The sequence below is a fragment of the Coregonus lavaretus genome (genome assembly GCF_964263955.1).
Source record: "Coregonus lavaretus genome assembly, chromosome: 11".
NCBI classification, from domain to species: domain Eukaryota; kingdom Metazoa; phylum Chordata; class Actinopteri; order Salmoniformes; family Salmonidae; genus Coregonus; species Coregonus lavaretus.
In genome coordinates this window covers 51,326,332-51,398,420 of record NC_139998.1, presented here as the reverse complement: position 1 = coordinate 51,398,420, position 72,089 = coordinate 51,326,332, and the positions used below count along the sequence as shown (strand labels likewise).

The window sequence follows — 72,089 nt, the reverse complement described above, 5'->3', positions numbered from 1 at the left end:
TGGGATAAATGCCGAAAATAAGGTCTGAGGTTAACCCAGGCTTAAGAGATCTTATATGTTTTGTTCTATGAGATAATATCAGTGTGTTAACATGACCTTTATGAATTATCAAGCCTTTATGTGCTTTATATACTTTTGTTATTACATAAATCCTTCAAAAGTCACAAAAAGTGACTTTAGCTGATTAAGATTATCTCATAGAACAAAACGTAAAACATCTCCTAAGCCTGTGTTTACCACAGACCTTATTTCCGGTGTTTATCCCAAAAACAATACTACTAAAACTGCATTAATTTCCCAATAGGCTTTGTCCAACAAACCATGGTGGAGTTATGGCCTAAACTCACCAAAGGCAAGCGTGCGAACACTGGCGGACTTACTTTTAGGCAGAAGAAATTCTGAGCTATCTTATATCTTTCAGATAACTGTAGGACAGACACTTTAAAACATACTTCCTTTTGATTTAGATTTTGACTATCTCTTTTTCCATTAATTAATCTGTTATTCAATGCATTTCTATGAGCTAATAGCGCTAAGGCCAAATTCAATGTTTCATTAAAAAAAATATATATATACAGTACCAGTCAAAGGTTTGGACACACCTACTCATTCAAGGGTTTTTCTTTATTTTTACTATTTTCTACATTGTAGAATAATAGTGAAGACATCAGAACTATGAAATAACACATATGGAATCATGTAGTAACTAAAAAGTGTTAAACAAATCAAAATATGTTTTATATTTGAGATTCTTCAAAGTAGCCACCCTTTGCCTTGATGACAGCTTTGCACATTCTTGGCATTTTCCCAATTGGCGTTCCAATTCATCCCAAAGGTGTTCGATGGGGTTGAGGTCAGGGCTCTGTGCAGGCCAGTCAAGTTCTTCTACACCGATCTCGACAAACTATTTCTATATGGAACTTGCTTTGTGCATGGGGGCATTGTCATGCTGAAACAGGAAAGGGCCTTCCCCAAACTGTTGCCACAAAGTTTGAAGCACAGAATCGTCTAGAATGTCATTGTATGTTGTAGCGACTGGAACTAAGGGGCCTAGCCTGAACCATGAAAAACAGCCCCAGACCATTATTCCTCCTCCACCTAACTTTACAGCTGGTGCTATGCATTCGGGCAGGTAGCGTTCTCCTGGCATCCGCCAAACCCAGATTTGTCCGTCAGACTGCCAGATGATGAAGCGTGATTCATCACTCCAGTGAACGGGTTTCCACTGCTCCCGAGTCCGATGGCGGCGAGCTTTACACCACTCCAGCTGACGCTTGGCATTGCGTATGGTGATCTTAGGCTTGTGTGCGTATGCTTGGCCATGGAAACCCATTTCATGAAGCTCCCGAAGAATAGTTATTGTGCTGACGTTGCTTCCAGAGGCAGTTTGGAATTCGGTAGTGAGAGTTGCCACCGAGGACAGACAACTTTTACGCGCTATGCGCTTCAGCACTCGCCGGACCCGTTCTGTGAGCTTGTGTGGCCTACCACTTCACGGCTGAGCCGTTGTTGGGCGTAGACTTTCCACTTCACAATAACAGCACTTACAGTTGACTGGGGCAGCTCTAGCAGGGCAGTCATTTGACAAACTGACTTGTTGGAAAGGTGGCATCCTATGACGGTGCCATATTGAAAGTTACTGAGCTCTTCAGTATGGCCATTCTATTGCCAGTGTTTGTCTATGGAGATTGCATGGCTGTGTGCTGGATTTTATACACCTCTCAGCGACAGGTGTGGCTGAAATAGCCGAATCCACTAATTTTAAGGGGTGTCCACATACTTTTGTATATATAGTGTAGGTATAGCCCATGTAACGGATGCTCTGGCCTAAAAAAGTATGGCATGTCATACTCTTTTTGGCCTGACAGCATCAAATACCTGGGCTATATATAGTAAGACAGAGGGGCACTGTTTCGCTCGCTCGGATGCTTTCTCCAGTGAGATAGTTTCAGCCACTTGCGAATTGAAGGAAAGTGCACTGTTCAGATGCTGGAATTATTTTGGATGAACGTGCAAAGGTAACCTACTTTTTGAAGTGATTTGTTTGACAATCAGATGAAAACATCATGACTGGTTGTGTTCATGGCACATTAAAAGGGAATACATTTGTACAGTTAAATGACGTCTTTACTATAAATCCCCCCCAAAAAAAAATTAGGAGGGGGGGGGGGGGGGCTCAGACTGACCTTTGCCTGGGACCTCCAAATCACTAAGTCCGACCCCGTGTGCAAAACAGCATGTGTGTGATTTATTTTAGAATGCATTGTTTTTAATTATAATGACCCAACCGAAGCCAGGCAGGTGGGTTGTCCGCTTTGACGCTGATCTGCCTGTCCATCCTTTCCACCTGCCTCGCTCTGCTTGCTCCATCCGCCCACTTCTGGTAGGAGAGCCCTGCCATAGAGAATGATAGAGGCCTCTAGTGGCCCAAAAGGCAGCACCATTGAGGCATTCCACCATTTTCATGTAGTCAACTGGGTGGGACTAGGGCTGTTACAGTGACCATTTTACTGCGGAGTCATGGCCTCAGTCAAATTCCACGTGACTGTTGAGTCACGGTAACTAGGCTTCTCCAAAACTGTGCTCTGACGCAAACTTGCTAACGGCCTGTCGCTAATGGCCGGTACTCAGCGCTCTATTGTCCCTCTAATCACTCTGACATCAATGCAAATGCAATCGAAAATCAAATAAAACACTTCATGGGAGCTCTGTCATTCAGAGTTTGAGTGGAATAGTATCACCTGTTGTGCAGTGAGAGCCAGCTCCTCATAGCTGGTTGATGCATGGACTGAAATAAGTGTTCCTGTTGTGCTACATTTCTATAGGCTATGCTATGCAATTGCTTGAGAAAACAGAGTTTTGATGGCCTCTATTAAAAAGAGGAGGATCGCATCAGCTTTGTATAAGCTAGGCCTACTATATTTATTTCTCAACATTCCATATATTAAGCGCATTGCTTCGTATTACAACCGGAGTAGCCTACCTGGCTGGCATGAAAATGAACCGTGGGAAAAGCGTCCTCCATTTGCTATTCAAGTGCATGTCTTTTTTACCCTGCCGCTATTCTGACAGTTTCATGATAATGGCCCATTCTAAATCAAAACTAATTATTTAGTATATGTAAAGACAAGATTAAATTGGGAATAGTCTGAGTGGTGAGAATAGTATCACTTGTGAATGATGCACAGCGCATGCATTTTTTTGCTACTTTTTCAAATCATAGTCGCATGCATCATGTAGCCTAGCCCATAGGCCTATATGTTTTGCTAAGGTTTGTATCACAGCTAAAGTTACCAAATAACTCCAAACGTAGCCTATAGGCCCAAGACCCCTGGAACATGGTTGGAGAGCCCATAGCCTACAGAGCCTAGTGAAACATGTGTTCTTAAAATCCCTGTCATTGCGCAATCGCGTGTGAAAACAGAGTTTTGACTGGCTACTATTTAAAATTCTTAAAAATGAAGCACATTCATCCACTTTATGGTGTAGCCTACCTGACATACACGTAATCTCCATTCGCTATTCGAGTGCAGGCTATGAGTGACATTTTTGTTTTGTGGTCCATTCTAAATCAAAAATAATTCCACACATATATTAGTAGACTATATGTAAAGACCAGATTAAATTGAGAATACTGCTTGAGAATATTATCAAGTGCTTGTCAAATTGTGAATGAGAGACTGATGAAGTGTGTGCAGCCTGCGCAAGAAACAGAGCACAGCGCTTCCCTTTCATGCGACTTTCTTTCATATCATCACTCGTCGCATCATGCAGTCTTATAATGTATTAGAAAAAAATATATAGCCTAACATTTGTATCACAACTAAAGTTGCATGAATAACCCTAAATTAAGCATATAGGAGGACCTGTTTCTTTGTTAACTGCTCAACACAGAATAGCCACATGTGCGCACTCCCTTGAAAATCGTTTGGAGAAAAACATCCTTTCTATTTAATTCAGCTATGTTCAATTGTATTGTTCTTACTATTAAAAAATGCCATGGGAATTCTAAGCAAATCTTGCCTGCTAAATGAACTAGTGTAGCCCACAGCCATATGGCATAGCCAGATCAGGGCCTAACACAGCGTTTCCCAAACTCGGTCCTGGGGACCCCAAGGGGTGCACGTTTTGTTTTTTGCCCTAGCACAGCTCAGCTGATTCAAATAATCAAAGCTTTATGATGAGTTCATTATTTGATGTCCCCAGGACTGAGTTTGGGAAACGCTGGCCTAACATAAGGACGATTTGTGGTCAATCCTCAAGAGGCGGTTGGACAAACAAAAACCCACAAATTCTGACAAACTCCAAGCATTGATTATGCAAGAATGGGCTGCCATCAGTCAGGATGTGGCCCAGAAGTTAATTGACAGCATGCCAGGACGGATTGCAGAGGTCTTGAAAAAGAAGGGTCAACACTGCAAATATTGACTCTTTGCATAAACTTAATGTAATTGTCAATAAAAACCTTTGACACTTATGGAATGCTTGTAATTATACTGAAGTATACCACAGTAACATCTGACAAAAATATCTAAAACCACTGAAGCAGCAAACTTTGTGAAGACCAATACTTGTGTCATTCTCAAAACTTTTGACCACCACTGTAGGTTCCGCAGCAGCTTTAAAGGCCGGCGACGCGAACGCCTGAGCTGGACAGAAGGGGGAGCCAAAGCGAAGGCTGGTGTGACACAGGCAGACTGGCAGAGGTAAAAACACCTGTACTGGAGACTTGGAGCAACAATATGCACTTATATATGGAAAAAAGAGCACAAAAAAAAAACATTTAAAGCAAAAAGTCTACTATCAGTCTGATGATGTGAACTTTTAGAGAGGCATGCTCTAGAAACCCTGGAATAAATATGATAGGCAAAATACTTCAATTTCACACAAAATGTACCTAGATTAATTATATTATATTATATTCTATTCCATGTCTAGCTTTGGTTTATACAGATTATACAGATTATTTTTTTATACAGAATTTCCCCCCCCAGTGTCCATGCACACTCAAAACAAATGGTTCTACAGTAAATGGTGAAAAATAAGAGTTATTTGGCTTGTAACCATAGCGGAACCCTTTTTGGTGCTATATGGAACCTTGTTTTGAAGGTTCTATAAAGAACCATGCTCATAAGGTTCTAAATGGAACCTGTATGGTGCTATAAAGAACCCTTTCCTAAGGTTCTATAAAGAACCATTAAAAAAAGGTTGAATATAGCTCCAAACAAGGGTTCCGCTATGGTTACAACACTTTTTGGGGCTATATAGAACCTTTATGGAGAATTGTTCTAAACCATACAAGGTTCTTTATTCTGATTTAATAGCCATATTATATTGTTACATTTCCATAGGTTGTACTATTGTGTTTATTATCAAGTTGAATCATTTACACTAGCTCTGGAACATTAGGGGATCCCTGAGGAGAGAATTGAGAATTACTACTTAGTCAACCATTTTCAATTGACACAAGGCCATACATGAGTCATTCACAAGACACTATCACTCGCCATAGTTACACAAAATAGCATAACACAACAGATAAACTGGAATGACACTTTCACTCATGGTTGCACAAAAAGAGCTGTGCACAAACCCCAAAAGATTTGAATGAGCCGCCACCCCTACGTTTTCATTATCACTAAAAGATCATGAAACACATAGAACCATCACCCTTCCCAAAGAACCCTTGAGGAACCCTCATTTTTTAGTGTGAGGGGGGAAAGAACTCTGATTTCCCAACAGTGTTGAAGATGATGGAATGCTCTGTTTTACATGCTATGCTATGCTGAGGTCATTTCAAGTGAGTTAGCCTACATCTAAGTTTTTCCTCCACAGTTTACTTTATTTTATCACACTAGAATGATTGAAAACATTGAATGCTCTGTGGAACCATGACATTGAATCTGGAGACCTTGGTTGCGGCCCAAATTGCACCCTATTCCCTACATAACCGTTATCTTTTTTTCCATTATTCTTAGAATTGTGAGGAGCTGTCCTTGTATTATCCAATGAACACAGTGTACACCCCTACCACCAACATGGACATCAAGCTGAAGCTGCTGACCGTGCAACAAACACGCACCTCATTGGGCGCATTGCAGAGGAACCAGCGACTCAGGGGCAGCGCTGTCATCAGGAGGCACCTACCAGCCAATAAGAGTGCCACCATGCGGGACAGCTCCCTGTCAACATAAAAAAAACAACGTTGTCTGGCGTAATGGCTTTCGAGAGACTTCCATGCAGGCCTCCACTCTCCCAGATGTCCCCAGTGCTTCATCAAAGAGAGGAAACAACACGGCTAGTCCGTTTAGGGTCAAAGGTTGGAGAAGGACCCCTACAAGTCAGAAATAAGTCCTACATGGACAATGCCAGTTCAATAATTAAACTATCATTCATAGTTGTGAAGCTTTAAACTGTTCCTATAGCTTTTCAGTTGACGTTAAAAATAAATCCCAACTGGGACAATAAAGTGAGTGATTGATTTATTGATTGATTTGTGTTGTATGTGGTGTATGTGGGGGGAACCTAAATCTTCAGTTTAATGAGCTGTAATGCGCAGGATGAATAAGTCTGTCTGTCTGCTATTGCAGTGGGACCAGGCTTGGCAGGTCCACTCCCAAGTCATCTCCTTTCAGGGGGAGATCCATCACCCCAGGCATCCAGTTCTCCTCCACCATCCCCCTACTTCCATCACCCCTCCTAAAGTCCAGCTCTTCATGCAACCTGACACCTCCACAATCCACACCCAGTAATACCCTGGTGGTCCAGCAGAGGATAAAAAGAGGTCAGTCATCTCAATACAAAGTAACAGTCAGTCTATGACCTGATAACCAGGGTTGGGCCATTTCGAACATGTTGACTCATGTTGATTCAGAAAAATCACAAATTGAGATTGAATTCAGGAACACTTTACTCCAAGCCTGCAGGTATAAGACATTATGATGTGGTTATAATGCATTGTAACTTGTTATAAGTATGTATGCCTTATTATCATCGCATAATGATTGAGACTAAGTATAGCCATTTGTGAGTAATACAGCATTATAGATGCATTATTAGGCAATGCTATAGATTTTGTGACATTGCATTGAAATGTAATTTACCTTGACATTGTGGATTACTTCATGTTGTATTGTATTAACCTGAATGTCTTTCTCTCCACAGATGGTGCCCTCTCCAAGACCGTGAAAGACGGTTGGTGTTGCAGAGATTTTGTTGAAAAGGAGGATAGTGGTATTACGATAAATGCAGTTCAATTGTTGATTCTCGTTCGTATCATACAGCCTCTTTGCTCCTTGTCCTAAACACATAAGAATACATAAGAAAAATTACAATTCTGTTTTATTGTGAAATGCATTCCCTTCTGTAATTCCCTTTGAAAAACAAAGATGGACTGCCAACTTTATCCATACATCGCCCACTAGGGGGCAGCGAGGACTGTTACTAGACTTTCGTGAATTACTTTAGTAGGGAATAAGAACTTCCACTTATCAGGCACTGCTAGTTTCACTCAAGTCTCAAACAGGAGGGGTGCAAATGGAGATTAGTAACTCAATATTTGTACTGATACTTAAATTTCCAAAGAGAATGGATCAAATATGGAACAGAGGATTTGTACAGTTGAAGTCGGAAGTTTACATACACCTTAGCCAAATACATTTAAACTCAGTTTTTCACAATTCCTGACATTTAATCCTAGTAAAAATTCCCTGTCTTAGGTCAGTTAGGATCACCACTTTATTTTAAGAATGTGAAATGTCAGAATAATAGTAGAGAGAATTATTTATTTCAGCTTTTATTTATTTCATCACATTCCCAGTGGGTCAGAAGTTTACATACTCTCAATTAGTATTTGGTTGCATTGCCTTTAAATTGTTTAATGTGGGTCAAACGTTTTGGGTAGCCTTCCACAAGGTTCCCACAATAAGTTTTGGGTAGCTTTCCACAAGCTTCCCATAATAAGTTGGGTGAATTTTGGCCCATTCCTCCTGACAGAGCTGGTGTAACTGAGTCAGGTTTGTAGGTCTCCTTGCTTGCACGCGCTTTTTCAGTTCTGCCAACACATTTTCTATAGGATTGAGGTCAGGGCTTTGTGATGGCCACTCCAATACCTTAACTTTGTTGTCCTTAAGCCATTTTGCCACAACTTTGGAGATATGCTTAGGGTCATTGTCCATTTGGAAGACCCACTTGCGACCAAGCTTTAACTCCTGACTGATGTCTTGAGATGTTGCTTCAATATATCCAGATAATTTTCCTTCCTCATGATGCCATCTATTTTGTAAAGTGCACCAGTCCCTCCTGCAGCAAAACACCCCCACAGCATGATGCTGCCACCCCCATGCTTCACGGTTGGGATGGTGTTCTCCGGCTTGCAAGCGACCCCCTTTTTCCTCCAAACATAACGATGGTCATTATGGCCAAACAGTTCTATTTTTGTTTTATCAGACCAGAGAACATTTCTCAAAAAAGTACGATCTTTGTCCCCATGTGCAGTGGCAAACCGAAGTATGGCTTTTTTATGGCGGTTTTGGAGCAGTGGCTTCTTCCTTACTGAGCGGCCTTTCAGGTTATGTCGATATAGGACTAGTTTTACTGTGGATATAGATACTTTTGTACCTGTTTCCTCCAGCATCTTCACAAGGTCCTTTGCTGTTGTTCTGGGATTGATTTGCACTTTTCGCACCAAAGTACGTTAATCTCTAGGAGACAGAATGCGTCTCCTTCCTGAGCGGTATGACGGCTGCGTGGTCCCATGGTGTTTATACTTGCATACTATTGTTTGTACAGATGAATGTGGTACCTTCAGGCATTTGGAAATTGCTCCCAAGGATGAACCAGACTTGTGGAGGTCTACCATTTTTTTCTGAGGTCTTGGCTGATTTCTTTTGATGTTCCCATGATGTCAAGCAAAGAGGCATTGAGTTTGAAGGTAGGCCTTGAAATACATCCACAGGTACACCTCCAATTGACTCAAATGATGTCAATTAGCCTATCAGAAGCTTCTAAAGCCATGACATCATTTTCTGGAATTTCCCAAGCTGTTTAAAGGCACAGTCAACTTAGTGTATGTAAACTTCCGACTTCAACTGTATATATTTAAAGAGGAGAATCAGGTGGAGCAACCACATATCACAGGCATAGAAATACACTTTTCCTCAATAACGTAGCTGTCAGTAGAGTCAGAGCTAGAAAGGGGGGTGGGAGGGGGTCAAGTGCAAGTGCTGGTTAAGTGTATAATTGTATTTTTTTTGGGGGGGGGGGGGGTGTGAGGTGAGGAGGAGGATTATTTAAGATACTGTTTGAAGAGGTAGGATTTCAGATGTTTTTGGAAGATGGGCAGGGACTCTGCTGTGCTAGCTTCAGGGGGAAGCTGGTTCCACCATTGGGGTGCCAGGACAGAGAAGAGCTTGGACTGGGCTGAGTGGGAGCTGGGGTGGGAGGGCCAAGAGACCTGAGGTGGCAGAACGGAGTGCTCGGGTTGGGGTGTAGAGTTTGAGCATAGCCTGAATGTAGGGAGGGGCAGTTCCTCTTGCTGTTCCATAGGTAAGCACCATGGTGTTGTAGTGGATGCGAGCTCCAACTGGAAGCCAGTGGAGTGTGTGGAGGAGCGGGGTGACATGAGAAAACTTGAGAAGGTTGAAAACCAGGCGGGCTGCTGCGTTCTGGATAAGTTGCAGGGGTTTGATGGCACAGGCGGGGAGCCCAGCCAACAGCGAGTTGCAGTAGTCCAGACGGGAGAGGACAAGTGCCTGGATTAGGACCTGCGCCACTTCCTGAGCATGAACCTGCAGCAGCGGGTCACTGCTTTTATGTTTTCAGAGAACGACAGGGTGTTGTCCAGGGTCACGCCAAGGTTCTTTGCACTTTGGGAGGTTAACACTGTGGAGTTGTCAACCGTGATGGAGATGTCTTTGAGTGGACAGGCCTTCTCCGGGGGGAAGAGCAGTTCCGTCTTGTCAAGGTTGAGCTTGAGGTGGTGGACCGACATCCAAGTTGAAATATCTGCCAGGCACGTAGAGATGCGTGTCGCCACTTGGGTGTCAGAAGGGGAGAAGCAGAAAAGTAGTTGAGTGTCGTCCACATAGCAATGATAAGAGAGACCATGTGAGGATATGATGGAGCCGAGTGACTTGGTGTATAGAGAGAAGAGGAGAGGGCCTAGAACAGAGCCTTGGGGGACACCAGTAGTGAGAGTAAGTGGTGCAGACACAGATCCTCTCCATGTCCCCTGGTAGGAGTGGCCTGCCAGGTAGGATGCAATCCAAGAGTGTGCATAGCCTGAGCTGCCCAGCCTTGAGAGGGTGGAGAGGAGGATCTGATGGTTCACGGTGTCAAAGGCAGCGGATAGATCTAGGAGGATGAGAACAGAGGAGAGAGAGTCAGCTTTGGTGAGCCTCCGTGACACAGAGAAGAGCAGTCTCGGTTGAGTGACCCGTCTTGAAACGTGACTGGTTAGGGTCAAGAAGATCGTTCTGAGAGCGATAATGAGAAAGTTGATCAGAGACAGCACGCTCAAGTGTTTTTTTTTTTTTTTGGGGGGGGGGTTGATCAGCTTTAATATTGCAGATAGATTGTAACTTCCATCAATGTAATTGTCTGCATCACTTTTTATCCCCCATATGGTTTTTTTTTCTCGCTATATATATATATATATATATATATATATATATATATATATATATATATATACATATACATACATACACATACATATACACATACATATAAATACATATACATACATATATATACATTTTAAAAAAATATTTCCCTTTATTATTTTCCAACCCCACCATCCCTTCCCTAATTGGAGTAAACTAGTGAAAAATTACGTTTAGGCCTCTACTTCCAGCTTATACATACTATATACATTTTATGGACACAGTCAATTTTACAATAATTCTTCTTTTGTTTGTTTTTACTCCTGAACTTCCTCTACCCTCAACCTCTTTGATCATTTTCATGAAGTCCATCCGGTTTGCTTCTATATCTTTCTAACTGTGCTCTTTCACAAAAGCTCTCAACCTATAACCTATATACTTATTATGGACACAGTATATAAGTCGCTTTGGATAAGAGCGTCTGCTAAATGATGTAAATGTAAAAATGTAAACGTTATCTTGTTGTTATTAGTTGTTGTTAGTTGTTATTAGTCCCATCCTTCAGCTCCATTCAACACCTCCCATCTATCTCTTAACACCATCCGTATTGGATTTCTATTTGCCATATATTTTTCAACTGTACTGTGATGTTTCACAAAAGTTCTGAACCCTTCTATTCTCATTGTGTCTACAGACTGTAAATTGAAAATATTTTTTTTTGCTAAAAGTATTATTATATTATTGATCGATTGACTATGACTTTTCAGATCACCCAGTAGTGCTATCCGCAGGGTTAGCTCCAGGTAAATATTGCAATCCTTCAGCCATTCCTGGACCTGTGACCAAAAACAAGCTACAAATGGACAGTACCAAAACAAATGATCTAATGATTCTGTCTCTTTCGCAGCAAAATCTGCAGAGCTGGGAAGATTGTATCCCCCATATAAATAACATTCTATTGGTAGCAAGAATTTTGTATAATAATTTACATTGAAAAATTATACGTTTTGAATCCGGCGTCGTTTTGCGTATCAGTTCATAAACACTATGCCATGGAATTGGTACGTCAAAAATCTCTTCCCAACTATTTTGCAATCTATATGGGACGGCTGTCAATCCTTTGGTCCTTAAATGAAACTGGTATACTTTTTTATTTATCACAATTTTCTTTAACCAATTATGTTCTTTAATGCAGGGCCGACAGACAAGTTCCTTACTTTTTCCCCCTTACGCTTTCCTCTTCCATTTTTGCGGTAATGCTGCAATTATTTGGTTGTAATTTTGGGTAGAGCAGACATTTCCATATGTTTTTGTTAGCTACATGTGCGACATAACTCCACCAGTCCTACCTATGATATAATTTACGAAGATTATACCTTTTTAAAACATTTTTTCAAAAGATAATGGGTTTTTATCAATTAGTATATTTGAGTTTAACCACAATATTTGTTGCATTGCAACCAATTTTCTATGGCTTGTTTTAGAAATAGTGATATTTGGGAGATTATTTCCTTTTCAAATAACTGAAAGTGAGAGGTTGTAATCTGAATAAAGGGAAAAAGGCCATTCTTGAACATGGGGTGAGACAATCTTACTAATTTGCAGTTCGGATTTAAGTATAACTTTTGTATGACTGAAGCTTTTAGTGATAGGTCTAATGCTTTAATATTTTATCATTTCTGTCCTCCGAATTAATATTCATTATATAAATAGGCCCGTTTAATTTTGTCTGGCTTGCCGTTCCAAATAAAATGGAATCTTTTTTTCTCATATAATTTACAAAGCTGTTCGCTAGGTGTAGGCAAGACCATAAGCAAATAGGTAAACTGGGATAATACTAAAGAGTTAATCAGGGTGAATTTTCCACAAATAGACAGGTATTTACCTTTCCATGGTAGCAAGATCTTATCTATTTTTGCTAACTTTCTATTTAAATGTATTGGAGTGAGATCGTTTATTTATTTTGGGATATTTATTCAGAGTATATCCACATCACCATCAGACCATTTTATTGGTAAACTACATGGCAATGTAAATTTTTTATTTTTTAGTGATCCAATACGTAATATAGTACATTTATCATAATTTGGTTGTAATCCAGAGAGGTTAGAAAATGTATCTAGATCCTCTATGAGGCTGTGGAGGGATTCAAGTTGTGGATATAAAAGAAAACATGAATCATCAGCATACAATGACACCTTTGTTTTTAAACCCTGGATTTCTAATCCCTTGATATTATTGTTGGATCTGATTTTAATAGCTAACATTTCGATGGCCATAATAAATAGATATGCCGATAGTGGACAACCTTGTTTTACTCCTCTTGACAGTTTAAAACTAGGGTTACTATACATGATTTTAACCCATTTTATAAGATATTCTCCAAAATTGAAATGCTCCAGGCATTTGTATATAAACTCCAGTCGTACTTTATCAAATGCCTTTTCAAAGTCTGCTATGAATAGCAGGCCTGGTTTCCAAGATTTTTCATAGTGTTCTATTGTGTCCAGTACTTGCCTTATATTATCTCCAATGCATCGTCCATGTAAAAAACATGTCTGATTAGAATGAATAATGTCCGACAATACCTTTTTAATTCTATGCGCTATATATTTTGCTAGACGTGTAAGGGGCCTCCTTTTTTTTAAATGGACTGGATCTTTATATTTCCCACTTGTATCCTGTTTCAGTAATAATTAAATCAGACCTTCTTCTTGAGTGTCTGATAACCTACCATTTACATAGGAGTGGTTAAAACATGCTAATAACGGTCTTCTGAGTATATCAAAAAAGGTTTGGTATACCTCGACTGGTATGCCATCCAACCCTGGAGTTTTCCCGGACTTAAAGTCTTTAATTGCATCTAGAAGTTCCTCCTCCTTCACATGAGTATTTCTGTATGGCTGTTAATTTTACATTATCAATAGAAAAAAAATCCCTACAATTAGCTTCAGTTAGAGGACATGGAGGCGACTGAAATGAAAACATATGCTTAAAGTACTTTGCTTCCTCCTTCAAAATATCATTTGGTGAATCCTGGGTGACTCCGTCATTTGTAACCAGTTTCAGTAAATTATTTTTGGTAGGATTTCTATGTTGAAGATTTAAAAATGATTTGGTGCATTTTCCTTCATATTCCATCCAGTTTGCTTTATTGAAAGGTTTCTCCATTTCTTTTTGTTTTTCCTCTCATTTATTCTGAGCCTCTATGTTACAGTTTTTATTGCTATCTATCTGCTCTGTTAGACTTTCTATTTCCTTTGGTAGTATGGACTCTTTTGACCTAAATTGCTTTTGTTTTTCGAGATGAGTATTGAATTGCATGGCCTCTAAAGACACATTTAAAAGTGTACCATACAATAAGGGGATTTGCTGTACCTATGTTATGTCGGAGAAAATCAGTTATAAATTCCTCTGTCCTAGTTAAAAACAAGTTATCATCCAATAGGGTTTGATTAAATTCCCAATATCCTCGCCCGTGTGGAAATTCAGTAAGAGTAATGTATATGCCAATTATATGACGGTCCGACCACATTCTGTACCCTATCAACACTTTTTAAACTTTTGGTGCCAACGAGAATGACATAAGAAAGAAGTCAAGACGACTAGCTTGATTGAGTCTCCGCCATGTATATCTCATTAGGTCAGGATTAGAGGGAGGAGAAGGTGGAGAAGAGTCTCCAAGGTTTAGAGGCAGAAGCTTGAAATTTAGAGTGATAGAAAGTGGCTTTAGCAGTGGATACTGAGGGAGAGAAGGTAGAGAGGAAGGAGTGAAAGGATGATGGGTCCTCTGGAAGTTTAGTTTTCCTCCATTTTCGCTCAGCTGCCTGCAGCCCTGTTCTGTAAGCTCGCAATGAGTCACTCAGCCATGGAGCAGGAAGGGAGGGCCGAGCCGGCCGGGAGGAAAAGGGACAGTGCGAGTCATAGGATGCGGAAAGGGAGGAGAGTAGGGTCGAAGAGGCAGAATCAGGAGACAGAGGAAAGAAGGATTTAGCAGAAGGGAGAGATGATTGGATAGAAGAGGAGAAAGTAATGGGAGAGAGAGAGCGAAGATTGCGACGGCGCATGACCATCTGGGTAGGGACTGAGTGGTTAGGGTTGGAGGAAAGGGAGACAGAAAAGGAAACAAAGTAGTGATCAGAGACCTGGAGGGGGGTTGCAGTGAGATTAGTAGGCGGGCAGCCTCTAGTAAAGATGAGGTCAAGCATATGTGAGTTGGAGGGGATTGGGAAAGGGTGAGGTCAAAAGAGGCAAGGAGTAGAAAGAGAGAGTTGGAAAGAAATTAGTCGAAGGCAGACGTCGGGAGGTTGAAGTCGCCAAGTACGAAGAGCGGTGAGCCATCGTCAGGAAATGAGCTTATCAAGGTGTCAAGCTCATTGAGGAACTCTCCAAGTGCACCTGGTGGGCGATAGATGACAATAATGTTAAGCTTGAGTGGACAAGTGACAGTGACAGCATCGAATTCAAATGAGGAGATGGACAGGTGAGAGCGGGAGAAAATATAAAATCTCCACTTAGGAGAAATGAGTAGCCCTGTGCCACCACCGCGACGACCAGATGCTCTCAGACTATGAGAGAAAACATAGTCAGATGAAGAAAGAGCAGCTGGAGTAGCAGTGTTCTCTGGGGTGATCCATGACTCCGTCAGGGCCAAAAAGTCAAGGGACTGAAGGGTAGCATAGTGCTTCATTCTATAACTAGAGGACTCCTGATATCTCCAGGAGTGATAAGTATATATATTTTTGTCTTTATCTGTTGTGGTCTAGTACTGTCTTTTGCTAGCTAGGCCATCTACTTTAAGTGCTGTCTGTTTTCCCAATCACAGTATACTGATGAATAGTGAACCTGATTTCTATGTTGGCATAACATTATCACACTGTATTGGTCATTGAGTTTACAGTTGACAAGTGTCTACTGAATTATATCAGCACATAAATAAAAAAAGATAGGCTACAGTATAAGATTGGTAGGAATCTCCGGTTACCGAAATTGCTCATGGTTTTAGGTCGTCATATGAGTAAACCAGCGCCAATCAGTGACCCAGATCAGAGCTGTGGCTACTGGAAATGTTATTTGTAATTGATAAGTCAACTGCTCCACTGCTGGGCACTTCGGCACCGAGCCAGGACTCACTTGTCGTGGGTCTTAATATAGCCAGTGCCTGTTAACTGATACATTACGTGTCTGTTTGTAGATATAGAGGAAACAGGGGTCTTTTTGGTCCCACCGGGCCACCATTGGGACCAGATTCCACCCTTGTGCCCTGTTAAAAAAATCATGTCTGGATGGTTCTGGAATGGCAGAAAAAGTTCTCAAGAAATCACTGTCTCTAATTAAAAACATTCTCTCTCTACTTCTTGTCAATATGGTTTAAATTAACAAGGCTATGTAGGCGCAAATTAATAAAAAAACATGCGTACATTGCAACTATTATATACAGTAACTTGTTACTCTAGTGTGGAAAGGTTTCTAGTCCTTGAAGGACAGCTTTAATCCAAAGTGAGCTCCTGTATGTAGGCTCGCTATGACCAGAGACTAACACCTGTCACAGTGGCCGAGCTGTCCCCCTGCACATCTGACAGCTGAGCTCACACACACCACAGCTGGGACTCTGTGACATGCCCCTGAAACAACATATTTCCATAGACGTTACAGTCCTTTAAGTGGCCATAATGTAGTTCAGTGGAGCACAGTGGCAATCTCTGATCTCCTGTAAATAATATAGGCCTACATCTAGGGAAAGGGGCAGTGGAGTCCTTTCAAAGAGGTATAGTGATATTTTATGCCTACACAACCTGCCTTTAAAATAACTTAAGACTGAGTCCTCAATGCCAGTAGCAACACTTCAACAGAGATAACTTGGTCTGGTCTCTAGGTTTGTGTTTGGGGGATCTCATCTTGCCACCTCAACAGCAGGTCTCTAGGTTTGTGTTTGGGGGGTCTCATCTTGCCACCTCAACAGTAGGACCCCTGTCTGTGTTGACAGTGCATGTCAGAGCAAAAACCAAGCCATGAGGTCGAAGGAATTGTCCGTAGAGCTCCGAGACAGGATTTTGTCGTGGCACAGATCTGGGGAAGGGTACCAAAAAAATGTCTGCAGCGTTGAAGTACTCACCCCCCTTGTCATTTTTCCTATTCTGTTGCCTTACAACCTGGAATTAAATTTGATTTTGGGGGGGTTTGTATAATTTGATTTAAACAACATGCCTACCACTTTGAAGATGCAAAATATTTTTTTTGGGTGAAACAAACAAGAAATAAGACAAGAAAACAGAAAACTTGAGCATGCATAACTATTCACCCCCCCCCCCAGTCAATACTTTGTAGAGCCACCTTTTGCAGCAATTACACCTGCAAGTCTCTTGGGGTATGTCTCTATAAGCTTGGCACATCTAGCCACTTGGATTTTTGCGTATTCTTCAAGGCAAAACTGCCCCAGCTCCTTCAAGTTGGTTGGGCTCTGCTGGTGGACAGCAATCTTTATGTCATACCACAGATTCTCAATTGGATTGAGGTCTGGGCTTTGACTAGGCCATTCCAAAACATTGAAATGTTTCCCCTTAAACCACTCGAGTGTTGCTTTAGCAGTATGCTTAGGGTCATTGTCCTGCTGGAAGGTGAACCTCCGTTCCAGTCTCAAATCTCTGGAAGACTGAAACAGGTTTCCCTCAAGAATTTCCCTGTATTTAGCGCCATCCATCATTCCTTCAATTCTGACCAGTTTCCCAGTCCCTGTTGATGAAAAACATCCCACAGCATGATGCTGCCACCATCATGCTTCACTGTGGGGATGGTGTTCTCGGGGTGATGAGAGGTGTTGGGTTTGCGCCAGACATAGCGTTTTCCTTGATGGCCAAAAAGCTCAATTTTAGTCTCATCTGACCAGAGTACCTTCTTCCATATGTTTGGGGAGTCTCCCACATGTCTTTTGGCGAACACCAAACGTGTTTGCTTATTTTTTTCTTTAAGCAATGGCTTTTTTCTGGCCACTCTTCAGTAAAGCCCAACTCTGTGGAGTGTACGGTTTAAAATAGTCCCATGGACAGATACTCTAATCTCTTTGCAGCTCCTTCAGGGTTATCTTTGGTCTCTTGTTGCCTCTCTGATTAACGCCCTCCTTGCCTGGTCTGTGAGTTTTGGTGGGCGGCCCTTTCTTAGCAGGTTTGTTGTGGTGCCATATTCTTTCCATTTTTTTATATTGGATTTAATGGTGCTCCGTGGGATGTTCAAAGTTTCGGATATTTTTTTATAATCCAACCCTGATCTTTACTTCTCCACAACTTTGTCCCTGACCTGTTTGGAGAGCTCCTTGGTCTTCATGATGCCGCTTGCTTGGTGGTGCCCCTTGCTTAGTGGTGTTGCAGACTCTGGGGCCTTTCAGAACAGGTGTATATATACTGACATCATGTGACAGATCATGTGACACTTAGATTGCACACAGGTGGACTTTATTTAACTAATTATGTGACTTCTGAAGGTAATTGTTTGCACCAGATCTTATTTAGGGGCTTCATAGCAAAGGGGGTGAATACATATGCATGCACCACTTTTCCGTAATTTGTTTTTTATAATTTTTTGAAACAAGTAATTTTTTTTATTTCGCTTCACCAATTTGGACTATTTTGTGTATGTCCATTACATGGAATACAAATAAAAATCCATATAAATTACAGGTTGTAATGCAACAAAATAGGAAAAACGCGGAATGCGGTAGATGGCCGAAGTAGCAGTACTACTATGGAAGCTGGTTACGGATAAGTAACCTCACCCATTGGACTTTGAGTCGTCTCACTGTGAACGGGCGCACGCATCTCCGTGCTTTGACAATTTGGGATTTCTATACTTGACATTACATTTGTTTTAATCCACTATCTGCACAGAAAAGTCCTATGATAAGGAGGATATTACATTGAAACAGGTAAACTTTTTTCCTGCAAAACTTTAATTGAAGATAATGTGTGTTATGTGGATACTAAAATTCACCTGCTGGGGCGAGTTTACATTTTGCCCCTCAATGGTTGATCTGGAAACTGAGATTTATAATGTGAAAGAGAACATAATGCTATTCAGAAGACTAAGCTAAATATAATTTAGTAATAAAAAAAAGTGTAAATATGAAAGTAATATATTTCAGTCAGGCTTAGTTGAGTTTGCATTGACATTCAGCTGTTGGGTATACAATCATACATCTGTTTTATTTAGCTGTAAAATAAAATATTATGATCGTTTTGTTTACTATAGCATAAAGGGGCTAAAATGACCAAACATCAAACAAAGGGCCTAACATGACCAAACATCAAGCAAAGAAATCCAGATTATTTTTTTTTAACACACAGAATCTTCTAACACGTTGTCATGGTATTTAGTGGCAGCGGAGTATACTATCAGCCAAAAATAGGACTTCACTTGCCAGGCCTAAATGTATTGGTTAACGATGATACGGCAGTTCAAGTTATTCTACGCAAATCCTTGCATGAATTGTGTGTTCAATAAACGTTTTTATGGGTGTAACTATGTCAGGGTAATGCAATAGACTGTCGATCATATTTAGGGTAATACTTTTTGATTATTTTTGCCAACCTGTAAAGGTCATAATTGATACAGTAGGATACTTAAGTTTATATACCATATTGAAGTGCTTCAACAATAGACTGTAAAAATAGAAAGTCTCAAAACATTATAATTGTGTAATGAAACCATAAAAAGTAGTGCACGTAAATTGAGATCTGATGTTTGGAGGGTGTTTGAATGTAAACCCAATGTAAGTGTTTTAATACACAGAATGTGTTTTAAAACGGAAATGTAGTGCTCTTAAACACCCAAAATGATTATTGGGGGCGGCAGGTAGCCTAGTGTTGGGCCTGTAACCGAAAGGTTGCTGGTTCAAATACCTGAGCCGGAAAAGTGGAAAAATCAGCCCGTTCTGCCCTTGAGCAAGGCAGTTAATCCCCGACAACTGCTGTCGATTAAGGCAGCGGAAGACACATTTCGGTTGAATGCATTTCAACCTGAATATTTTTTTTTTTTTTTTGGAGCATTGTGAAAACAGTTTTGGGGGTTTCAGTGCATGTAAAAGGCAGCATCAAAACACAAAACCTGTGTTTCTTATAGAGTCAATGGTTTAGAAAAGCAAATGGTTTATAGCCTGAATATTGATTGATGATAATATAGTTTTTATTTAGACAGATTAGAAACAGGAGGGGCATAAAGATGGTACATTTCGTAAGAGTTTGCCAACTCAACCACACAGCCACACTGTAAAAAATTATTCTGGGGTGAATTGAAATTGACAAGAAAAATAACCAACATATACTTAATAAAAATGAATGTAAGTCATGCAGAGCCCGTCGTTTTGCGGTAACGCACCCGGTTTAGACAGGTCAGCCCTCTCCCAACCGAAGACCGGTTAAATTCCCAGCTCCAACCTTTCAATCTGTTTCTCCCACTATCTGTATCCCCTCTGTCATTTCATAACTGTTTCAATAAAGTGTCAAAATACACAAAAAATCTGTTTGAAAAAATGTATGCAAGTCGTTTCAATGATTTGTTGACCTTAAGAGTCTATTGACGCACATGTGCGTCTGTCTAAGTAACATAATACAACAATTATGTCCGTTTAAACTAGAGATATCAGTTCTCAATCCACCGCATCCGCCTATGTCGCCCTTCCGCATCTGCGGTGGAAGGATGAGACATCCCAAAAATCTGTCTTCTAACGAATACGTCTGTAGCGTCTGAACGGTTTGGCCTACGAATTATTATGGAAAAGGAAGACTCACGAACATGATGGTGTTCTCCGTTTTGCTCTATGACCCCCCACAAGTGTCATGGGACTCGTCTGAAGGTAACCCATACAAACTAATGGAAGTATAGAGGTAGTTTTGTGCCAACAACAATAAGGGGTTAAATATGTGTCCAAAACAACAAAAATATTTCCTGAGCTTTCTTATACAGTGGGGAAAAAAAGTATTTAGTCAGCCACCAATTGTGCAAGTTCTCCCACTTAAAAAGATGAGAGAGGCCTGTAATTTTCATCATAGGTATACGTCAACTATGACAGACAAAATGAGAAAAGAAAATCCTGAAAATCACATTGTAGGAATTTTTATGAATTTATTTGCAAATTATGGTGGAAAATAAGTATTTGGTCAATAACAAAAGTTTCTCAATACTTTGTTATATACCCTTTGTTGGCAATGACACAGGTCAAACGTTTTCTGTAAGTCTTCACAAGGTTTTCACACACTGTTGCTGGTATTTTGGCCCATTCCTCCATGCAGATCTCCTCTAGAGCAGTGATGTTTTGGGGCTGTCGCTGGGCAACACAGACTTTCAACTCCCTCCAGATTTTCTATGGGGTTGAGATCTGGATACTGGCTAGGCCACTCCAGGACCTTGAAATGCTTCTTACGAAGCCACTCCTTCGTTGCCCGGGCGGTGTGTTTGGGATCATTGTCATGCTGAAAGACCCAGCCACGTTTCATCTTCAATGCCCTTGCTGATGGAAGGAGGTTTTCACTCAAAATCTCACAATACATGGCCCCATTCATTCTTTCCTTTACACGGATCAGTCGTCCTGGTCCCTTTGCAGAAAAACAGCCCCAAAGCATGATGTTTCCACCCCCATGCTTCACAGTAGGTATGGTGTTCTTTGGATGCAACTCAGCATTCTTTGTCCTCCAAACATGACGAGTTGAGTTTTTACCAAAAAGTTCTATTTTGGTTTCATCTGACCATCTGACATTCTCCCAATCCTCTTCTGGATCATCCAAATGCACTCTAGCAAACTTCAGACGTGCCTGGACATGTACTGGCTTAAGCAGGGGGACACGTCTGGCACTGCAGGATTTGAGTCCCTGGCGGCGTAGTGTGTTACTGATGGTAGGCTTTGTTATTTTGGTCCCAGCTCTCTGCAGGTCATTCACTAGGTCCCCCCGTGTGGTTCTGGGATTTTTGCTCACCGTTCTTGTGATCATTTTGACCCCACAGGGTGAGATCTTGCGTGGAGCCCCAGATCGAGGGAGATTATCAGTGGTCTTGTATGTCTTCCATTTCCTAATAATTGCTCCCACAGTTGATTTCTTCAAACCAAGCTGCTTACCTATTGCAGATTCAGTCTTCCCAGCCTGGTGCAGGTCTACAATTTTGTTTCTGGTGTCCTTTGACAGCTCTTTGGTCTTGGCCATAGTGGAGTTTGGAGTGTGACTGTTTGAGGTTGTGGACAGGTGTCTTTTATACTGATAACAAGTTCAAACAGGTGCCATTAATACAGGTAACGAGTGGAGGACAGAGGAGCCTCTTAAAGAAGAAGTTACAGGTCTGTGAGAGCCAGAAATCTTGCTTGTTTGTAGGTGACCAAATACTTATTTTCCACCATAATTTGCAAATAAATTCATTAAAAATCCTACAATGTGATTTTCTGGATTTTTTTTCTCAATTTGTCTGTCATAGTTGACGTGTACCTATGATGAAAATTACAGGCCTCTCTCATCTTTTTAAGTGGGAGAACTTGCACAATTGGTGGCTGACTAAATACTTTTCCCCCCCACTGTATCTAGATATAGGACAGACACTTCAAAACCTTATTCCTTATGAGTTCTTTTTTGACTGTCTTTTTCAGATTTTTTTTGGTCATTTATAAATGTGTTATTCAATGCGTTTCTATGGGTTATAGTAGTAAAGGCCAAATTCAATATTTTATAAAATCATTTTTTAATATATATTTTTTTCTATACCTAAAGGGGTCCTAAAATTCAAACTGAAATAGCTAAACGATGCATGGTATGCCCATCTTAAAACAATTCCATATGTTAGCTTAGTACCCCCCGCAAAATAAGGTAAATCCATCTTAATATGTTGCTCAAAATGTATCTTTCATGAGGATAACCAAAGAGAGAGACAATTGACTGACTGAACTCATTGGAAGTCTTTGGTTTTAATCTCCTTGCATTTCCTATCTCGCCACGTGACTCTGTTTTTAGAGGATTGTGGGTAATTCAAAATGTTTAGACTTTATGATTCCTTCACACTGTGTTGAATGCACGTTTGAAGAAAGAAAAGTATGTTTCTATATTAGTATTAAGCTTGTTGCACCATGAGGTGTAATGGATCATGATGAACGGATATCAAAAGCTTCAGACAAATGATGTTCAATGAGGACAACATCCATTTCCACATTGGATTGGATTGAAGAGGGCAGTGCAGTCTGTTGACCAGCTCCACAGCTGGATTAAAGAGGGCAGTGCAGTCTGTTGACCAGCTCCACAGCTGGATTAAAGAGGGCAGTGCAGTCTGTTGACCAGCTCCACAGCTGGATTAAAGAGGGCAGTGCAGTCTGTTGACCAGCTCCACAGCTGGATTGAAGAGGGCAGTGCAGTCTGTTGACCAGCTCCACAGCTGGATTAAAGAGGGCAGTGCAGTCTGTTGACCAGCTCCACAGCTGTGACAGACTTTCTGAACCCATTCGAATGCTACATTGGACAGAGGGAAACATAGCCAGTCGAGATAACCTCTTAGAAAGTAGTCTTGAGTTATTCATATATTGGTAGAATCAAGTTAATTACCTGTTACTCTCTCTGTTTTCAACCTTCAGACTGGTAATCCATACCATCAACATCATAGTAGTTGTCGCAGTCAAAGTAATAGCTGTGATATGTGCCAACACAGCTGTTCATCAAGTGTGTAATGCGAGATTGATCTAACTCAAAGTCTAACTATACACTGTTAATTTAGTAGGCCTGTTAATCAACAAATCAACGTTTGGTACATTTAGGCCTACCCTTCAAGTTTTCAATCCATGAATCAATTAAATCAATCAAAGGTTATTTGATGGCCTGTATCTTTTTATGAAGCACTTTGTTAACCGCAAACCCCTGACTATTTACTTCAGTATCATTACCAAATTAATTGATGAGAATACTTTCTACATTTAGCTTAGAGTTCTAACAGACTGATAAACAGTAACCTTTTTAGTGTCTGATGAATCTCTGGCCCAAATATCTCTTGCTCATCCGATTGTCTGGTACTAAGTCTGGTACTAAGTCTGGTACTAAGTCTGGTACTAAGGCTGGTACTAAGGCTGGTACTAAGTCTGGTACTAAGTCTGGTACTAAGTATGGTACTAAGGCTGGTACTAAGTATGGTACTAAGGCTGGTACTAAGTATGGTACTAAGTATGGTACTAAGGCTGGTACTAAGTGTGGTACTAAGGCTGGTACTAAGTCTGGTACTAAGTCTGGTACTAAGGCTGGTACTAAGGCTGGTACTAAGGCTGGTACTAAGGCTGGTACTAAGTCTGGTACTAAGTATGGTACTAAGGCTGGTACTAAGTATGGTACTAAGGCTGGTACTAAGTATGGTACTAAGGCTGGTACTAAGTGTGGTACTAAGTCTGGTACTAAGTCTGGTACTAAGTCTGGTACTAAGTCTGGTACTAAGGCTGGTACTAAGGCTGGTACTAAGGCTGGTACTAAGTCTGGTACTAAGTCTGGTACTAAGTCTGGTACTAAGTATGGTACTAAGGCTGGTACTAAGGCTGGTACTAAGGCTGGTACTAAGTATGGTACTAAGGCTGGTATTAAGGCTGGTACTGAGGCTGGTACTAAGGCTGGTATTAAGGCTGGTACTAAGGCTGGTACTAAGTCTGGTACTAAGTCTGGTACTAAGTCTGGTACTAAGTCTGGTACTAAGGCTGGTACTAAGTCTGGTACTAAGGCTGGTACTAAGTATGGTACTAAGTCTGGTACTAAGTCTGGTACTAAGTATGGTACTAAGGCTGGTACTAAGTATGGTACTAAGGCTGGTATTAAGGCTGGTACTAAGGCTGGTATTAAGTATGGTGCTAAGGCTGTTACTAAGGCTGTTACTAAGGCTGGTACTGAGGCTGGTACTGAGGCTGGTACTAAGGCTGGTATTAAGGCTGGTACTAAGGCTGGTACTAAGTCTGGTACTAAGGCTGGTACTAAGTCTGGTACTAAGGCTGGTACTAAGGCTGGTACTAAGGCTGGTACTAAGTCTGGTACTAAGGCTGGTACTAAGGCTGGTACTAAGTATGGTACTAAGGCTGGTACTAAGGCTGGTACTAAGTATGGTACTAAGTCTGGTACTAAGTCTGGTACTAAGGCTGGTACTAAGTATGGTACTAAGGCTGGTATTAAGTGTGGTACTAAGGCTGGTACTAAGGCTGGTACTGAGGCTGGTACTAAGGCTGGTACTAAGGCTGGTACTAAGGCTGGTACTTAAGGCTGGTATTAAGTATGGTGCTAAGGCTGGTACTAAGGCTGGTACTAAGGCTGGTACTTAAGGCTGTTACTAAGGCTGGTACTAAGTCTGGTACTAAGTCTGGTACGAAGTATGGTACTAAGGCTGGTACTAAGGCTGGTACTAAGTATGGTACTAAGGCTGGTACTAAGTCTGTTACTAAGGCTGTTACTAAGGCTGTTACTAAGGCTGGTACTAAGGCTGGTACTAAGGCTGGTACTAAGGCTGGTACTAAGTCTGGTACTAAGGCTGTTACTAAGGCTGTTACTAAGGCTGTTACTAAGGCTGGTACTAAGGCTGGTACTAAGTATGGTACTAAGGCTGGTACTAAGTCTGTTACTAAGGCTGTTACTAAGGCTGGTACTAAGGCTGGTACTAAGTATGGTACTAAGGCTGGTACTAAGGCTGGTACTAAGTATGGTACTAAGGCTGGTACTAAGTCTGTTACTAAGGCTGTTACTAAGGCTGGTACTAAGGCTGGTACTAAGGCTGGTACTAAGTATGGTACTAAGGCTGGTACTAAGTCTGTTACTAAGGCTGGTACTAAGTCTGTTACTGAGGCTGTTACTAAGGCTGTTACTAAGGCTGGTACTAAGGCTGGTACTAAGGCTGGTACTAAGTATGGTACTAAGGCTGGTACTAAGGCTGGTACTAAGTATGGCACTAAGGCTGGTACTAAGGCTGGTACTAAGGCTGGTACTAAGGCTGGTACTAAGGCTGGTACTTAAGGCTGGTACTAAGTCTGGTACTAAGGCTGGTACTAAGGCTGGTACTAAGGCTGGTACTAAGTATGGTACTAAGGCTGGTACTAAGTATGGCACTATGGCTGGTACTAAGGCTGGTACTAAGGCTGGTACTAAGGCTGGTATTAAGGCTGGTACTAAGTCTGGTACTAAGGCTGGTACTAAGGCTGGTACTAAGGCTGGTACTAAGGCTGGTACTAAGGCTGGTACTAAGTATGGTACTAAGGCTGGTACTAAGTCTGTTACTAAGGCTGGTACTAAGTCTGTTACTAAGGCTGTTACTAAGGCTGTTACTAAGGCTGGTACTAAGGCTGGTACTAAGGCTGGTACTAAGTATGGTACTAAGGCTGGTACTAAGGCTGGTACTAAGTATGGCACTAAGGATGGTACTAAGGCTGGTACTAAGGCTGGTACTAAGGCTGGTACTTAAGGCTGGTACTAAGTCTGGTACTAAGGCTGGTACTAAGGCTGGTACTAAGGCTGGTACTAAGTATGGTACTAAGGCTGGTACTAAGTATGGCACTATGGCTGGTACTAAGGCTGGTACTAAGGCTGGTATTAAGGCTGGTACTAAGTCTGGTACTAAGGCTGGTACTAAGGCTGGTACTAAGGCTGGTACTAAGGCTGGTATTAAGGCTGGTACTAAGGCTGGTACTAAGGCTGGTACTAAGGCTGGTATTAAGGCTGGTACTAAGGCTGGTACTTAAGGCTGGTACTAAGGCTGGTACTAAGGCTGGTACTAAGGCTGGTATTAAGTATGGTACTAAGGCTGGTACTAAGGCTGGTACTAAGTATGGTACTAAGTATGGCACTAAGGCTGGTACTAAGGCTGGTACTAAGGCTGGTACTAAGGCTGGTACTAAGGCTGGTACTTAAGGCTGGTACTAAGGCTGGTACTAAGGCTGGTACTAAGGCTGGTACTAAGGCTGGTACTAAGGCTGGTACTTAAGGCTGGTACTAAGGCTGGTATTAAGGCTGGTACTTAAGGCTGGTACTAAGGCTGGTATTAAGGCTGGTACTAAGGCTGGTACTAAGGCTGGTACTTAAGGCTGGTACTAAGGCTGGTACTAAGGCTGGTACTAAGGCTGGTACTAAGTCTTATGTTTTGTCAAGGGTCTGCAGGGTGACGTGGCTACCGACCCTCGCTCTGTCCAACCGCATATCACTCATCAGAAATAGCCATGATCACATGGCCTGGACACACAAGCGGGCTATACTTAGTATCCTGGCCCTGCATATTATGCTGTGGCTCAGTATACTGAGTGGAGGAGGTGGAGGAGGACGAGCACCCCTTTCCTTCCCCAAACTGCAGCAGCCATGAGGTGCCTGACTCCCCAAACAGACACTCGCAAGACTTCAGCTGCTCTGCAAAAAAATAATATTTATCATGTGATATTCTGTAGGGAATTAATCAATCGCTTGTGTTTTATAGAGCCTTTTTACAGCGGTTGTCACAAAGTGCTTCACAGTACACTCTGTTTGCTTTATAGTATAAATATATATATGTAGGGTACACTCTTAGAAAAAAAGGTGCTAAGTAGAACCATATGGGGATCTTCAGTTTGTCCCCATAGGGGAACCCTTTTTGGTGCTGGGTAGAACCTTTGCAGAGGGTTCTATCTAGAACCCTCTATATCGGGTTCTTCAAAGAACCCCCTGTATATATACTGAACAAAAATATAAACGCAATATGCAACAATTTCACAGATTTTACTGAGTTACAGTTCATATAAGGAAATCAGTCAATTGAAATATATTCATTAGGCCCTAATCAATGGCTTTCACATGACTGGGCAGGGGTGCAGCCATGGGTAGGCCTTGGAGGGCATAGGCCTACCCACTTAAAAGCCAGGCCCACCCACTGGGGAGTCAGGCCCAGCCAATCAGAATGAGTTTCTCCCCACAACGGCACCTCCTTACCTTCAGGCTCTGATCAGTCCCTACACCCAAACGAGGGCATTGCGTTCATCCACCTCTGGCCTGCTGGAACCCCTACCTCTGCGGAAGCATAGTTCCCGCTCAGCCCAGTCAAAACTGTTCGCTGCTCTGGCACCCCAATGGTGGAACAAGCTCCCTCACGACGCCAGGACAGCGGAGTCACTCACCACCTTCCGGAGACACTTGAAACCCCACCTCTTTAAGGAATACCTGGGATAGGATTAAAGTAATCCTTCTACCCCCCCCCCAAAAAAATAAAATAAAATAAAATAAAAAAATATAGATATTGTAAAGTGGTTGTCCCACTGGCTATCATAAGGTGAATGCACCAATTTGTAAGTCGCTCTGGATAAGAGTGTCTGCTAAATGACGAAAATGTAAAAATTTAAATGTGAAATGGCTTTATTACAGACAGACATACTTGTGTTGTGTGACAAAACTGCACATTTTAAAGTGGCCTTTTATTGTCCCCAGCACAAGGGGCACCTGTGTAATGATCATGCTGTTTAATCAGCTTCTTGATTCACCACACCTGTCAGGTGGATGGATTATCTTAGCTAAGGAGAAATGCTCACTAACAGGGATGTAAACAAATTTGTGCACAACATTGGAGAGAAATAAGCTTTTTGTGTGTATGGAACATTTCTGGGATTTTTTATTTCAGCTCATGAAACATGGGACCAACAATTTACATGTTGCGTTTATATTTTTGTTCAGTATAGTTCTACCTAGAACCCTCTATGAAGGGTTCTGCCTGGAACCCTCTATGAAGGGTCCTACCAAAAACCATTTTATCATCTAAAGATTATTCCTAGAACTGCTATGAATGGTTCCACCAGCCTTACTAGCCTTTAAATACATTACATATATCATAAGGCCTTTCTTTGAGGGCCTAGTTCTACCCTAACACAGTGGTGTTAGAGAAAAAGTCTGCAAGTCACATTATGCTGGCTTGCAAAGTGATGTGTAATTTCTATTGGAAATGTTAATCACCCGCAACCTGCATTCAGCATGACTACCAGGATAGGGAAGATTGCATACTGAGACTACCTCAATCATCTAAACTGGAACAACCAGCTCAGGAACGGGTCCAATAAATCCAATCACTAACAGATTGGATTACTTTAAAAACTGTATATTATTTAAATTCCTGTAGCATAAAATTAGTCAACCAATCAATGTACATGCAAAAACACAGAGATTACCGTAGAAAAATACAATTCTGAAAATCTCCATGCAATACAGCATCCTGGGAAATGTTACATATGGTTCTATGTAGAACCCTTCTAGCCTTCCAAAGAATCCTTCTTGCCTTCCAAATAATCATCAAAGAACCCTTTCTTTCAAAAACGGTTCTTAGGATGTTAAAGGTTCTAGGTAGGACCCTTTGCCTTACAAAGAACCTTGTCTTCCAAAAAGGGTTCTTCAGATCAAAATGGTTCTTGGTAGACCTTTTGGACCCCTTTTTTCTAAGAGTGTAGTGAAACAGATACAGATATTAAAAGTTGCACACATTCTTGAAGTCTATACATGTATGGGCTAGCCATTTACCACACCAGATTTCAGAAAGGGCACTACATAATGTTTACTGGTAAAATAGTTGTCCTTGTTTTGCATTCGATATAGTTCATTCAATCAGCTCAATCTGAAGTTCATCATGGGTAGAAATGTTTCACAATTACGTAGCACATCTTTTAGGATAACTGAGAGGAATGAGAATCATTTTGCTAGCATTTTTCTTTAGAGTATGTTTGATGATGCGGCAGAGGAGCCTCATAAACGTTTTAAAGGGATGTAAAGGATGAATAATGCATGATTATGTAAAGAGAAAGATGTTTGTTGTTATTGTCCCATACCATAATGGTGTTTGTCATTTTTTGACAGGTAACATTTGAAGAGGGCCCTGTTGATTTGTCAAGAGTGGCGCAAACATGACTGAGGTGGCACAAAATATTGCTGATGTCGCATACCACATGACTGATGTGGCACACGATATGTGTGATAAAGCACACGATATGAGTGATAAAGCACACGATATGAGTGATAAAGCACACGATATGAGTGATAAAGCACACGATATGAGTGATAAAGCACACGATATGTGTGATAAAGCACACGATATGAGTGATAAAGCACACGATATGTGTGATAAAGCACACGAAATGAGTGATAAAGCACACGATATGAATGATAACGCACACGATATGTGTGATAAAGCACACGATATGAGTGATAAAGCACACGATATATAATAATAAATAATAATATGCCATTTAGCAGACGCTTTTATCCAAAGCGACTTACAGTCATGCGTGCATACATTTTTTGTGTATGGGTGGTCCCGGGGATCGAACCCACTACCTTGGCATTACAAGCGCCGTGCTCTACCAGCTGAGCTACAGAGGACCACCCATATGTGTGATAAAGCACACGATATGAGTGATAAAGCACACGATATGAGTGATAAAGCACACGATATGAGTGATAAAGCACACAATATGAGTGCTAAAGCACACGATATGAGTGATAAAGCACACGACGACGACGTAAACGAGTTGCACGGCCATGTGGCACACAAGGAGGACGATGTGGAACACGACAAGCATGATGAGGCACACAAAGAGGACGATGTGGAACACAACAAGCATGATGAGGCACACAAAGAGGACGATGTGGAACACAACAATCATGATGAGGCACACAAAGAGGACGATGTGGAACACAACAAGCATGATGAGGCACATGTCGTGTATGGAGATTATGACTATTTTAGAGGAACAAAGAAAATAATGTTTATCTTAGTTCAAAAGTAGCCGTTTGTGGAGGAGCCCGAGGAGGAGGAGGAGGAGGAGGAGGAGGAGGAAGATGAGGCACACAACATGAACGATGAAGAGGAGAAAGAAGAGAAGAACCAGTCACAGAACGTCTTTGAGGTGGCAATGAAACAAGAGGTGAGGCAAGGCGCTGTGTGTTCATCCTGCTATCAACAGTTAAAATGGATCTATTTGATAGATACTTTGCTTCCGGATAGGTTTACCTTTCAAAAGAGTCAATCTGGAGTGTAGCACGTTGCTGAGCCAACCACAGATTTTACATTAAGGCAGGGATGGGCAACTGGCCGGCTGCGGGCCATAACTTCCCCCCTTTTGTGGGCCCGCGGATCAAATTTCGCTTAGGGCCCTCAAAAGGCTAGGGCCGGCTCTGACTACATGTGTGGGTGAGAATGTGGGTATGCAGAATTGCTAGCCTGATGAGTTCTGATTTTTTGTGGCCCCCACCCCCATCAAAGTTGCCTATCCCTGCATTACGGAGTGACGGCCTGTAGATCTTTCATAAAGTTTCTGTACCGTTCAGCTAAATAGCACTATTCAAAACGTCTCTTTTAGTTCTGAGAACCACACTCCTACATATAAATCTTTACCTTAGCAATCCATTTCTCCCAATCCTTTACAATCTAACATGAACACTTTCTCCAGAGACTTCTGCGCTCCAAAAAGCCAGTGGCCAGGAGCTACGTGCCCCAGATTGGTAAGGCTGACGTGAAGAACAAGTCTGAAGCTATGCAGAAGGCCAGGGAGGAGCGCAACAGTAGGAGGAGCCAGGAGGAGCACCAGAAAAGGAAGGAGCAGTACGTCAAGGAGAGGGAATACAACGGCAGGAAGCAACAGGTCGTAGGTCAAACACAGAGAGCGATAACCCCAACTAACTGTGACCTGCATGGCATGGAGCACGAGCCTCAACAACAGAAGTGTGGGTGTACTGGAGAACTCATATCAGCATCATATCACTTTGCTGTCACGATCGTCGAAGGAGGAGGACCAAGGCGCAGCGTTGAAGGTGAACATGCTTTTTATTAATGTTACACGAACAAAACAACAAACGATACGTGAAGTCCTACGGTACAAACACAAACCAAAAGGAACAAGATCCCACACCATACTGTGGGAAACAGGCTGACTAAGTATGGTCCCAATCAGAGACAACAAGAAACAGCTGATTCACGTTGCCTCTGATTGAGAACCACACTGGCCAACATAGAAACACAATACTAGAACGAACACAAATGAAAACTCACACCCTGGCTCAACATACTAGAGTCCCCAGAGCCAGGGCGTGACAGTACCCCCCCCCCCAAAGGCGCGGACTCCGGCCGCGCCAACCAAACACCACAGGGGAGGGACCGGGTGGGCACTCCGCCTTGGCGGCGGATCCGGCTCCGGGCCTGATCCCCACTCCCTCTCCAACCCCCCAAAGTACCCCTGGTCCGGTCTGGCCCCGCTGGCCGGAGCTGGACTGCACACTGGTGGAGCGGATTGCTCTAGCTCCGGCGTGAAGCAGCTGACCGGTGCCGGACCAGGCACCGGTGGAACAGGCACGGGCCGTGCCGGACTGACGACGCACACCACTGGCTTGGTGTGGGGAGCAGGAACGGGGCGGACCGGGCTGGCGACGCTCACCATAGGCTTGGTGCGGGGAGCAGGAGCGGGCCGGACCGGGCTGGCGACGCGCACCATTGGCTTGGTGCAGAGAGCAGGAGCGGGCCGGACCGGGCTGGCGACGCGCACCATTGGCCTGGTGCGGGGAGCAGGAACAGGCCGGGCTGGGCTGGCGACGCGCACCATAGGCTTGGTGCGGGGAGCAGGAACAGGCCGGGCCGGGCCGGCGACACGCACCATAGGCTTGGTGCGGGGAGCAGGAACAGGCCGGGCCGGGCTGGCGACGCGCACCATTGGCTTGGTGCAGGGAGCAGGAACAGGCCGGGCCGGGCTGGCGACGCGCACCATTGGCTTGGTGCGGGGAGCAGGAGCGGGTCGGACCGGGCTGACGAAGCGCACAACTGACTTGGTGCGGAGAGCAGGAACAGGCCGGGCCGGGCTGGCGACGCGCACCATTGGCTTGGTGCGGGGAGCAGGAACAGGCCGGGCCGGGCTGGCGACGCGCACCATTGGCTTGGTGCGGGGAGCAGGAGCGGGCCGGACCGGGCTGACGAAGCGCACCACTGACTTGGTGCGGAGAGCAGGAATGGACCGGACTGGGCTGGCGACGCGCACCACAGGCTCGGTGCAAGGGACAGGAACAGACCGGACCGTACTGGGGACACACACCACTGGCCCTACGCAGGGATCAGGAACGGGCCGGACCGGACTGGTATCACACCCCAGTACCTCTCGCCGTGCCTCTACACCTTCCTTCCCCTTTTTGACCAGTGGCCCCCGTAACCTGGCGGCCTCCTCTGCCAACCCACTGGGCCGCTCTATCGCGGTCTCCTGCTGCCCCGTCGTCCACGGCGTGAGCCCCCCCCTAAAAAATGTCTGGGCTTCTCTCCTTCCCTTGGACCAGGTCTCCATATCTCTCGCCAGCCTTTCGCCCTTCTACTTCCAAGTCAAGCCCCTCTCTTGCTCACACGGCTTGACCCAGTCGAGGAGGCGCTCGATATCCGCTAGAGATTTCCCTGGCGATGGTTCCTGGACCCGCTGCTTGGTCCAGTTCTGGTGGGATCTTCTGTCACGATCGTCGAAGGAGGAGGACCAAGGCGCAGCGTTGAAGGTGAACATGCTTTTTATTAATGTTACACGAACAAAACAACAAACGATACGTGAAGTCCTACGGTACAAACACAAACCAAAAGGAACAAGATCCCACACCATACTGTGGGAAACAGGCTGACTAAGTATGGTCCCAATCAGAGACAACAAGCAACAGCTGATTCACGTTGCCTCTGATTGAGAACCACACTGGCCAACATAGAAACACAATACTAGAACGAACACAAATGAAAACTCACACCCTGGCTCAACATACTAGAGTCCCCAGAGCCAGGGCGTGACATTTGCACAAAGAATCTCAACAATCTATTGAAATATCTTAACAATTATGTAATAGATGTGCTTGGTTTGTACTTATGTCCATTTAGAGCAAACTTATACCCAAAACATGGGGATAGTTGAGAACATACTAAATCCATTTTCTATTTTACACATTGTCCTTTATTACAAGCTGTACCACAGGGATCATTGTAGTAAAACAAGCAACGTCTGATACAAGGGATGAACACATTGATACTCAGGAGGGGGGAAGAAAACACCCTGTACTGTCGTAGCTAACTCTCAGAGACCGGATGCCTAAATGTTGATCTCCCCTTACGTCACAACCGCATGATCCAATCAGAGGCCTCCCTGCAGGTCACTTGCTCGTGCTATTACATCAGATTAGGGCCTTGAGTACTTTCTGGGCCCAGCATGGCTCCTGAGGTGGCCAGCGTGCAGAGCAGATGATCCCAGATAAACCGATAACCTCTTAGCAACGCTCTTGGTCTGATCCACCACAGATAAAATAACTACTCGCCTCCAGTGATGAGGAGGAGGAGGTGAAGCCGGCCAAGGTAGAGAAATCCTACGTCCCCAAGATCACAGGTAGGAAATGGGGGGCAGGTGGGCTGGGAGAGGGTTGAGGAAGAGGGCGCTGTTCTAATCCTCATCTCACCACCTAGGTCGTATCCATTAGGCAACAAACAGAAGGAAACAAACTGAAACAGGGAGAGACTACCTGGATTTATCCAATAATTAACGCTCATTGTCATGTTCCATTGCAAACTGTTGTAAAATGTTGCGGGTCTCATTATCATCATCAACATGTGGGGTCTACACTCTACAGGCAGCGTGAAGGGGAAATTTGCCGAGATGGAGAAGCAGAGACATGAGGAGGAGAGGAAAAGGATGGAGGAGGAGAGGAAGAAGCGCGCCGCCCAGGACATCAAGGAGAAAGCGAAAATGCAGAAAGAGCTGGTCAAGAAAGCTGCAGAGGTAAGCTTGCGGGGTTCCTTTGTTGGGCCAGAGGTATACTGTAATGTAGACAATAGGGGAAGTGGGACAGTAGGGTTGGATTGCTCAGTCACTGCCCCCATTGAGGGATTGGCCTCCATCTCTGTGTAATCAGTCAGGTAATCCTCAACTGCCACCTGGATGATGTATTTTAAGTGCCATTTGAAAGGCTAACTGTTGCTGCAGGTTGGAGGGAAATCCTGCAATGGACTTGAGTGGTGCTTCAATCCATAGCAGCTCTGAGAGCACATATCATGTCTGATACAGTATATGCTATAAATATATGAGATATATCATATAAATCTTCACATGCGTCATCACACAGCCTTCTACAGAAACAGGTCTTAGAATGTGCCATAAACTGAAATAGGCTGACTGCTTTGGAAGCGTTCAGCGCTAGCTGTGCATTAAAGCTAGGCTAACCTCTGCCACAGGCTTTCATCCTACCTTCGGTATGACGCCTGGAAGCCGAGGCTAACACTAGGCTAGCTGTAGTTGTAGCCATGCCAAACTGGACTGAAGCCAGTTCTTCATTACCAAATTGATGTTGACCTAGATACAACAAGATGCTAGATGGTTACAAGTAATAACACACACGTATGTTTAACACTAGGAAGCATTAGGCCTACAAATGTTTGACATTTCAAATTTGTTCAAATTTCTAATGCAAATTTCAAGTATACAATAGAAAACATTAATGTTATTCTTTCAAATTCAAATGAAATACACAATGTGGCAACCATTAACCTTAGTGTGCCATTTCAGGATATCTAAAATGAATATGTTAATGACCTTGTACTAGATAGAGAATTACATAGTACTTACTACTACTAGACTAATTCTAAGAGTGGTACTGAAAGTACTTTCTATCTTGGCGCAGGGCAATTACAGAGATGTTCCAACATAGTTACTCTGGCAAAGCCTATTGAAAGGGTTTATTTTATGTGGAAATACGCTTGGTTTGGCTGTGGATGGACAGGCTGCATGGATATTGTCTGTTTATATTCAGTGCTTCCTGTACACACAGTGTTGATATTAGTTCTACTCCACTGAATTACAGTAATTCGTCTCTTGAACATGATGAAAGCTAGATAAACTTCTCTCTTCACTGCCTCCTTTCACTGCAACCTACTGCATGTACCTATACTGTAGTAGTTGGTGAAAACTTGGGGAAATCTTCCTGGTTTATTAGCCCCCCCCCCCCCCCCCGCCCCCCCCTAGCTGACCGAATTAGACGCTCCTATCTTAGGGTTGACACTCAATGACATGTCTACTGCAAATGTTGGCCATTACCAAAATAATGTTCTCCTTCAAGGCCTATCTTCTGTGTGTGTGTGTGTGTGTGTGTGTGTGTGTGTGTGTGTGTGTGTGTGTGTATTTTATTTGTGGGGATTTTCTTTCCATTTTGACAGGTCTCAACTAATAACTTCATAATGTATAACATAGCTTTAGCCCATTACTTGAATAAACACGACCACTTCATTTGTTAACTTCACAGACCAGGAAATGGTTTGTTTTGTTGATGTTTGATGTGTTAAATACCCTTTGGGAATGAATGAAGTACTGTCTTGTCTTATCGTATCTTATCCAATCTTAATTGTAATTTCCTCTTCTAACAATGGCTTTTGTCCATTTATGTCAGGAGGGAGATGACGCTATACTGGTCCGCGTGGTGCCGGCGATGCCGTCGCGACCTCCAGGCAGGATCAAGATGAACTTTGAGGACCTAGAGAAGAACCGCGAGGAAGAGCAGAAGAAGAGGACAGAGGAGGAGAAGAAGAAGAGCTACAATGAGAACAGGCGCTCCTTCCGCGAGGCCAAGCAGCGCTCGGTCGTCCAGGTGAGCTGAAGAGAACCTCTCCCATAGGCTTCGGCAGGACTGGCAGCATAGCTGTTTCTAGGAATCTAATAATTAATGAAAGCCATTATACCTGTGTCAATTTGTGTCAATACTTCAATACAATACTTCATGGCTGGTCTAAGTGCAGATTGTTTATGTCAGCCCACACAGGAAAGATCATAGGTGTTTCTAGGAAAATCTAATGTTTCATGAAAGCTATTCTATTCTGTCTGTGTCAATACTTCATGTGGATATGGTGGTCTCTGATGTAGACTGATTGTGTCAACGCAGGGTGAGGACGAGGAACAGCCCACAGAGAAGGAGCAGGTGACTCCTGGGAAGCTAAAGATTACATTTGAGGAGGCTGAGAAGGAGAGGCAGGAACGCCTGAGGAAACAGGCCGAGAGGGAGGCTAAACAACATCTGCAGGATGAGAAGAAAACGTTTGAGGAGGCCAAGCTGGAAATGGTGACTGATCTTATAAAACATTAATAGCACATTTTTTATTTGCTTATTAGCACATCACATTTCAATGTCCTGTTCTTTCCTTGTGAGAGCTGAGATACAGTATTTCAGTGCTAGATCAACCTTGGAGGTAAATTAGCAGAGTGGCCGTTCCGTTCCAACCCTGCACAGTCCCTTCATACACCCTTTCATTCAGCGCTTTCCTCTTGTGCTTTTGAAGTTGACTTGTGCTGTCTTTAGGTCTTGATAATACTTTTTTAAATGTATCTGTCAGAGCTTGAATGTTGTTGTGTAATGTAGTTATAGTAATGTAGTTACACAGGTTAAAATTCTGCATTGCATAAGGTCTCTTAACTTAAACTGTCCATCACAAGTCCCCTTTCTGAAAACCATACTGTAACTACACACATCTGTCAGAACTTTCATGTTGTGTATAATATAGTTATAATGGTTATTTAATCAACCCTTCATTAGGTGTTCTGAATCTCGTTCGGGGATTGAACCTGTGTTGTGGTTGTGGTGGTTGTTGTTCTAACCACCTGAGCTACACTTCCCAGCCTTGTGCCTGGTGTGACTTTGGAACTATATGTACTAGCAGGGAGAAGATGAGGAGGACTCACAAGGAGCTCAAGGTGAGAGAGAGGTCATCCTGCCTGGTAAACTGAGGCTGAGCTTCGAGGAGCTTGAGAAACAGAGGGTAGAGAATGAACGCAAGGCAGCAGAGGCTGAATACAAGAGACGAATGGAAGAGGAGAGGAGGGCTTTCGCCGAGGCCAGGAGAGGCATGGTCAGTGAGTGTGACGTGATGGTCACTTCGCCTGGTCCCAGATCTGTTTGTGCTGTCTTGCCAACTCCTATGGTCACTGCCATGCCAAACGTCCATAGGAGTTGGCTATACTGCACAAACAGATCTGGGACCAGGCATATAATCACTCTTTAGAGCTCCTTTTTTATATGTTTGACATTGTGAGCCCCAAGATGTCAGACACTAGTTTGAGCTCTCTCATCATTGTCCTCCTTCTCCAGATAGTGGATGATGATGACGACGACGAGGTGTTGATGGCCATGCTGAACCTGGAGCCAGGGAAGTTGTGTGTCAGCTTCGAGGACAAGGAGCGTCAGAGGAGAGAGGCAGAGGAAAAGAAAGCGGAGGAGGAGGCCAAGAGGAGGCTAGAGGAGGAGAAGAGGCTCTTCGCAGAGGCCCGCAAGAATATGGTAGGACTGGGTCACATACCCATAGAGATCCTACAATTCACTAGTGGAATTTGGTATCCTAGCAACATGACAAAAAATCTGCCATCTTGGTCAGGAAAACATGAATTCTAGAAATGCATCAAATGTGGTATATCAATGGTATAAAACAATACATTTGTGAATTATAGGATCTCTATGAACATACCTCTGCAGGCAGCATCAGCATGTCGCATATGAAGCCCTGCGCTAACATGTAGACTGAAGTAGGCTAAGTTCAGAAGGAGCATGTGAAAAGATTGAAATTATTTTGATTAATCGTTTATTCCTGTTTTTTCATCATGATTAGAGCCATAGTGAGTTACGTTTTGTAACTTGTTTTGTGTGTGAATGTCACAAACGAATACCTTCAGTTTCCCATGCTGTGTGATGTGTTTGGATCTGCTTGATTAGTGTCATCTGAGCACATAATCAATGTGTAATCAATAAGCGCATCTTAAAGTGACAAATAATGTCAACTGGAATGATAGAGTTATGACTTATATATTTGCCTGTCATGACCTATATATTGAACAACAGTGTTACCGTTATGGTTCCTTTAAAGTGTGACCAATGTTTCTACAATCTACTGAAAACTAACACCAATATTAACATTTGAGGTAGCCTATATTTAGTATAAGAACTCAATCTCTAATTGGATTCTAATTGGACATGGATTAATCCTACATGATAATGTAATGTTACTGGACATACTCAAATGATCTCTTTAAAGAGCCCCCTGGATCGAGAATAATAATAATAATGAGAAAAATCTAAGACTTCATATCGAGATGGAGAAGTAAGATATTTTCACTTTCGAATGACAATTGTATTTGTACACTGACTAAGATGAAATAATAGTGATTCCAATGAAATGCTAATACTGTAAATTCTTATTGTAAGTACAAGGTTGTGAATAGATGGCTCTTCATCAGCAGTGTGACCTGGTTATTCTGACTCTGATTCTACAAGGACAATGAAAGGCTTCTAACTTACTACTATAGAACGAGATAAAGATCTTAATGTCATTCAAAAGCTTTTTACAGGATCATTTGATGAGAAGTTCAATGTAATTTGGTTGCTTTAGCTTTGCTGTTCAATGTGATTATGTTGCTTTTCATTGGGTGCTTCATCGTTTGTGTTTCATTGTGGGAGGGTTAAGGCGGTGGGTTGAATTGTTAATGGAAGCTGATATGATGTGATGATCGATTTGGGATTAAAGATTGTGAAGTTTGGCACCGTTCTACAGCCTCCTAACCAATTGTGCTATTATTATTTTTTTACTTATTTTGTACATAATGTTTCTGCCACGGTCTCTTATGACCAAAAATAGCTTCTGGATATCAGAACAGCGATTATTCACCTCAAACTGGACAAAGATTTTTTCTTTAACGAGTTGGACGCAAAGGATTTACTGCTGCTCCCAGACCAGGCCCAAATCCCTGTCTTTCGCATGAAGAGGAGACAGAGATACAGGGGATGCAGATCCGGATGCCTTGTGAGAATTCGTAGGCGAGTGGGTAACCCGCATCTACCATCCGTCCTATTGGCCAATGTGCAATCATTGGAGAATAAACTGGATGAGCTCCGTTCAAGACTATCCTACCGACGGGGCATTAAAAACGGTAATATCTTATGTTTCACTGAGTCGTGGCTGAATGACGACATGGATAATATACAGTTGGATGGGTTTTCCGTGCATCTGTAAGACAGAACAGCTACCTCCGGTAAGATGAGGGGTGGTGGTCTGTGTCTATTTGTCAATAACAGCTGGTGCACAAAATAGAATAATAAAGAAATCTCTAGGTTTTGTTCGCCTGAGGTAGAGTACCTCATGATAAGCTGTAGACCACACTATTTACCAAGAGAGTTTTCATCTATATTTTTGGTAGCTGTCTATTTACCACCACAAACCGATGCTGGCACTAAGACCATACTTAACGAGCTGTATATGGCCATAAGCAAACAAGAAAATGCTCATCCAGAGGCGGTGCTCCTAGTGGCCGGTGACTTTAATGCAGGAAAACTTAAACCCGTTTTACTTAATTTCTACCAGCATGTCACATGTGCAACTAGAGGAAAAAAAACTCTAGACCACCTTTACTCCACACACAGAGACGTGTACAAAGCTCTCCCTCGCCCTCCATTTGGCAAATCTGACCAAAATTCTATCCTCCTGATTCCTGCTTACAAGTAAAAACTAAATCAGGAAGTACCAGTGACTCGCTCAATACGGAAGTGGTCAGATGACGCAGATGCTAAGCTACAGGACTGTTTTTGCCAGCACAGACTAGAATATGTTCCGGGATTCATCCGATGGCATTGAGGAGTATACCACATCAGTCAACTGCTTCATCAATAAGTGCATCGATGACGTCGTCCCCACAGTGACCGTACGTACAGTATAGATGCGAGCTGCCCATTGACACGAGCCTACCAGATGAGCTAAATTACTTATATGCGCGCTTCGAGGCAAGCAACACTGAAGCATGCATGAGAGCATCAGCTGTTCCGGATGACTGTGTGATCACGCTCTCCGATGTGAGTAAGACCTTTAAACAGGTCAACATTCACAAGGCCGCAGGGCCAGATGGATTACCAGGATGTGTACTCAGAGCATGCGTTGACCAACTGGCAAGTGTCTTCACTGACATTTTCAACCTGTCCCTGGCCGAGGCTGTAATACCTACATGTTTCATCCAGACCACCATAGTCCCTGTGCCCAAGAATGCCAAGATAACCTGCCTAAATGACTGTCGACCCGTAGCAATCACGTCTGTAGTCATGAAATGCTTTGAAAGGCTGGTCATGGCTCACATCAACACTATCATCCCAGAAACCCTAGAACCACTCCAATTCGCATACCGCCCCACCAGATCCACAGATTACGCAATCTCAATTGCACTCCACACTGCCCTTTCCCACCTGGACAAAAGGAACACCTACGTGAGAATGCTGTTAATTGTCTACAGCTCAGCGTTCAACACCATAGTGCCGTCAAAGCTCATCACTAAGCTAAGGTAGAGTAGAGGCGGGGCACGCGTAGACAAGATGGCGTATTGAATAGAAATCGGTACGAAACACCTCAAGATAAAAACATAATATTCAAAATCAGTAAGTTAGACTAAATATTAGCATTTCATATATTCGCAGTTAATATAATTCAATCTGGATAATAACACAAAACAGATCATAAGGCTAGAGAAATATATCGACAAATATTACAACAACACGCAACACCCAAAAATGACTGAAGACAAGCGTGGAGAGCCGATCCCCAAAAGGAAACGCGACTCATCGACTGATACAGATGATATATGCTTTTCACCACTGGGTATGGTAAGTGTGGAAAGCGACCTGTTGAAGTCGATAAATGACAAATTGGGCATACTAGAATTGGTCAGTAAAGACGTAAAAGAGTTGAAAGCGAGTCTTCAAATGAGTGAAGAAAAAGCTTTGGTAATGGAGAAAGAAACCAAATAATTAAAAGTGACAGTCTCTAAAATGGAAACGGACGTTAGGGAACTAAAAAAGGAGAACAATCTTCTGAGAGAAGCCTTACTAGACAGCCAAACTAGATCGATGAGGGAAAATCTAGTACTTACGGGTATTCAGGAAAAGGAGGGAGAAATAACAGAGAATATTATGAAGGACTTCATGCATACAGCGCTACAAATCCCACTCGAGGCTGTCGATAAAATCCAACTCGAACGTGTACATCGTTTCGGAAAAAGAGGACAGAAATATGAGCGCCCAATCGTTGCCAAATTTGCTTTTTTTAAGGATAAAGCTATGGTGAAAAGCCTAGGAAAAAGACTTGCTGGCACGAAAATAGGCATGAATGATCAGTTCCCGAGGGAGATTGTAGAAAGGCGCAAAGTTCTGTATCCAATCTTCAAGGAAAACAGATTAAAAGGGAAACGTGTTGCACTAGTGGTGGATAAATTATATATTGACAACCAAATGTTCAGAGACACAAAGACTACTCCATGGCTATTCTAAAAGTTGTAATAGAGGAGTCAAATATTGGAGCACCTGATACTAGCAATGATAGGGATTGTAATATTAAATAACATTTATAGTAAGTATAGTATTTTATAAAAGGATAAAACGATATAACAAGCAGAATAATACATATTTAAATACAAATAATTAGAACATGGCTTTTTTGGCGGGAGGTTGTTGTTTTGGCGGATGGTTGTTGTGGTTGGTCCTGTGTTCTCTCTGGTGTCCTTTCCCCCTTGCAGCAGATGTGGATACGGGTGCGTTTGCACGCTCGGCCCATTTCTTCCCCAGTCAACCATGTGGTGTGCATTTTTGTGTTTGAAAAGGTGCGGCGTTAAGTGAGTGAGAGGGGAAATGGTTGCATATCCCAGAGCTGACCGGGGGCCTATGAGCAGGGGTAGTGAGAGAGAGCTTTCAATTTTGTGTAGATGAGGGATATACACTTTCAATATAGTATACATCTAATCTAATTTTTCATTGTCCTATCATGATGGAAAGATCCCTAACCATATAACCTGGACACCGACCTGAGCGACCCATACACCAAAGAGAAGTTCCCATCTCTTTTATGGACCTGCTGTGAATATGCAGCCTAAACAGAGAAATAAATGCGGTCAGAGACCTACTTGAGCAGCACCGCCCCCTCAAGATTCTGAGCCTGCCTGGCAGGGTTGGTCCTACAAAGCCAGAGCCCCCTGATGGGAGAGCATAATATACAAGGAAATTCTCAAAGCTGCTAATGAGAACCTTGACGACCTTTTACCTAGCCGGTGGGGATTCCGGTGGGGTACGCCCACCCAGGTAGTGGCAGTGCTGGCAACACTGGCTGCAGTAACCCATGGGGAGGGGGTCACACTCGGACAATCAGAGAGGGGGTTTATCATTGTAGCCCAGGTGGCACAAAATAATCAAAGGTCTGACCGCATGGAGATGCTTGGGAAAATGGTTACAACAGGGGATCAGAGTGTTTGTGTCTCAGGTGAAGAGGGTGGATCTGATCTCCATCACCTAGGACTTGACATAGATTAAGTAGATTAATCAAATCTCACATTGTTATCAATTTCTGCTCAATCTGCATGCTTTCTCAATCAGCTTTAACTGTATGTGCACTCGTAAATCAAGTTATTTCTCGAGTTGGGCTCTGGGATATAACAGCCGTTGAGTATCTGATTTATGGTGGATTGTGGAGGAGGGGGGTTGAGTGTGTTGGAGTATGTGAGTATGTGCGTGTGTGCTTGTCTGGCATCTGTTGTGGGGGGTGGGGATGTTGGGGGGGGGGGGGTATGGGATGGACCGTGGGAATTATTTGCTAGGATAATAATTGCTTGTCAATGAATTAAATGTAATACAATGGCAATCCGGGTTATATGTTAGAATCCTACGCGTGAACTGCCGACATTATTACGCATATTAATTGATAATGATGGAAAATAGGATATGCATAATTTAAAAAAAATAGTTATATATATATAGAGGTGAAAGCATTGGAAATGCTTTTGGCGGTTAATCTGCTTCTGTTTTGTGGGTGGTACTGTGTGCTGTTTTCGATGGACGGGTCCTGGCCTCTCGGGGCCTTAGGGATGCGGAGGGACGTGGGTGGGATGCTGATCACTGGGATGACGGCTCAACTTGGGATGGGGAGGGGCTTTAGCGGGGGAATTAGTGGAGAACAATTGAAGGGTTGCTCCGTAGCAGTGCAAATATCACGGTACAGCTATATGGACACTCAATCATTACGCTATTTTTTATTGGTAAATTTACAAACATATATAATGATAAATAGACTTGAAACTTGTATCTCATTATGGTGTATGGTGAAATAAGTATAGCCAGTTATAATTGTAATGGCTTAGCTGATAATAACAAAAGAAGAACAATATTTACATGGCTCAAAGAGAAGGAATATAATATCTATTGTTTACAGGAAACTCATTCAACAGTTTGAGATGAAGTAGCGTGGAAAAAAGAATGGGGGGGGGGGGAAATATACTTCTCCCATGGGCAAAGAAATTCAAAAGGGGTGATGATATTAATTAATAGTAATTTCGATCCGAATGTGCAAATTGTACAAATAGATACACAAGGTAGATGGATTATTTTAAATATGTTATTGGACCATAAACAGATATGGCTCCTTAACCTTTACGGACCAAATAATGATGATCCACAATTCTTTGACAATATATATAATACATTATCAAGCCTGCAAGCAACTCAAGACAATATTATTATGGTGGGGGATTATAATACTGTTTTAAATAGCTCAATGGACCGTAAAGGAAATCACACCACAAACAATCACCCACATGCTCTTAAGGAAATTGTGAATGTCATGGATACATTAGAACTAGTAGATATATGGAGGCTTAAATATACTGATCTAGTGAGATATACATGGCGGAGACTGAATCAAGCTAGTCGTCTTGACTTCTTTCTTATCTCATTCTCGTTGGCACCAAAAGTAAAAAAAGTGTTGATAGGGGACAGAATGCGGTCGGACCATCATATAATAGGCATATACATTACTCTTACTGAATTTCCACGTGGGCGAGGATATTGGAAATTTAATCAAAGCCTATTGGATGATAATTTATTTATAATTAGAACAAAGGAATTTATAACTGACTTTTTCCAACATAACATAGGTACAGCGAATCCCCTTATTGTATGGGACACCTTTAAATGTGCCTTTAAAGGCCATGCAATTCAGTACTCATCTCGAAAACAAAAGCAATTTAGGTCAAAAGAGTTTATACTAAGAAAGGAAATAGAAAATCTAACAGAACAGATAGATGGCAATAAAAACTGTAACATAGAGGCTCAGAATAAATTAGAGGAAAAACAAAAAGAAATGGAGAAACTTATTCAAGAAAGATCAAGTGTAATATATTGTAAAGTGGTTATCCCACTGGCTATAGGGTGAACGCACCAATTTGTGAGTCGCTCTGGCTAAGAGCGTCTGCTAAATGACGTTAATGTGCCCTTGAGCAAGGCACTTAACCCTAATTGCTCCTGTAAGTCGCTCTGGATAAGAGCGTCTGCTAAATGACTAAAATGTAAATGTAATAAAAATAAAGCAAACTGGATGGAATATGGGGAAAAATGCACAAAATTCTTTTTTAATCTTCAACATAGGAATGCTACCAAAAAGAACTTAATGAAACTGGTTACAATTGACGGAGTCACCCATAATTCACCAAATGATATTTCGAAGGAAGAAACAAAGTACTTTAAGCATATGTTTTCTTTTCAGTCGCCTCCATCTCCTCTAACTGAAGCTAATTGTAGAGATTTTTTTTCTATTGATAATGTCAAATTAACAGCCACATGTGAAGGTGAAATTACAGAGGAGGAACTTCTGGATGCAATTAAAGACTTTAAGTCTGGGAAAACTCCAGGGTTGGATGGCATACCAGTCGAGGTATACCAAACCTTTTTTGATATACTAAGAGGACCGTTATTAGCATGTTTTAACCACTCCTATGTAAATGGTAGATTATCTGACACTCAAGAAGAAGGTCTGATCTCATTATTACTGAAACAGGATACAAGTGGAAAATATAAAGATCCAGTCCATTTACAAAATTGGAGGCCCCTTACACTTCAGTGTTGTGATGCAAAAATCCTAGCAAAATGTATAGCGCATAGAATTAAAAAGGTATTGTCGGATATTATTCATTCTAATCAGACAGGTTTTTTACATGGAAGATACATTGGAGATAATATAAGGCAAGTATTGGAAACAATAGAACACTATGGAAAATATGGGAAACCAGGCCTGCTATTCATAGCAGACTTCGAAAAGGCATTTGATAAAGTTCGACTGGGGTTTATATATAAATGCCTGGAGCATTTCAATTTTGGAGAATCTCTTATAAAATGGGTCAAAATCATGTATAGTAACCCTAGGTGTAAAATAGTAAATAATGGCTATTTCTCAGAAAGTTTTAAACTGTCAAGAGGAGTGAAACAAGATTGTCCACTATCGGCATATCTATTTATTGTGGCCATCGAGATGTTAGCTATTAAAATCAGATCCAATAATAATATCAGAGGATTAGAAATACAGGGCTTAAAAACAAAGGTGTCATTGTACGCTGATGATTCATGTTTTCTTTTAAATCCACAACTAGAATCCCTCCACAGCCTCATAGAGGATCTAGATACATTTTCTAACCTCTCTGGATTACAACCAAATTATGACAAATGTACTATATTACGTATTGGATCACTAAAAAATACAATTTTTACATTACCATGTAGTTTACCAATAAAATGGTCTGATGGTGATGTGGATATACTCGGAATACATATCCCAAAGGAAATAAATGATGTCACTTCAATACATTTTAATAGAAAGTTAGCAAAAATAGATAAGATCTTACTACCATGGAAAGGAAAATACCTGTCAATTTGTGGAAAAATCACCCTGATTAACTCTTTAGTATTATCCCAGTTTACCTATTTGCTTATGGTCTTGCCTATGCCTAGCGAACAGTTTTTTAAATTATATGAGAAAAAAATATTCAATTTTATTTGGAACGGCAAGCCAGACAAAATTAAAAGAGCATATTTATATAATGAATATGAATTCGGAGGACAGAAATTATTAAATATTAAAGCATTAGACCTATCACTAAAAGCTTCAGTCATACAAAAGTTATACTTAAATCCGAACTGGTTCTCAAGCAAATTAGTAAGATTGTCTCACCCAATGTTCAAGAAAGGAGTTTTTCCCTTTATTCAGATTACAACCACTCACTTTCAGTTATTTGAAAAGGAAATAATCTCCCAAATGTCACTATTTCTAAAACAAGCCATAGAAAGTTGGTTGCAATTTCAATTTAATCCTCCAGAAACGACATAACAAATAATGCAACAAATATTGTGGTTAAATTCAAATATACTAATTGACAAAAAACCTTTCTTTTTTGACAGAATGTTTAAAAAAGGTATAATCTTCGTAAATGATATCATCGATAGGACTGGTGGAGTTATGTCGCACATGCAGCTGACAAAAACATATGGAAATGTCTGCTCTACCCAAAATTACAACCAAATAATTGCAGCCTTACCGCAAAAGTGGAAGAGGAAAGTGGAAGGGGGAGAAAGTAAGGAACTTGTCTGTCGGCCTTGCATTAAAGAACATAATTGGTTAAGGAAAACTGTGATAAATAAAAAAGTATATCAGGTTCACTTAAGGACCAAAGGATTGACAGCCGTCCCATATAGATTGCAAAATAGTTGGGAAGAGATCTTTGATGTACCGATCCCATGGCATAGTGTTTATGAACTGACACGCAAAATGACACCGGATTCAAAAATTAGAATCTTTCAATTTAAATTATTATATAAAATTCTTGCTACCAATAGAATGTTATTTATATGGGGGATACAATCTTCCCAGCTCTGCAGATTTTGCTGTGAAGAGACAGAATCATTAGATCATTTGTTTTGGTTCTGTCCATTTGTAGCTTGTTTTTGGACACAGGTCCAGGAATGGCTAAAGGATTGCAATATTTACCTGGAACTAACCTTGCAGATAGCATTACTGGGTGATCTGAAAAGTCATAGTCAATCAATCAATAATATAATAATACTTTTAGCAAAAATGTTTATTTTTAATTCACAATCTGTAGAAGCAATGAGAATAGAAAGGTTCAGAACTTTTGTAAAACATCACAGTACGGTTGAAATATATATGGCAAATAGAAATCCTATATGGATGGTGTTAAGAGATAGATGGGAGGTATTGAATAGAGTTGAAGGATGGGACTAATAACAAATAACAACAAATAATAACAAAGATAGCTAATAATGTAAGCATACTGTGTCCATAATAAGTATATAGGTTGAATGTTGGGAGCTTTTGGGAAAGAGCACAGTTAGAAAGATATGGCATATAGAAGCAAACCGGATGGACATCATGAAAATGATCGGAGAGGTTGAGAGTAGAAGAAGTTCAGGAGCAATAAAAAATAAAATAAATAAAAAAATATATAATAGAATTATTGTAAAATTAACTCTGTCCATAAGGTGTAGATAGTAAGTATAGACCGGAAGTAGAGGCCTGGGCATTGTTGTTCACTAATTTACTCCAAGTAGGGAAAGGATGGTGGGGTTGAAAAGTAATAAAGGGGAGTATATATTGTGATGTCACGAGAGGCTGTGTCCTGGAGGGACGTTACATCCCCCTGAGGTGGCTGCAAACCCAGACAGCTATGGCTCCATCTGCTGGTATGGTCGGGAACTCTACCCCTCTATGGCCAATCTTCCCACGCAGCTGAAACAAATCAGGAGCTGATGAGCTGAAGGGTTTTTGGAGGGGAAGAGACACACTGAGAGGGTGTGTGGGGGGTGAAGAAACACAGTCTCCAACCTGGGCTCTGGAGGACAAGAGTGCTGCACGTCCACTTCCATGAGGAATATAAGGATTTGGAGATACTTACCTTTGGGAAATACTCACCTTTGGATATATGCACCTGTGGAAATACGGAGAGACATTTGGAAGGACTTTTTGCTGGGTTGGCCACTAGCTGCAACGTGGACTACAGTAAGGCTGGGGAAAAGTTATCTGAGCAAGTGAGAATTATGATTTTGGATGTGGAAGAGACATCCCTGAACTGTTAACCCTTAAAGAGCCACAAGAGAACAGAATTTTGTTATATTTTCGTTAATTTCCCAAGACCTTTAATAAAATCCTTGTTTTGTTTGAACCTTGTCTCCTTGCACTACTTGAGCAATCCCGCTGAAAGCCGTGTAGCCTCTCGTGACGTCACAGATGGTGGAGAATACGGGCACGCTCAAGCGTTAATAGTGCATGTCAGAGGAGGATACCGAAGGTTTGATCACCCAGTTTTCCAAGTTGGCCGTAGGCTCCCCGCCGACGGAAATGGAGGACATATTGAACGCCCTTGTTGCTGGCCAGCAAGCCCAGATGCAAGCAAACGTGGCTCTCTTGGAGGAGCAAAAGAAAGCCAACCTTCTGAAGGCAGAGGAATTGCAGTTGCAGAGACAGAGGGTTGTCCAAAATACCCGCCCAATAAAGGCAAGTGACTTTATATCTAAGATGGGAGCTACCGATGACATTGAGGCATACCTGCATGCATTTGAGGCCACGGCCACTAGGGAAGCCTGGCCCAAGCAACAGTGGGTTGGTCTGTTAGCCCCCTTTCTAACCGGGGAATCGCTGAATGCTGTCCGGGACCTGGGCCCTGACCAGGTTACTGACTATGATGCCCTGAAGTCTGAGATCCTCAGCAGATATGGACTCACAAAGTTTGGTATGGCCCAGCGCTTTCACAGCTGGACCTTCCAACCAGACCAACCTCCTCGGGCGCAGATGCATGAACTTGTCCGAATCGCAAGGAAATGGCTGGATCCGCAGAGGAATACAGCAGCGGCGGTGGTGGAGGCCGTTGTGGTGGATCGTTACCTACGCGCCCTGCCTTATGAGGCAAAACGGTTCATCAGTCAACAGGCCTTGACCACGGCTGATCTGACCGTGGAAGCTGTGGAAAAGTACCAGGCCACAGCGGAGATGCTGAATGCTTCCCGAAAAGACCCCAGGAGTGCGGCCCCACCACAAATGGGAAGAACCCGTCCAAAGGACCCCAAGGTCTCGAACCCAGCCACGTCAGGACTTATCCCGGCTCCAGGGGGAGCCAGAAACCAGGCGGGTCCAAGAAGAGTACACCAGGAGGGGGAAACTCGACAGTGTTACCGGTGTGGGGAGATGGGACATATCTCCTGGCAGTGTGGGAAACCAGCCGATGAACCTATGCCCACTGCGGAGTCCTCCAGCTCAGCACCCACACACCGTTTTGCCTCGCTCTTGGGAGTCGTAGATGGCGGCCCAGATCGACCCCCCACCTGCCCGGTAACTGTGAATCACCATGATGTGGAGGCCTTACTGGATTCTGGTAGCCGGGTCACCCTGGTGCGTAAGGAGTTGGTGGGCCCAACGTGTCTGACCCCGGGGAAAGTCCTCCCAGTTTCCTGTGTCCATGGAGACACCAGAGAATACCCCATGACTGAACTTACAATGACCAGCACACGGGGAACCATACACACGACGGCGGGGGTGGTTGATTCCCTCCCCGTCCCTGTCCTAATTGGACGAGACTGCCCAGCCTTTTACCCACTCTGGAGAGAGTCTCAGGAGAGGATAACCCGAGTACCTCGGAAACGGAGAGGCAAGACTCATCCTGGGAAGGCTCCGGTGCAATCCTCCGAGTTACTCACTCCCGCCCGGGCTCTGATAGGGATGGCAGGTGCCCAGACCGACACCGAGACTGGTCCGGATACGGGAGAAGAGAACGCAGCCCAGGAAAGTGCTCCGTTCTCCAGTGAAGAAGACGTCCCAGGCACCCAAGAGCTCCCCCCTCTCACAGGCCAGTATGATACGGCTCAATTACAAGATCCTACTCTTGCAAATGCCTTAAGAAATGTGCAGGTATTAGAAGGTGTAGTGTTAGGTGATAAGACAAACCCTACTTACCCCCATTTCGCAGTAAACCGGGGGTTAGTATATCAGATAGTCAAGAAAAATGATGAAGTGCATGAACAGCTCCTCGTGCCACAGCCCTATCGGGCCACAGTACTCAACCTAGCACACACACACCCGCTAGGGGCCCACTTGGGGGTAGAGAAGACTAAGGAAAGAATCATGCAACGTTTCTTTTGGCCAGGAGTACACAAAGAGATAGAGAACTACTGCCGTAGTTGCCCGGAGTGTCAGCAGGTTGCGCCAAAGCCCACATATAGAAACCCGCTCATTCCCTTGCCCATTATCGAGACTCCTTTTGAGAGGATTGGATTAGACATAGTCGGGCCCTTACCGAAAAGTTCCAGGGGACATCAATACATTCTGGTCATTCTGGACTATGCATCCCGGTACCCGGAGGCCATTCCGCTGAGGAAGGCTACATCCAGACAAATCGCCAAGGAGCTGTTCCGTCTCTCAACTAGTCTGGGAATCCCAAAAGAGATATTGACGGACCAAGGGACTCCATTCATGTCCAGGGTGATGAAAGAACTCTGTGCTTTACTGAAAATCAAACAGCTGAGAACCTCGGTCTACCACCCCCAGACAGATGGCCTAGTCGAACGTTTTAACAAAACACTAAAATCCATGCTGCGGAAAGCGGTAGGGGAAGATGGGCGCAACTGGGATCAGCTGTTACCATACATATTATTTGCGGTGAGAGAGGTACCTCAGTCTTCTACTGGTTTTTCACCCTTTGAGCTCTTGCTTTCCTACAGACCCAGAGGACTGCTCGACATCGCCAAGGAGGCCTGGGAGGAGCAGCCATGCCAACAGCGGACACTGATCGACCATGTCGGGGCTATGAGGGAGAGAATGAAGGCCATCTATCCCATGATGCGGGAACACCTGGAGGCCAGTCAGCGGCAACAGCAAGCCTCCTACAACAGATCTGCTCAACCCAGGGAGTTTAAGCCGGGGGACAGAGTGCTGGTCCTGGTGCCAACCGTTGAGTGTAAATTCCTGGCAACCTGGCAAGGACCATATGAGGTCATTGAACGCATGGGAGAAGTAAACTACAAGGTGAGGCAACCAGATAAAAGGAAAACTGAGCAGATTTATCATGTTAACCTTTTAAAGAAGTGGCACGCCAGAGAGGCGATGTTCAGCTGTCTACCCCCCACAGAGACCAAGGAACCGGCGCGAGAAGAGGTTCAGCTGGGTCCAAATCTGTCCCCACATCAACGACAGATGGCCCTGGAACTCGTGGAGCAGAACCAGGATGTCTTCTCCTCCCTTCCCGGTCACACAGAGGTGGTCCAACATGAGATCCGCACCCTGCCTGGCCGAACGGTAAACCAGCGCCCGTACCGCGTGCCAGAGGCTCGTAAAGTGGTTATACAGAAGGAGGTAAGGAAGATGCGGGAGTTGGGAGTAATCGAAGAGTCCCACAGTGCCTGGGCAAGTCCCATCGTACTAGTTCCCAAGCCAGACGGTTCAGTACGATTTTGTAATGACTATCGAAAGTTGAATGAAGTGTCTGAATTTGATGCATACCCAATGCCTCGTGTCGATGATTTAATAGACTCCTTGGGGCATGCTCGTTTCCTAACCACTCTTGATCTCACAAAAGGCTACTGGCAGGTGCCCCTGACCCCGGCGTCCAAGGAGAAGACAGCCTTTGCCACCCCGGAGGGGCTCTACCAGTATACCCGACTTCCGTTTGGTCTCCACGGGGCACCTGCCACGTTCCAACGCCTGATGGATCGAGTCCTTGCGCCCCACAAGAGGTACGCAGCGGCTTATTTGGATGATGTTGTTATACAAAGTCCGGATTGGGCCAGCCACATACCCCGGGTACAAGCGGTGCTGGATTCGCTCAGGGAAGCAGGGCTCACGGCAAACCCGAAGAAGTGCAAGCTGGCCTTCAGTGAGACAAACTACCTGGGGTACACCATTGGGCGGGGGTTGGTCAAACCACAGGAAGCCAAACTGCGGGCCATACAGGACTGGCCGCAGCCCATCACCAAGAAGCAAGTAAGGTCATTTTTGGGCCTCGCTGGCTACTATAGACGCTTTATTGCAGATTTTGCTACCATAGCTGCACCGTTGACGGAGCTGACGACCAAACGGCACTCACGAATGGTGAAGTGGAACCCTGCGGCGGAGGCGGCTTTCCTCAACCTGAAGCGAGCACTCTGCTCCAGTCCGATCCTGGTGGCACCAGACTTCAAGAAGGAATTCATTGTCCAAGCGGATGCTTCGGAGGTGGGTCTGGGTGCTGTCCTCACCCAGGCACATGACGGTGAAGAACATCCCATTCTCTACCTAAGCAGAAAGTTACTTCCAAGAGAGAAGAACTATTCAACGGTGGAGAAAGAATGTCTGGCTGTAGTCTGGGCCCTGGAGTCCCTGCGGTTCTATCTCCTGGGCCGACGTTTCATGGTGGTATCTGATCACGCCCCTCTGCAGTGGATGGCCAAGAACAAGGAATCAAACAGTAGAGTAACCAGATGGTTTTTGAGCTTGCAACCGTTTAACTTTTCTGTTGTCCACAGGGCTGGCAAGCACCACGGCAATGCGGACGCCCTCTCCCGGCGTGATGCCTTCTTCGCTGCCTTTACCCCGACGAGGACGTCGGTCCCGAGGAGGGGGATGTGTGATGTCACGAGAGGCTGTGTCCTGGAGGGACGTTACATCCCCCTGAGGTGGCTGCAAACCCAGACAGCTATGGCTCCATCTGCTGGTATGGTCGGGAACTCCACCCCTCTATGGCCAATCTTCCCACGCAGCTGAAACAAATCAGGAGCTGATGAGCTGAAGGGTTTTTGGAGGGGAAGAGACACACTGAGAGGGTGTGTGGGGGGTGAAGAAACACAGTCTCCAACCTGGGCTCTGGAGGACAAGAGTGCTGCACGTCCACTTCCATGAGGAATATAAGGATTTGGAGATACTTACCTTTGGGAAATACTCACCTTTGGATATATGCACCTGTGGAAATACGGAGAGACATTTGGAAGGACTTTTTGCTGGGTTGGCCACTAGCTGCAACGTGGACTACAGTAAGGCTGGGGAAAAGTTATCTGAGCAAGTGAGAATTATGATTTTGGATGTGGAAGAGACATCCCTGAACTGTTAACCCTTAAAGAGCCACAAGAGAACAGAATTTTGTTATATTTTCGTTAATTTCCCAAGACCTTTAATAAAATCCTTGTTTTGTTTGAACCTTGTCTCCTTGCACTACTTGAGCAATCCCGCTGAAAGCCGTGTAGCCTCTCGTGACGTCACAATATATAAAATAAAAAATAAAATAAAAAACATGGGGGATTGGAAGTGATGCAGACAATTACATTGATAGAAGATACAATCTATCTGCAATATTAAGCTGATCCATTCCCAATTTTTTTTTTAACAATAAAAAAAAAAAAAAAAAAAAAAAAAAAAGCTAAGGACCCTGGGACTAAACACCTACCTCTGCAACTGGAACCTGGACATCCTGACGTGCCGCCCCCAGGTGGTAAAGGTAGGCAACTACACATCTGCCACGCTGATCCTCAACACAGGGGCCCCTCAAGGGTGCGTGCTTATTCCCCTCCTGTACTCCATGTTCACCCACGACTGCATGGCCAAGCACGACTCCAACACCATCATTACATTTGCCAACGACACAATGGTGGTAGGCCTGATCAGCGACAACAATGAGAAAGCCTATAGGGAGGTCAGAGACCTGGCAGTGTGGTGCCAGGACAACAACCTCTCCCTCAACTTGATCAAGACAAAGGAGATGATTGTGGACTACAGGAAAAGGAGGGCAGAGCACGCCCCCATTCACATCGACAGGGCTGTAGTGGAGCAGGTTGAGAGCTTCAAGTTCCTTGGTGTCCAAATCACCAACAAAATATCATGGTCCAAACACACCATGACAGTCGTGAAGAGGGCACTACAATGCCTATTCCCCCTCAAGAGACTGAAGGGATTTGGCATGGGTCCTCAGATGCTCAAAAAGTTATATAGCTGCACCATCGAGAGCATCCTGACTGGTTGCATCACCGTCTGATATGTCAACTGCTCGGCAGCCGACCACAAGGCGCTACAGAGGGTAGTGCGTACGGCCCAGTACATCACTGGGGCCAAGCTTCCTGCCATCAAGGACCTCTATACCAGGCAGTGTCAGAGGAAGACCCTAAAAGTGTCAAAGGCTCCAGCCACCCTAGTCATAGACTGTTCTCTCTGCTACCGCACAGCAAGCGGTACCGGAGCGCCAAGTCTAGGTTCAAAAGGCTCCTTAACAGCTTCTACCCCCAAGCCATAAGACTGCTGAACAGTTAATCAAATAGCTACCCAGAGTATTTGCAATGACCCCCCTTTTTTTTTTACGCTGTTGCTACTCTCTGTTTATTATCTATGCATAGCAGTGGCGGCTCCTGAAAAAATTCTCAGGGGGGGCAATTTTTCTGATGATTTAGGTGACCTACACACATTTAAAAAAAGATATGTCCAGCAACAACATGAAGACAGGGGCAGCATATAAGTCAATACCAGAAGCATTTATTGACTGATCTCAAAAGTGTTGGCTTACCAGGGTTGGTGGAGCCCTCAGTTTCATCTTTGCCTCGCAAAGCTAACTCAAACACTCCGCAAAACTTCACACACTGGATTAGCCGGCTGAGGATGTGGCGGTTCTTGCTAATGTCGTAGTAAATATATTTGTTATAGTGAATATGGAATATGATATGTTGAGTAAAATGTTGTGCTAAGATCTATTTAGGTCAGGAGCTGGTTATAAGTTCTGTTCCTATCCAATAACAATGGACAAAAGGGTCCTATCTTGTCAGCCTTGTCAGTTTCAGTTCTCCAGTAAACTTGTGATTATCAACACTAACCTCATCGTTGTGGCGGCGGACAGCTAGCCTGTATCCCTCATCCAGTTGAGTGGGAATGTTCACTCTCCCCAAAGCAGACAATCTCAAACAGCTATCCATGTGGGTCTTTGACAGCTCATGTTTCTTAATCTTTCCTGAAAGATGGTGCATGTCCGTTACACACCAGTCGCTGTCCAAGCGGTGCTGTCTGCCGTGCCGCCTTTAGGGTGAAAGAGTAAGCAGGGGGTAGCAGAAGACTGCATTAGCTACATCGCAGCCTGCTAGCCAGGTTTTTCGTTCGTACCAATTTTTGGAAAATCCTCGGGTGTAGGACTTCCCCCCTTTAGTAGAAACCTGTTGAATTATTAAATTTGGTCTGGGAGGTCCTAATTGTTTCGTTGCCAATTTATCTTCATTTGTTCGCCGACAAAAAGGAACTTCTTTCAAAGACACAATCGAGTTGCACTGAAGCCTAGCCATTTTGATAGTAGTAGTGAATTGATTGACGAGGCTACCCGCTCTTTTCTTAGTTACGTTCATGGTTATGTTACGTATGACGAAAGCGCGTAAGTGCAAGCCCTCAGAAACCCATAGAGATTGTATTGAAAGCTCTGATATTTGAAAAAAATAGATTTTACATGGGAGTCTATGACAGACTTCTGGGCGATTTTCAACCTGACTGAAATCGCCCCAAAAGGGGGGGGGGGCCATTTGAAGCACGACTTTAGCCTGATTGGACATTTAGTGGCACTGTGGCAGATCAGACGTCTAGATTACAACACTGATAACTACTGTTGCCGTGATATAATTGATTAGAAAAAAAATCCCTTCCTTTTCCCGTTTGGCAGTGCGTCGCCCATATCGCCCTATTGAACACACCGCCCCTGATGCATAGTCACTTTACCCCTACCTACTGTACATGGACATATTACCTCAATTACCTCTACTAACTTGTACCACCACACATTGACTTGGTACCGGTACCACCTGTATATAGCCTCGTTACTGTTATTTTATTGTGTAACTTTTATTTTTTTCCTTTTGTTTATTTAGTAAATATTTTCTTAACTCTTTTTTTTTTATAACTGCATTGTTGGTTAAGGGCTTGTAAGTAAGCATTTCACGGTAAGGTCTACACTTGTTGTATTCGGCGCATGTGAAAAATAAACTTTGATTTGATTCTAATTGTTTTTTTTGTGAGATCGTCAATGACACCATGCTCTGTGATTGTGTGCCAGTAGGTGCTAGACGAGGACGAGGACGGAAAGGTCAAGAGCGAGTCCCAGGAAGCATTGCACCCTGGAAAACTGGAGATGAACTTCGAGGAGCTGCTAAAGCAGAAGGAGGAAGCCGATAAGAGGTGCAAGGTGGAGGCGCGCAAAAAGAAAATGGAGCAGGAAAAACAGGAGTTTGAACTGCTCAGACAAGAGATGGGAGAGGTCAGTCATCAACATGTTATCAGTCTCACAATGCTGTTAACCAAGACCCACATGGGAAGTCTCATGGGATATTGGCATAGAACTACCAACTGCAGAGATTGAGAACAAGATGAGGAGAACCAGGGGCAAAATGTATCAACTATCTCAGAGTAGGAGTACTGATTTAGAACCGGTTTAGCCTTTTATACCATAATCACAAGATTACATTGACAGGGGGGACCTGATCCTAGATCAGCACTATTACTCTTAGACGCTTTATGTGTTGAAATCATTAGGCCTATGCTTCTGTTTTGTCCGTATCCTTATCACTAATTTGTTCAATGTGTTTCTCTCCTAAGGATGAGGTGAATGAGAGCTCTGATACCGTGAGTAAGGAGTATGAGGAGCTGAAGAAACTCAAGAGGACCGGTTCCATCCAGGCCAAGAACCTCAAGTCCAAGTTTGAGAAAATCAAGCAGTTGAACGACGAGGAGGTCCAGAAAAAGATTGAGGACGTTAGAGCAAAGAGAAAGGCCACAGACGAGGAAATCAAACAGAGGGAAGAAGAGAGGATCCAGGAGGTATATATTTTAGCATGATCCTTCATAACTCCAAACGCGTCGATCTGTATCATGTTATGCTGTTTTTTCAGGAGGATGATGAAGGTAAAAAGGAAACAGAGAAGGAGGCTGAGGAGGTTCCGTTCAGACAGAAGGTGGACATGCGTGCACGGTTCGAACAAATGGCCAGAGCCAGAGAGGAGGAGGAGAGGAAAAGGGTGGGGGAACAGAAGCTTCAGAGGATGCAATTCGAGCAGCAAGAGATTGACGCCGCTCTCCAAAAAGTAAATCCCTCTTTCATCGGGTTCAATCATCGGGTTTCTCGTTGTTAAACTGTGGACGACGTCCCTGACTCGCATGACATTCTAAAAGCGCATGACAGTTCAGTGGGGGAGGGTTTCCAAAAATAAAACATGTAATATCATGTGTCATATCTTTGGCAGAAAAGGGAAAATGAGGAGGAGGAAGAGGGAAGCATCATCAATGGCTCGGCAGCCTATGAGGATGAGGAGGACCACGCCAGGTCGGGGGCTCCGTGGTTTAAGAAGCCCCTGAAGAACCAATCGGTGGTGGACGCCGAGCCGGTGCGGTTCACAGTGAAGATCACCGGGGAGCCCAAGCCGGAGGTGACCTGGTGGTTTGAGGGGGAGATGCTCCAGGACTGTGAAGACTATCAGTACATAGAGAGAGGAGAGACATTCTGCCTCTACCTGCCAGAGACTTTCCCAGAGGACGAGGGAGAGTACATGTGCAAAGCTGTCAACAGCAGAGGCACAGCCGCCAGCACCTGCATCCTAACGATAGAAAGTAAGCAATCGTCCGTCTGACTGTCACTGCATGCCTGCACGATACCACTACCTGATTTGGTTTTCTGATCTTCATATGATTGGATGGGATCGCATGCTCCTCGTCCTGATCTTCCTATGATTGGATGGGATCGCATGTTCCTCTTCCGGATCTTTCTATGATTGGATGGATCGCATGCTCCTCTTCCTGATCTTTCTATGATTGGATGGGATCGCATGTTCCTCTTCCTGTTCTTTCTATGATTGGATGGGATCGTATGTTCCTCTTCCTCATCAGCTTGGTTCAGTTTCAGCCGTGGGTAATCCCGTCTTCTGTTTCTCTCTTCCAGCTGACGACTACTGATGCTCTACTTTTTCTGGAACTTTCCCTGTCTCTCTCACTCCTTTTGTAAAACATCATCCCTCATGGTAGGGCAAAAAAGAGGAGGGAACAGCATTATGCTCGCCATTCCTTCTAGGGATACACACAACATGAAAAGTGCAAGTGCATGTTGTTTACGTATTGCTCATCATTCATCAAATAAAGATGCACTCCCTTTCAGTGTTACATTTAGGATGAAATCTGTGCCAAATCACATATTGATCCCCTGTGTGATTGCTGTCACGAATGATGTTCAGATAGATTTTGTGATCATAACATCGTATATCAGGGCTATTCAATTCCGGTCCTGGAAGAAACAAAAACTGAAATGTTTGAATAACACTGTCATAGATCATAACATCTGTGCATCAGGGAAAATGTCCCTTCAAAGGTAACATTTCAGAAAGTTCCATTTGAGAATATGCTGCAACCCAATTTAAAGCCTTTTGAAATCCCTGTAAAATGGACACAGCAGTATGCATTACACACTTAATCTGCAGAATTGGTTAGTAATTGTTTCTATTCATTTTTTTATATTTGAATAATTATCTAAAAGTTTTGTTTGTAATGTACACTTAGATTTTTCATATCCCAAAATTATTTTTCACATTGAGTTAAAGTACAACTCTACAGGAAATGTATGATATAGTTGTCTTGGACACTGTTGTATGGCTTGAAATATAATGACATATTTGTGATATGTTTATTTAAAGTTGTAATAAAATGTGCTAAATACCAGTCTCTGTGCAACTGTTCTATCATCTTTATAAAACGTTAGCAACTGTAACTTAAACGTATGGAGGGATGGATGGAGAGGAGGATTCTATTCTAGAGCACTTGTACTTTATTATGTTGTAAGACAGTTCGACAGACAGTTAACCATATACTGTATTTTCAGTTACACCTTTTTCATGGTACATACTGTATTTTTCAATTTACATGGATCAACGGTAGGTTTTATGTAATATACAGGTAACTGCCAAAATAAAGGAAACACCATCATAAAGTGTCTTAATAGGGCGTTGGGCCGCCACGAGGTGCCAGAACAGCTTCAATGCACCTTGGCATGGATTCTACAAGTGTCTGGAACTCTATTGGAGGGATGCGACACCATTATTCCATGAGAAATTCCACCATTTGGTGTTTTGTTGATGGTGGTGGAAAACGCTCTCAGGTGCCGTTCCAGAATCTCCCATAAGTGTTCAAACTGGGTTGAGATCTGGTGACTGAGACAGCCATGGCATATGACTTACATTGTTTTCATGCTCATCAAACCATTCAGTGACCACTCGTGCCCTGTGGATGAGGGCATTGTCATCCTATGGGGGCATAGCCATGGTAGCCAAAACAATGGCCTGCCCAACATTTTTATACATGACACTAAGCATGATGGGATGTTAATTGCTGCTCAATTAACTCAGGAACCACACCTGTGTGGCAGCACCTGCTTTCAATATACTTTGTATCCCTAATTTACTCAAGTTTTTCCATTATCTTGGCAGTTACCTGTATATATTCCTTAATATGATACAATTTAGCAAATGTCAAAATACACTGAGTGTACAAAACATTAGGAACACCTGCTCTTTCCATGACATAGATTGACCAGGTGAATCCAGGTGAAAGCTATGATCCCTTATTGATGTCACTTGTTAAATCCACTTCAATCAGTGTAGATGAAGGGGAGGAGACAGGTTAAAGATGGATTATTAGGGTGAATGGGCCAGACAAAAGATGTATGTGCCTTTGAACGGGGTATGGTAGTAGGTGCCAGGCACACCGGTTTGAGTGTGTCAAGAACTGCAACGCTGCTGGGTTTTTCACGCTCAACAGTTTCCCGTGTGTATCAAGAATGGTCACCACCCAAAGGACATCCAGCCAACTTGACACAACTGTGGGACGCGTTGGGGTCAACATGGGCCAGGATCCCTGTGGAATGCTTTCGACACCTTGTAGAGTCCATGCCCTGACGAATTGAGGCTGTTCTGAGGGCAAAAGGGGGTGCAACTAGTGAATATGTTCCTAATGTTTTGTACACTCAGTGTCCCACGGGTCCCACGGGGGGCCAGTATGAAAATTAAAATAAAAAATAATGTATGCACTCACTAACTGTAAGTCGCTCTGGATAAGAGCGTCTGCTAAATGACTAAAATGTAAAAATGTACATGAAGAAAAACTATGTTCATCAGCAACAACATTGCAATAAATTATGTTCTTTATCACAAAAAAATGGGAAAACAGTGTCATATGAACAGTACCTACTGCAGGGTGTTGTGTGTGGATGAAAGACACACATAGCAAGAGAAAAGTATCACAAAAACAGCTTTTATAAGACGCAATCATACCATAGATTAATAAAATGTGCCGCTTTTACAAAATGATGGTGAAGCTAAAAAGACAAGAACAGGATAGACATCCCTCGTTCCATCCCTCCTTCAGACGTTCCATCCCTCCTTCAGACGTTCCATCCCTCCTTCAGACATTCCATCCCTCCTTCAGACGTTCCATCCCTCCCTCAGACGTTCCATCCCTCCTTCAGACGTTCCATCCCTCCCTCAGACGTTCCATCCCTCCTTCAGACGTTCCATCCCTCCTTCAGACGTTCCATCCCTCCCTCAGACGTTCCATCCCTCCTTCAGATGTTCCATCCCTCCTTCAGACGTTCCATCCCTCCTTCAGACGTTCCATCCCTCCCTCAGACGTTCCATCCCTCCCTCAGACGTTCCATCCCTCCTTCAGACGTTCCATCCCTCCTTCAGACATTCCATCCCTCCTTCAGACATTCCTGTGGAAGTCTCTGTCTGGCTGTGGTGGTCCATTTAGCAGAACGCCACAGAACAGACCTTTGCAGCAGTTAACTAGCATCGCTCCCAACACCAAGGTTTCAAGCACTGCGTTCCAGAAGGCAAACGTGTACAGGGTCTTGTTACAGTACTGGCCGTCTGAACGGGTCGGGTCGTAGTTGGGTTGGTATACAGAGAAGATCCACACATTTCCTGCAGACAGTGTTGACAAATAGGTCATTAAGAAAACAATACCATGTTTCAATTACATTTCTAATTTTTTTTTTTTTTTTTTTTTTTTTTTTTTCACCTTTATTTAACCAGGTAAGCCAGTTGAGAACAGGTTCTCATTTACAACTGCGACCTGGCCAAGATAAAGCAAAGTAGTGCAATAAAAAACAACACAGAGTTACATATGGGGTAAAAAACATAAAGTCAGAAATACAACAGAAAATATATATACAGTGTGTGCAAATGTAGCAAGTTATGGAGGTAAGGCAATAAATAGGCTATAGTGCAGAATAATTACAATAGTATTAACACTGGAATGCTAGATGTGCAAGAGATTATGTGCAAATAGAGATACTGGGGTGCAAAAGAGCAAAATAAATAACAATATAGGGATGAGGTAGTTGGGTGGGCTAATTTCAGATGGGCTGTGTACAGGTGCAGTGATCGGTAAGGTGCTCTGACAACTGATGCTTAAAGTTATTGAGGGAGATAAGAGTCTCCAGCTTCAGAGATTTTTGCAATTCGTTCCAGTCATTGGCAGCAGAGAACTGGAAGGAATGGCGGCCAAAGGAGGTGTTGGCTTTGGGAATGACCAGTGAGATATACCTGCTGGAGCGCAGACTACGGGTGGGTGCTGCTATGGTGACCAATGAGCTAAGATAAGGCGGGGATTTGCCTAGCAGTGATTTATAGATGGCCTGGAGCCAGTGGGTTTGACGACGAACATGTAGTGAGGACCAGCCAACAAGAGCGTACAGGTCACAGTGGTGGGTAGTGTATGGGGCTTTGGAGACAAAACGGATGGCACTGTGATAGACTACATCCAATTTGCTGAGTAGAGTGTTGGAGGCTATTTTGTAAATGACATCGCCGAAGTCAAGGATCGGTAGGATAGTCAGTTTTACGAGGGCATGTTTGGCAGCATGAGTGAAGGAGGCTTTGTTGCGAAATAGGAAGCCGATTCTAGATTTAACTTTGGATTGGAGATTCTTTATGTGAGTCTGGAAGTTGAGTTTACAGTCTAACCAGACACCTAGGTATTTGTAGTTGTCCACATACTCTAGGTCAGACCCGTCGAGAGTAGTGATTCTAGTCGGGTGGGCGGGTGCCAGCAGCGTTCGATTGAAAAGCATGCATTTCGTTTTACTAGTGTTTAAGAGCAGTTGGAGGCTACTGAAGGATTGTTGTATGGCATTGAAGCTCGTTTGGAGGTTTGACACAGACCTGAAGATAGTTTTGTGTATTACATAAAAATAATGTATTTTTTTATTTGAAATGTGTTGATAATGAAACTAAACTAAACAATTTCAGCCTCTACTTTGTGTTGATGTTTTTACAGCACTCCTTTCTCTCACCAGCAATGATCCAGCAGAACCCTGACAAAGCCAACAATAATTGCAGTGAGCCACAGATACAGCTCCTCAGGGTCTGCTGTTGCCCGCTCCTCTCTGGGTCCCAGTGGAATGACATCCATGTTGTCATAATCAGGTTGAAGATGGCCATCTCTTGCAGGTAGCTGGGGATGTACGGTTGCTGGGGGCAATCGTTTTTGTACATGACACCTATGTATGGAAATAAGCACTTTAGGTGGTAATTAACAATATGATAGAGGTGACAGGATGCATGTCTAAACAGAGATGGGTTCTGGCCTGTAACTGACCTATGATGATCCGGGCAACGGTTATAACAGCGAACACAAGTGTGGCCCATACTGGAGAGAGGGACAGAGAGAGGACTGGAAGTAACCAACATGTTTTCCCCTCTCACATGATTGGAGACACAATGCAGACACTAATAATAATTAGAATTGATTGTTTTTACTGTATAGCGCTTTACCAGATGCTCAAAGCACGTTACATTGTAATATATTGTAATATAGTTAGAAAAACACAACTTTTGAATCTGTTGTTTCAATAATGCTGTGGATTGTGGAATGACCCACCTGTAAGTCGTGGCGGTTGTGGTGGTGGAGGATCCAAGCTGAAGTTCCATACAACACCCACTGTTACCGACACAGGCTGACCAGCACGGGGAGCTAGAGAGTTATTGTGAATATCATATTGACATTTCCGAAAGATGGCAAATACTCCGAAACATTTCACAGAAATTAAAAGGTGCAAATCGCAATGCCTGATAGGAAGCCACAGACCTGCTAAGCTTGTTCAAAGTAGAGTATCTATGGTCATAACGAGACATTTATATACAAGGTCATGGATAGATTTTTGTAAAACTATGTCCATCAAGGTAATACCCTTTGTGAACTTGTTCCTGTCTGGGAGGGACCTCAAAATAAATAGATATTTGCCAAACCCAAGGCTTATACAGTATTGTACTGTATCATACTTATACGGTACTTCCCTCCCCTAATCAGCTCCAGTACAGCTGTACTGTCAGTACAGTTTCAATGCCTATTGCTATTTTTTAAGGACTCAAGCATACTATCTCTACTCTTGGTTATCCTAACTCTGAGATGACCCTTTTCTAAAGGATAAAGAGCCTTTTGGTTACCGTGGTATCTATAAGATTTGCATCATTAGTAATATACTGTATCTCAATATCCAAATGTAAAGATGTAACATACATAAACAATATTAAGCAACCTTGAAAATGATTTGAAAACCCCTGTAAATGTCCAAACCATAAACGGCAATTGTGTGGTTGCTGCTGTACTTACCCGCCATTTCAGCTGACAGTGTCTGTTTTCCCTTTTATCGGTGTTATGTCGTCCTCCTGTCTCAGAGGTAGTGTTATGGGAAATGAAACAAAAAACATTATTGGGGATCATATTCATGTCAAAGGAATGTTGATGGTCCAAATATTTGCTTACGTTTTGCTTGCGGAGCGTGATTGGGCCACACCTTCTGTGTAGTATTATACTTCGTCATTGTTTGTTTTGTTTGTATAGTGCATCTCTCCCATTAATTGCAAGCAATCAGATTGCTCACCTGATCTGTGACACACACGCTGGTGGAGAAAGTACCCAATTGTCATACTCGAGTAAAAGTAAAGATACCTTAATATAAAATGATTCAAGTAAAAGTGAAAGTCTAAAAGTATTTGGTTTTGAATATACTTAATTATCAAAATTAAATGTAATTGCTAAAATATACTTAAGTAACAAAAGTAAAAGTATCAATACATTAAAATTCCATATATTAAGCAAACCAGACGACACAATTTTTTATGTTTTTTACATTTACGGATAGCCAGGGGCACACTCCAACACCCAGACATCATTTACAAATGAAGCGTTTGTGTTTAGTGAGTCCGCCAGATCAGAGGCAGTAGGGATGACCAGGGTTGTTTGAGTTTGAGTTTATTTATTTTTACAGGGACAGTGCACATTAATCAACGTTTCAGTAAAAGTGCCGGTTTTAGCCAGCCGGCTAATTTTCAACCGCAGTCCCTGGGCAGGTTATTAAAAACAATTACAATATAGACAATAACAACATAGAACAAGACATAGCATACAGACATAGCAACATAGGACAAACAAGACGTAGCATACAGACCGAGCAACATAGAACAAAAAGCAGCAAAACAAAATTCATAAAAGCAACAAAGTGTTTCCACACCTCACAAGTTACAGACAACAGACATGGAAAGCGGCAACACACAGCTAGGGACCATGTTCACAAATCTGATTGACCTTTAGCCATGTCTTCAAGCATTTTGTGAAAGTGTGATATGTGGTGCAGTTGTGTGTGTCTGATGGCAGTGTATTCCAGACATGGGAAGCTCTCACAGAAAAAGCAGATTTACTAAAGGTGCTTTTCCTTAGGGGAACTACACAGTCACCTCTCATGGCAGACCTTGTGGATCTGCTGCCATATGTTTGGGTTTTCTGTTTAACAAAAATACTGAGTGGAGGGGGAGCCAAGCCATTTAGGATCTTGAATACAAGACATGCATCGGTGTATTGCACAAGATTTTCCCAACTCAGGAGCTCATGCTTTCTAAGGATGTGACAGTGATGATGGCTATTGGGCTTCCTATCAAGCACTTTGAGAGCCTGTTTGTAGACAGACTGAATAGGTCTTACTGTTGTACAGCAAGCTTGGGCCCAACTAGTCAAGCAGTATGTTAAGTGGGGGAGTATCATAGATTTGAAGTACAGTTTTGCTACCTCTGTAGTCAAACAATTTCGTATAAATCGGAAATTAGCTAGGTTGAATTTGGTTATTTGAATTACCTTTTTCACATGCTTTTTAAAAGAGAGGTTGGAATCAAGTATGATGCCAAGGTACTTAAAATCAGATACCCCCTGGAGCTTCTCCCCTGACACATAGACTTCTGGCTCAGTAGCATCTGTTGCCCTCTTTGTGAAGAACATGCAAACAGTTTTTTTCACATTGAGATGCAAACACGAGTCACTGAGCCATTTTGTAACCTGGACCATTACAGTAGTGAGTTCTTGTGCAGCTTGTTGTTTGCTCTTTGCATGCACATATATCACTGTATCATCTGCATACATTTGAACTTCAGACCCAGTACAGACAGAAGGCAGATCATTAATGTACAGGCTGAACAGGAGGGGCCCCAGTATTGACCCTTGGGGCACACCCACATCATAGCTAAGAGTGGGCGACAGCTCATTGCTCACTCTGACACACTGAGTTCTGCCTTCAAGGTATGATTTCATCCATCTCAAGGCATTGGGGGAAAAGTTGAACTTGGACAATTTTGTGATGAGAATCTCATGGTTAACAGTATCAAAAGCCTTCCTTAGGTCCAGAAACACAGCCCCAACAACGCCCCCTTTGTCCATCTTGGACTTCACATTTTCCAGAAAAAAGCAGTTGGCCATTTCTGTGGAGTGTTTCGCTCTGAAGCCAAACTGCATGGAATGTAATGTGAAGGGGCTGTTGTTGAGGTGGGCAATCAGTTGTTCTGCTACACACTTTTCAACAACCTTTGACACCACAGGTAGTATACTAATGGGCCTGTAGTTACTCACGTCAGCAGGGTCGCCAGATTTAAAGATGGCCGTTATTATGGCCGACTTCCATACCCTTGGAAACACCCCGAGACCAATAGATGTGTTGGTGACCTTAGTAATGGGGCCAATGAGTGACTCTTTGTAGTTTTTAAGAAAGGTAGAGTCCATCCCAAACACATCTTTGGCTTTAGAGTTATTTAGTGAGCTAATCACCTTGTCTACCTTTGACTCAGAAACCTCCCTTATGATGAAGACAGGTTGAGCATCATTTACTAGCACTGAGCCCAAGAAACCAGTGGAGGGGTTCTGTGTCAGTACCCTGACAGAGTCAATAAAGTAGGAATTGAAGGCTATTGCTATTTCGACTGCATCCTGTGTTAGATTGTTATTCACCATGATTTCTAGTCTTTTTGCAGTGTTACTATCTCTTGATAAGTGTGTGAATTGAATTTTCTGTCCTGCTAAGCAGTCAAAATGTAACAAGTACTTTTGGGTGTAAGCAAAAATGGAATTTAATTACAGTGAGGGAAAAAAAGTATTTGATCCCCTGCTGATTTTGTACGTTTGCCCACTGACAAAGACATGATCAGTCTATAATTTTAATGGTAGGTTTAGTTGAACAGTGAGAGACAGAATAACAACAAAAAAATCCAGAAAAACGCATGTCAAAAATATTATAAATTGATTTGCATTTTAATGAGGGAAATAAGTATTTGACCCCCTCTCGATTTCTGGCTCCCAGGTGTCTTTTATACAGGCAACGAGCTGAGATTGAGAGGGGGGTTACCTGTATAAAAGACACCTGTCCACAGAAGAAATCAATCAATCAGATTCCAAACTCTCCACCATGGCCAAGACCAAAGAGCTCTCCAAGGATGTCAGGGACAAGATTGTAGACCTACACAAGGCTGGAATGGGCTACAAGACCATCGCCAAGCAGCTTGGTGAGAAGGTGACAACTGTTGGTGCGATTATTCGCAAATGGAAGAAACACAAAAGAACTGTCAATCTCCCTCGGCCTGGGGCTCCATGCAAGATCTCACCTCGTGGAGTTGCAAGGATCATGAGAACGGTGAGGAATCAGCCCAGAACTACACGGGAGGATCTTGTCAATGATCTCAAGGCAGCTGGGACCATAGTCACCAAGAAGACAATTGGTAACACACTACGCCGTGAAGGACTGAAATCCTGCAGCGTCCGCAAGGTCCCCCTGCTCAAGAAAGCACATATACAGGCCCGTCTGAAGTTTGCCAATGAACATCTGAACGATTCAGAGGAGAACTGGGTGAAATTGTTGTGGTCAGATGAGACCAAAATCGAGCTCTTTGGCATCATCTCAACTCGCCGTGTTTGGAGGAGGAGGAATGCTGCCTATGACCCCAAGAACACCATCCCCACTGTCAAACATGGAGGTGGAAACATTATGCTTTGGGGGTGTTTTTCTGCTAAGGGGACAGGACAACTTCACCGCATCAAAGGGACGATGGACGGGGCCATGTACCGTCAAATCTTGGGTGAGAACCTCCTTCCCTCAGCCAGGGCATTGAAAATGGGTTGCGGATGGGTATTCCAGCATTACAATGACCCAAAACACATGGCCAAGGCAACAAAGGAGTGGCTCAAGAAGAAGCACATTAAGGTCCGGAGTGGCCTACCCAGTCTCCAGACCTTAATCCCATAGAAAATCTGTGGAGGGAGCAGAAGGTTTGAGTTGCCAAACGTCAGCCTCAAAACCTTAATGACTTGGAGAAGATCTGCAAAGAGGAGTGGGACAAAATCCCTCCTGAGATGTGTGCAAACCTGGTGGCCAACTACAAGAAACGTCTGACCTCTGTGATTGCCAACAAGGATTTTGCCACCAAGTACTAAGTCATGTTTTGCAGAGGGGTCAAATACGTATTTCCCTCATTAAAATGCAAATCAATTTATAACATTTTTGACATGCGTTTTTCTGGATTTGTTTGTTGTTATTCTGTCTCTCACTGTTCAAATAAACCTACCATTAAAATTATAGACTGATAATGTATTTGTCAGTGGGCAAACGTACAAAATCAGCAGGGGATCAAATACTTTTTTCCCTCGCTGTAATTAACCCCTTTTTTGGGTAGGCACAAAACTACCATCCTGTGACACTTGTAGGGGTCATAGAGAACACCATCATGTTCATGAGATTCCAGTGGTGGTCAGTGCCATTTAAGATGAGGGAGGACACATTTTTTTTCATGAGCATGGCCTTATTTCTATTACAGCATATTGGATAACTCTCATTCATATTCCATTCACCCAGTTCAATGTAACAGCGATAGGTTTAGGCTACTACATGATACTCAAATTTTCCCTATACCCATCATGAGGTTGCTACAACCTAGCCTATGAATTAAAGTTTACAACGTAGGTGCAAGTATGTGCGATCTGGCACTCGGTGCTGCCTAGAACTACAGGTAAAAATAATTTAAACTGGAAAATGTTTGTTACATACATGCTGAACTTTATATTAAAATTAAATAGCGAACACACACGAACCCTATTAATAACGTGTTTACCGAGTGCGAAGCAGCCTGGGAAGTAAAACGTAAAATGAATTAAGGCTGATAATTAATTAATACGTTAAAATAATGCAATATGTTAAAGCACATTTGGGAAGTGTTTATAAAATATAAAAAAAATATAGCCAGCGCTGAGTTAAATGATTACGGTAGAATGTTGATATAAAAGTTGCATGGACATACCACTATTTTATATGGGGCATTGGTCCCAATTGTCTAAGATTGCAGTTCGTACCCATGTTCCACAGTTTTTTGTTTGCACATGATAGAATATATATGATAGAATATATCAAGGTATATTAAATAGAAGACAATTGACAGAGGACCAGGAGATGAACAGCCAGGTTGGCGAAGGCGGATGTCTGTTTGAGGTTGGTAAGGGGTGAATACTGGGAAGTGGACCCCCTGGGAAGGAGAACTGTGCCTTGTGATAAGATAGAGGAATTTCTTACAGAGGTGCACAAGAAAATGGGTCACATGGGAGCCAATGTGATGAACCACGCGTTGAGGGTTTACTACATGCCCAATATAATAAAAAGAAGTAAAGATGTCGTAAGAAAGTGTGAGGTTTGTCGTGAGTACAAGAGTTCATGGAAAATGTGGTCTCCAGGATTATCAATTAAGAGTTTGGTTCCTTGGGGAAGTCTCTGCATGGACATGGGGGGACCCCTTTAGGTATCCAAAAATATTCTACAAAATAATTTGATAAAATATTGAATATGGCCTTGACTACTATAGCCTATAGAAAGACATTAACACATTCATAAAGTACAGTTAAAAATAAATCATAAGGAATCAGGTTTTGAAGTGTCTGTCATATATCTAGGAGACATAAGAAAGCTCACAAAATATTTCAGTTTTTTTGGACACATATTTTACCCCTTATCTTTGTTGGCACAAAACTACCACCATACTGTACTTCCACTCATTTGCATGGGTTACCTTCAAACGTGTCCCGTGACACTTGTGGGGGTTGTAGAGCAAAGCGGACAACACCATCTTATTCGTGAGAGTCTCCCCTTTCTATATTGGGGTCATATTAGTTTGTAGCCCAAACGGTATGGAAGCTACCAAACAGAAGTTGGCACATCGACTGTACCGACTTCAGACGAGTCCCGTGGTCATATTAGTTTGTAGGCCAAACCGTTCGGACCCTACAGATGTTATTGTGAGAAGACCGCTTTTCAGGATGTCTCCTGGTCTGACATACAGCGCTATAGCTCTGCCACTCTCCACCGCAGATGCGGGAGGGCAACATAGGCGGACGAGGTGGATAATAATAATAAATAATAATAATATGCCATTTAGCAGACGCTTTTATCCAAAGCGACTTACAGTCATGCGTGCATACATTTTTGTGTATGGGTGGTCCCGGGGATCGAACCCACTACATTGGCGTTACAAGCGCCGCGCTCTACCAGCTGAGCTGGATCTCTAGTTTAAATTATATCTTTAGCTTAAAATGACGGATTTTGATGGGGATTTGTTTTATTATGTTCATTAGATTGACGCACTGGTGAACAAGAAACTGGATGACTATCTGTTGAAATTATAAATAGGGGCGGCGGTATTCTTTGGCGGGTGGCAGGTTCAGTGGGCAAGCCAAGAACTGGAGAGCAGCGGGTAGTTCCTTACCAACCTGTGTTAGTAGAAATCCCCAGGAAAGTGCTCGACCCAGAGGAGCCCAAAGATGACCATCCTGTCTCGAAGAGGTGGGGGATATGGAGTTGAGGGAAGTTGAGGGAGTTGGAATCCTCAGAAAATAAATATCTTGAATGGGGAGAGCAGAGGAGGATGCTAAAGCACAAGAAGTGGATGAGTAGTCTGAAACTTTGCTTTCGCTTTCTGCTTGCTCTCGTTATAACATCAAATCAAATCAAATTGTATTTGTCACATGCGCCGAATACAACAGGTGTAGACCTTACAGTGAAATGCTTACTTACAAGCCCTTAATCAACAATGCAGTTTTAAGAAAAATAAGTGTTAAGCAAATAATAGATAAGTAAAAATACAAAAGAAAAAACATAGAAAAAAAACAAATAATTAAAGAGCCTCAGCAAAATAACAGTAGCGAGGCTATATACAGGGGGTACCGGTACAGAGTCAATGTGTAATAACAGTAGCGAGGCTATATACAGGGGGTACCGGTACAGAGTCAATGTGTAATAACAGTAGGGAGGCTATATACAGGGGGTACCGGTACAGAGTCAATGTGTAATAACAGTAGGGAGGCTATATACAGGGGGTACCGGTACAGAGTCAATGTGTAATAACAGTAGCGAGGCTATATACAGGGGGTACCGGTACAGAGTCAATGTGTAATAACAGTAGGGAGGCTATATACAGGGGGTACCGGTACAGAGTCAATGTGTAATAACAGTAGGGAGGCTATATACAGGGGGTACCGGTACAGAGTCAATGTGTAATAACAGTAGGGAGGCTATATACAGGGGGTACCGGTACAGAGTCAATGTGTAATAACAGTAGGGAGGCTATATACAGGGGGTACCGGTACAGAGTCAATGTGTAATAACAGTAGTGAGGCTATATACAGGGGGTACCGGTACAGAGTCAATGTGTAATAACAGTAGCGAGGCTATATACAGGGGGTACCGGTACAGAGTCAATGTGTAATAACAGTAGGGAGGCTATATACAGGGGGTACCGGTACAGAGTCAATGTGTAATAACAGTAGGGAGGCTATATACAGGGGGTACCGGTACAGAGTCAATGTGTAATAACAGTAGGGAGGCTATATACAGGGGGTACCGGTACAGAGTCAATGTGTAATAACAGTAGCGAGGCTATATACAGGGGGTACCGGTACAGAGTCAATGTGTAATAACAGTAGCGAGGCTATATACAGGGGGTACCGGTACAGAGTCAATGTGTAATAACAGTAGGGAGGCTATATACAGGGGGTACCGGTACAGAGTCAATGTGTAATAACAGTAGCGAGGCTATATACAGGGGGTACCGGTACAGAGTCAATGTGTAATAACAGTAGGGAGGCTATATACAGGGGGTACCGGTACAGAGTCAATGTGTAATAACAGTAGGGAGGCTATATACAGGGGGTACCGGTACAGAGTCAATGTGTAATAACAGTAGGGAGGCTATATACAGGGGGTACCGGTACAGAGTCAATGTGTAATAACAGTAGCGAGGCTATATACAGGGGGTACCGGTACAG

At 43.0% G+C, this 72,089-nt stretch overlaps 1 protein-coding gene across 1 annotated transcript; it reads left to right on the top strand.

Annotated features, from left to right (window-relative positions):
• Window positions 1-29,475: 29,475 nt before the first annotated feature.
• LOC311137593 (nexilin-like) lies at window positions 29,476-58,057 on the top strand (the record flags this gene model as incomplete). Its single annotated transcript, XM_084172100.1, is given in 15 exon segments — window positions 29,476-29,584; window positions 30,077-30,282; window positions 30,373-30,495; window positions 31,021-31,212; window positions 33,873-33,878; window positions 33,882-33,957; window positions 34,199-34,347; window positions 36,008-36,205; window positions 36,497-36,673; window positions 37,269-37,461; window positions 37,701-37,885; window positions 56,494-56,691; window positions 57,030-57,251; window positions 57,323-57,514; window positions 57,674-58,057. Coding segments are annotated over 15 exon segments (2,610 nt in total).
• Window positions 58,058-72,089: the final 14,032 nt, after the last annotated feature.